This window comes from Myotis myotis, unplaced genomic scaffold (assembly GCF_014108235.1).
Source record: "Myotis myotis isolate mMyoMyo1 unplaced genomic scaffold, mMyoMyo1.p scaffold_m19_p_3, whole genome shotgun sequence".
Classification (NCBI taxonomy): Eukaryota; Metazoa; Chordata; class Mammalia; order Chiroptera; family Vespertilionidae; genus Myotis; species Myotis myotis.
The window spans coordinates 66,436,452-66,508,540 of record NW_023416335.1 but is presented as its reverse complement, the minus strand read 5'-3'; the positions used below and the strand labels follow the sequence as shown (position 1 = coordinate 66,508,540).

General features: G+C 38.0%; 2 pseudogenes; both read right to left on the bottom strand.

Moving 5' to 3' along the window:
* Positions 1-35,174: 35,174 nt before the first annotated feature.
* LOC118649862 lies at positions 35,175-35,430 on the bottom strand (annotated as a pseudogene).
* A 291-nt stretch (positions 35,431-35,721) lies between these two features.
* Positions 35,722-35,932, bottom strand: LOC118650430 (annotated as a pseudogene).
* Positions 35,933-72,089: the final 36,157 nt, after the last annotated feature.

Sequence of the window (72,089 nt, the reverse complement as noted above, 5' to 3'; positions counted from 1 at the left end):
AAACATCATTACATAAAAGGGTACGGTCTTATTTTTTTTTTTAGTTTTATTCATTTCAAACAGGCCGGATCCAGCCCGCGGGCCATAGTTTGCCCATGGCTGCCTAAACCTGACTGTTTTGTCTCTAAAATTCCTTTCAGTGGGAAGGTTACAAATGGCCATTAAGAATTGTATTGCCCTAAAGCCCTAACAGGCTTATAATTTTGCCCATTGTTAGGCACCTGGGGCTCTCTGCTCTGGTAACCCTCTGTACCCTGGCCTATCAGTCTGCACAGTGAGGCCTGGGGGTCCCAAGGCTCCACGTGGCGCAGAGGAGGCCGGTCCCAGCATCTCTGCTGCCTCACACGGAGGAGATGGGTCCCAGTGGAAGAGGTGGGCTGTGGCAGGGGAGGGCAGTTGTGGGTGATCAGGCTGGCAGGGGAGGGCAGTTGGAAGAGATCAGACCTGCAGGGGAGGACAGTTGGGGGCAATCGGGCCTGCAAGGAAGGGCAGTTAGGGGTGATCAGGCCTGCAGGGGAGGGCAGTTAGGCATCAATCAGGCTGGCAGGCAGAAGCAGTTAGGGTCAATCAGGCAGGCAAGCGGTTAGGAGCCAGCAGTCCTGGATTGTGAAAGGGATGTCTGACTGCCAGTTCAGGCCTGATCCTACAGACATCCCCTGAGGGGTTCCAGATTGGTGAGGGTGCAGGCGAGGCTGAGGGACAACCCCCCCCCAATCCACGAATTTCATGCACCAGGCCTCTAAGTAGATGAATCAAATGCTTTCATTATTGAATAAGCATTAATAAGAATGTGCACATTCCAGGACAGTGGTCGGCAAACAGTGGCTCACAAGCCACATGCGGCTCTTTGGCCCCTTGAGTGTGGCTCTTCCACAAAATACCACGTGCAGGTGCACACATACAGTGCTAAGTTAACTTAAAACTTTAAGTAAAGTTTATTAAGTTAATTTCAGGGAATGTTGTGGAGTGAAAGATGTAGTGTCGAGGATTGAGAAAGGTATGTTGAGATGGTTTGGACATATAGAAAGGATGAATGAAAGGAGATAGATGAAACAAGTATACAAGACGAGTGTGGATGGGAGAGTTCGAAGAGGTCTTCCTCAGAGAACGTACCTCAATGAGATTGAGGATGTTTTTAGCAAAGGCCAGCTTAAGAGTACCCTAATTAAGTTAATAACAATGTACCTACCTATATAGTTTAAGTTTTAAAAATTTGGCTCTCAAAAGAAATTTCAATGGTTGTGCTGTTGATATTTGGCTCTGTTGACTAATGAGTTTGCCAACCACTGCCCTGGGAGATTGCAGACAGAAAGATATCTCACCCCTTTATGTAGCCAAGCAGACACTACCCATAACAGACATGTTTTCAATATAAACAACTAGTCCTCAAGTAAGAAAGCTTAACAGCAGTATGTATCTTACATAGTTCACTCTAAATTTACCTGGTAATTTTAGTTACCATCTTATTAGCTAATTGGCTTTATTCAGAAAAGAAACAAACTTCTCACACATTTATTTGAATCAAAGCACTCAGGAAATTAGGCTCATGATCTTTCACAGAAACTGGGAGATAGAGGTGTTATCTTCCTTGATTTTTAAATTTCAAAGAGATGGCTCTCAGGTCCTTGAAGAGGACATTCCTGGGTCATCAAGCAGAAGAACACAGACAATAATGGGGTGAAGGCCTTGGGGGAGGCAGGGTGGAGGGAGACAAAGGCAGGATGGGGGCAGGGGATAGGGGAGGAATGTGGGACCTCTGTAATAGTCAACAATTAAAAAAAAAAGAATATGTAGACATTTCAAAGAGAGAATAAAGTACTTGCAAGTTTTCTAAAGTAAATGCTCTAAGAAGAAGCAGGGGGAAGTTTCTTCCCTTATTTTCAACAGGGACAATTAGGTCTCATTTTAAATTTGTCCTTAGAACCCTTATATAAAATTTCTGTTTGTGTACTATTGAAACGTAGGGTGCAGGGAGCGGATCTCATCCTTGTGGGTTGTTGTCTTGAAGTCTGAAGAATAAAATTTGTGAACTGAAAGGACTTGTTAGTAAAAGGGTGAAAATTTATTGGAAGCGAATACAGACTCCCACATAGGGAGGCTGTCCCAAGGGGGTAACCCACTAAGCTATGTTTTTCTAAGGTTTAAAAAGACTGTAGTTCTTTTTCTCTTCATGCTCTCTTCTAATTGGACCCATTCCCCATTTTATGACTCTGTGCTTTTTTAATTGCTCAGTCTTTTTGCAGAATATCAGCTTCAAAGCCCAAAACCCACAAGGTGCTCCCCTCTTTTTCTCCCTCATATCTTAAACATTTCTCTACCTCCTGTGAACATGTCATCCTTTTCCCAGCTTTTGTAGTCATTTCTCTATTCTCTGTGAAAGTATGTTTCCTTCTTCCCGATACTCTGTGAATTTGCTTTATCCTCTGTGAATGCATGCCTACCTCTCCCCTTATCCTGTGGCACCTTTCTATTCTCTGTGAATGTATGCCTTCTGGTGGCTCCAAGTCCTCACCTCTGCATTCGTCCCCCATGGACCCTCTTTATTCCTAGGGCTCCCTAAACCTGCCTATTTTATTCCTAAAATTCCTTTCACTATCTAAAGAGGCTTGCAAAATTGTAATAAAGTTGAGAAAACTCAAACTGGAGATCCTCAGGAAACCAAAATGTGAGGTGTTGAGTTTGAGTTCATTGTCTCACAAAATCAAAGAGTGAAGTCGTGGACAAAACAGATTAGTGAAAAGGCCAGTCCTGGAAAAGTACAGCTAGGGTTCCAGGAGCAGACCAGTGTCCAGAGCTTCCTTTCCCTGTTACAGTCAGGTGTTAAAGTCCCAGGATGGGTGCAGGGAGGTGCCTCCCCACCACAGGAACCCATTGTGTGCAGAGGAGAGAAGAGAGAAGAGCGGAAGTGCACGCTTTTAAATCTAGGGCAGATTCATGTCTTGCCAGATCCTAATTGGTCCTTTCAAAGACATTTGCCTTGAGATTAGTTTATATACCTTATTGCCTTGTGATTGGTTATCTGCAAGCTGTCTGTCTTAGTAACATTCATACATTTTAAAGCTCATGTCTCTCATGAACAATCTTCCTTCCCCACCCAGTTGGGGGGTCTTAGTAACTGTGCCTAGTTATACTTCCTCTCCCCAATCCCCCATCCCCCATGGTCCCTGTTCCTGTCTACCTAGCTTTCCCCTGTCTCCTCACTCACATTGTCCCATTGCTTTATTTTTATCCTGTACTTAGGTACAAGAACAGCTCAAGTGATTATAGAAAAATACCTTTTAATAAATTATTAGAGATTATGCAGAGTTTCTTCTGGTTTTAATACCTTTATTAAAATATAGCCTTAAGCAAAATGTAATTTTTATAAAATAGTGACTAAACTGTAAACCATAAGTGTTCTCTCAAGACTTCAGAATATGTGAAAATCAAAATAAAGAAAACAAGTGGTTTAAATAGTATGGGAAGAAAAGCACTGATTTGAAATGAGAAACCCTGTAAATAAAAGTGGAAGATTTAATGATTTTGCCTTACCTGTTAAACCCCTTATAATAAATGTAATTATAACATGATTTAAATATCTGGTGAAAACACACATGAGGGCAAATTCCAAAGGTAATTTTGAACCCTTATTAAAAATACAGCAAAATCATAACTCCACATTACAACAGTAATTAACTATGGTTAAAGGTACCTTGAAGAGATGCAGTTACCCTTTAAAATAATTCTGCAATTTAGGTTGTATATTTAATATATTTCATTTTTTTTTTTTAGTTAATTGATAATTTGCCAGTTAAATTAATGTGAAAACCCCACTTTCTGACAGAGTGAATATTTTTCATTCATTTGGGTATATTATATTGCTATTTCTTGCAAATAATACTTAAGATGAACATCTTCCTCCTTACAGCTAAATATAATATTCTTAGAAAGTAGATGAGAATAAGGTGGTTACTATAGGGCATGTTCATTTATTGAGTCATTTAAATTTATAATAGTTCATAAGAGCAATAATAACTCTCTTTGAAACAAAATAATTATTTTCACATTTTTTAAATAAATTGACTATGGCTATTTTATGATAGGTTAGATGGAAAGGAAATAGAAATTTATAAAAAATATTAAACATAGCAATTTCTAAGTGGCTTACCCCAAGCTCTATTAACAGATTAGAAACATTTCATGATTGTTTAATGGAGAGTGAATTTCTATTAATCAAATCCTGTTTTAACCAATTGCTATCATTAAAAAAGAAGCCTATTTTGTCAAAAGTAAAAATTGCCCCTGGAAAATTTAAATGATAAAATTAAAGGTTAATTTAAATATGTATTAGAGAGGAAAAGATAGTTACACAGACATTTTAAATTCTCAATAGCAAAACCATTTACAAAGTAAATCTCAGGATACGCATATGCCTCAAGATTTGAATTATTTACAGTGGGATTACTTGTTATCACTGATTTAAAAATGTGGAACATGTAATCCATAACACTTTCTCTACTTTAAGTTTTTCACCATTCTCAAATTGTTTTATTAGTTCTACCTTTGTACCTTGAGTAATAATATTGCTTTCTCTCTGCTCTTCTGTCACTTGACCTTACTGACCCCTTTTGAAGCATCTTCAACTAATAATATCAAGGGAGACTGCCACACTAATATTGGAGAGAAAATCCTAAAATAGAGTACAGAAAATTTCAATTATTTGACCCTGGAGGGAAGGTCGATAGTCCTGTTTACCTGAATCACATAGGAGAGTAGTGTGGTCTATAACCGATGACAGTAATAAAGAAGTGTCAAAGACTATGACAATAACTAAGATTGTTTTAGTGTAAAATGGATAATAACTTAAAACAAGCAATGAATTCATTCTCTAATTGCAAAAATATAGCATTTTATTTTTTTAAATCCAGTATTTAAGTTCCTTAGGCAAATGGAACCAGCGAGGTTTTGGATTGCAAATGTTATTCTCCAGTCCTCCCAAAGATTCTGAGAGCTACAAGAAACTTAAAAGCATTTTTTTTTTTTTTTCAGATATTGTCAAGCAGGCAGAACCAAAGTAGAAGGTTTAAGGAACAAAAACATTCTTTAATCAAAATCGACTTACTCAAGGATAAAACACACCCAACTATCCAATATCAATTGTCAAACTCAGAGATAAATCAAAGGATATTTCAAACAAAATCTGAACAGGTTATTTGTGGAACTAAACAATTGTAAGATTTATATGAAAGTTCAAATAGTCAAGAAAAGTCAAAAGCTATTATAGAATAAGAAAAAGGTGAAAAGACTTATTCAATTACATATTGAAATATGTGTGTATATATATATATGTATATGTATATATATATATATATATATATATATATATATATATATATCCTATCTAATAAAAGACAAAACGGGTAATTGACCGTACCTTCACTACACTTCCCATTGGCTAATCAGGGTGATATGCAAATTAACTGCCAACAAAGATGGTGGCCGGCAGCCATGCAGCTGAAGCAAGCAGGAGGCTTGCTTGCTCCAGTGACAGAGGAAGTCAAGGTTCCCCACCTGCCGCGGCCGGGCTCTGAGCTCTTAAAGCAACTAAGTTTCAATTATAGAAGCTAAACAAACCCCAGATACATGCTTTCAGCCAGTCCTGGCCACGGAGCTGGAGCAGGCTCTTAGCTCTAGTGACAGCAACAAAGTTTCAATTATAGAAGCTAAACAAACCCCAGATACCTGCTTTCAGCAGGCCATGGCCTCTGAGCTGGAGCGAGCAGCTCTCAGCTCCAGTGACAGCAACGAAGTTTCAATTATAGAAGGTAAATAAATCCCAGAATAAAAAAGAAAAAAAGAAGAGGCTGGGAGCTTAAGTTGCTGGCCAGCCTGAAAATGGCCCTCAGCCCCTCATCCAGACTGGCCAGGCACTCCAGTGGGAATCCCCACCCTAAAGGGGGTGTGGCCAGCCTGAAAACAGCCCTCAGCCCCTCATCCAGACTGGCCAGGCACCCCAGTGGAGACCCCCATCCTGAAGGCGGTGTGACCAGCTGCAAACAGCCATCAGCCCCTCACCCAGGCTGGCCAGGCACCCAAGCAGGACCCTCACTCTGATCCGGGACACCCTTCAGGGCAAACCAGCCAGCTCTAACCTGTGCACCAGGCCTCTATCCTACATAGTAAAAGGGTAATATGCAAACTGACCCTAACAGCAGAAAGACTGGGAATGACTGGTCACTATGACATACACTGACCATCAGGGGGCAGATGCTCAATGCAGGAGCTGTCCCCTGGTGGTCAGTGCGCTCCCACAGGGGGAGCTCTGCTCAGCCACAAGCCAGGCTGATGGTGGCCAGTACAGCGGTGGTGGTGGGAGCCTATCCTGCCTCCTCAGCAGCGCTAAGGATGCCCGACTGCAGCTTAAGTTTGCTCCCCGCTGGCAAGTGGACATCCCCCGAGGGCTGCCAGGCTGCCAGAGGGATGTCTGATTGCCAGCTTAGGTCCAATCTCCCGGAGAGCAGGCCTAAGCCAGCAGGTGGTCATCCCCCGAGGGGTCCCAGACTGTGAGAGGGCACAGGCCAGGCTGAAGGGACCCCCCCCCCCCGAAGTGCACAAATTTTTGTGCACTGGGCCTCTAGTATATATATACATATATAAATATATATATGTGTGTGTGTGTATATATATATATGTATATATATATGTATGTGTATATATATATAATGAAACATTTTAGTTAAGATGCTCTGATGTTGGCACATAAAGAATAGGCAAGAAATCAATTATGTTGAATATAATAATAAGACAATTTAGTAGAATAAAAATAAAGTAAAAACTAGTTTATATGTATATGGACACTAGACTTAAAATAAACTAGTCTTTGACTACTCAAGGGGAATACCTGCATGATATCTATGTAGTAAAATACTTCCTAAACTGAAAGAAAAGCAGAAACTATAAGGCAAATGATAAATTTCAGTGCATTAAACTAAGAATTTCTGCTCATAAAAAATAGCCAAATGGATGCTGAGATGATATTTCCAACAACTGACACAGGGCTAATATCCAAACTATATACAAAACCCCCAAAATTAATACATAAAAGACACACTGTTATGAGTTCAATCAGTGAGATAGACTACCAACTCAGAATTTAAATTTAAGAGCCTTTATTAAGCTGGCCAGCGACTATAGCATGTACCTCCTCGCAGGGAGCCTCATAGCTACAGTCTCGACCGAGTGTGCAGCAAAGCTTTTATTTGCAAAAACTACAAAGCATTAACTAGCAGGGTAAAAGTTCAGGAGGAAAACGGGGTCACACCTGGCTGGAGCATATCATACCACTTTGTTTCTTTAAAACAATTAGTAATTTTTCTATGCCGCGGTCCCTGCCCCCAACACATTCAGTAATCTTTCCATGCCACGGTCCCTCCCCCTAGCACAACACTAACCAAAAGATTTAAAAAAAAAAACTTAAATATACACTTTATAAAAATTAAAATTTCCTACAAGCAAATAGCACCACTCATTAGTATCAATGAAAATAAAATCACAGCAACATACCATTGGATTCCCACAGGTATGGCTGATATTTAAAAGTGTAACTATTGACAAGTTATTGAGCAAAATGAATTCCCTTATATTATTGCAGATGAGTGTGAATTGGTACATTCACTTTGGAAAAGAGTTTGGCATTACCTGGTGACAAAAACTCTCTCCTTGACCAAACTTGAGTAAGATTATTCTTTTTAAGATTTATTCATATTATTTTTATTTTTATTGTTGACACTATTAGAGATGTCCCCACCCTCCACTCCTTTGCCCACATCCACCCATCCCTCTCTGGGGCCATGATCACACTTTCATCTGTGTCTGTAGGCTGTGCATATTGGTTCTTTGGCTAATCCCTTCACCTTCTTTCATCCAGTCCTCTCCTCTCCCCTCCCCTCTGATAGCTGTCAGTCTGTTCCATGTATCTTTGCCTATTTGCTTTTCTATTTTGTTCATCAGTTTATTGTTGGGGAACAAGAGACTTGGTTGGAAAGTTGTAAGGAGGACCTTCTGAGAAAAGGGAAGTGTGTTGGAGGCCGCCTGCCCTGTTTATAGGAATTCCGACTTAGGGGAGACTTAGGGGAGTGTCCAAGGCGGTGCCCCTAATTATTCCTTGACCTTTCCAAACAAGACTGTGTATGTGCAGACCCCTGGGTGTTTACGGGAATCTTTATGCTTAATCCCTGGATGCCCTTGCCTAGAGGACAATGTAAACACATGTGTCCTCCCAGGATTACTCACCCTACTCATTGTATCTAAAGACAAAAATTCTAATAAAAGGCTAACAAGGCAGGCAATCAAGGCTGCTTTGGCCACTACAGCCAGGGGCCGCTTAACCCTCTCTTTCACAGTCAAACTGTGTCTGAGTAACCTGTTCCCCCGGTGCTCAGGGGCTGCTGGTCAGCCCCAGCAGTTTAATTTGATTCCACATATAAGTGAGATCATATGCTGTTTGTCTTTCTCTGACGGTTATTTCACTTAGCATACTAGTAATACTCTCCAGGTCCACCTGTGCTATGGCAAAAAGTAAGATTTCCTTCTTTTTTTACAGTCATGTATTATTCCATTTACACAATTTCTTAAGATGAAACTTTTAATATACAGGGTTGGGAAAAAGTAGGTCTATAGTTGTAATACAAATAACGAATACAATAATGAACAAATAATAAAACAAGAATAACCTGTGTTTTGCAGACTCACACCTGTAAACCTAATTTTTCCTACCCATGTATATCTTATACTGGTTCATTTCTCTTTGAACCCCTGATGCATACTATGCAGACATAATTATATAATAAAGCTATAAATGAGAGCACAGAATTAAAAACAGTAAAAATCAGGGTATGAGATTATTGTGATCAAGAAGAGAATCACATGGGGCCTCTGACAGCTGAAAATATTTTCTTCAGGAGTGGTATGGTAACATGTTTTTTTCATTATAAGCAATTGTAACCTGTACACTTAGGTTTATCTATTTTTGTGAATTTCCATTTTTTTTAAAGCCTTAAAGACGAACTTTTGCATCATGCAAGATTACCTACTTTATACTGATTTAATGTGGAACCCTATGTATATATTCTCATTTAATTTTCTATTGGGAAATATTCTGTAGGATAATATTTTACTATTTTTTTTCTGAGCTTCTTAAAGTGGTTTCTTCAGCATATATTATAAAATAATTTTAATTCATTATGCAATCATGTTATAATCATTATAACATAAATATGTACACCAAGACAGTAAATTATATGTCTACAATGTATTTGGAATTTGGTTAGCAAATGTTCTGTATCAGTGTTCTGTTCTATATCAGTTTGTCAGCTTAGGTTGCTATAGTCATCTCTTAAAAAATGCTTGTGGTTTTCTTAAGGAAAAAACTATCTTTCAATGGAAAAATTGCTACTTTTATTCTTATTACCTACATTCTCTAAAGGTGATCTGGGTTTGAGTGTTAAAGTTAGTACTTACTTCAGTTATATATTATGTCCTGGGTATGGGGGGTGGGTTGACACTGTGGGAAACTGTTTATTGCCTTCACTATCTGATAAGCATAGACAGAGAACTCCCCGAACCGCCCCCCCCCCCCAAGGCTGGGTGCCTTTGAAGCCCTAGCAAAGCTCTGAGCTAGGTGCCACCTCTGTTTGTCCAGACAGTGGTAGCTGAAACTACTCCCCCATTTATTATTATGTAAATCCTTGCTGATGGGCTAGTCTGCTTGTTACTAGGGGGTCACCTGCCTAAGGGCTATGCTATGGGTGCATCCCAGATCAATAAAAGCTTGGTGAGGCCTGAGCACAGGGGAAGTCCTTCAGGACTTGCCTCCTGGTCCCCCAATATTGCAAAATTATCTCGTGTCTTTTTCTCTCATTTGCTGTGTGGCTCCTCTTTCAGATACCGAACCCTACTCCACGCAGAACGTGGAGTGAGTCTTACTCGACAGACACTGAGGATGAAAGCCTAGAGATTTATTTTTAAAAATTATATGAAGTTTAAAAGACTATTTAAAATAGTTTTAAAACAGCCTGTTTATTTTAAAATATATTTTGAAATGATCAACAATAAGCATAATAAAATATAGAGTATAGGTTTGTATGTATGTTGTTTTTACTGTAGACTAAAAGAATAATCTCACAAATATACAAAATCATCTACAGGAAAATATCAATTTGAAAACTTTTAAAAATTCACTTCCTCTACACCACAAATGTATATATTATTTTATTATTAGAACTAATGCATTTAGTAACATTTATATTCAGATTTCAAACATTTGGGAAATCATTCAAATTCTAGGTGTATATCTCACATCTATCAATAGATTCTCAGTGTCATACTGTCAAATTCTAAGGCAGTCTTTGAATTAAATACTACAGTTGACGCTTTAACATAGGGATGAAAGTTGATCTAACTTGACAGTTCTCTAGAAATAATCATTCTGACATGTCAAAGATGGAACATGCCTGGTACTCTACATTTATTCAAAAATGATGGAATCTAGGGAAAAGAAAAGAAGTAACACAAAGTCCTACACATCATAATTAGACACTTCAAAAGTGAAAAATAGCATAATTTATATGGGTTTGGATTAGGCACAGAGGATAGGAACGTAGGAATATGCACCATTATATCTATAAAAAAAACATTTTTAACCTTTCCTCAAAGTCACTGAACTCAGATTTGGGAAATTATGAGAAATTTTGGCATTTAACTTTTGTAGTCAGTTATTTTTTTTAATGTGAAGTTTTTGGTAATTAGTAAATAAGAAGTGGTATAAATGTATTAAGAAATGTCAATTATCTGTGTGTTAGGTTTTGAATAAATTGTCCTTTTTTATTAATGTTGCTTTTGTAATTTGGTTAAGGTATTTTCAGCAATTGCTAATTAAGCACTGGTGTTCTTTCAAATCTGCCTTATTTGATTGGTTATTTATGTCAGAGATTGATTTAAAGCACTGGTTATTTCCCCTCCTTTTAACAATGACTAAACTCATTTTGGACTGTGAATATTAGCTCAAAGGTTTTTCTTTCCATCTGCAAATAAAAGTGATGGTTTTTCCAACTACTTCATTTGAATTAAGACCTGATAAGCAAGAATCACTTCTAGAGTTGACAGGGTACTTCAGATATCTTTGTCCAACTGAGCTTAGATGTCTGTGATGAGTGAACCCTAATGGCAATGGCACAGCAGTGGGCCCATGTATAACAAACTACTTGAGTTGAGTCAGCTGGGTCACCTACTGCTCCCTGCTCACAGAGGAGAGCTGGAAGTGACAGATCCATGAACTGCCTGATACACACTTGGAGAACACCAACTTGGAAACCTTATTTTTTTTTTAATCTTTTGGAGACAAACTGCATAGATACAGCTGGTTCATTCTCCAATTGAAATAAGATGATATTTTGGAAAATGAATAATAGCAATAAAAAGTGAAAATAATGTTTTACATAATGGAATAGTATTTGACTTGTAATTAACACATTTCAGTGTAGACTGTCAAAATATTTTCTCAGCTTTATTTGAAAATATCTGTGAATACTTTGACATTCCATGTATCAATTTAAACATTAAATCTTTTTAGCTTTAGAATGCCAATGTTCTTGATAATTAATTTATACATATCTGGCATATTATAGGACCCATTTTACAATGGAGCAATATTTATATGAGGTTGTTTTATAGAACAGGAATTAAGTAAAGGTTTTCAACAGGATCACAATTGTTTTTTAATTTACATTATTAAATATACAAAGCTTTTATTGAAGCAGGAATTTTGGGGAACATAGGCAGGCTTAGGGATTTTTCTAGAATTGGGGTCCATGGAAAATCATGGGGCTGCAGACTGGGAGAAGGTAGATTTCCATAACACAAGGAAGTCAGGTGCAGTTACATCTCCATAAGACAAGGGAGCAGAGAGAACCAAGATAGTGGCATAGGTAAACAACGAGAATGCTGCCTCACACAACCACTTCCAAAATACAACTAAAAGACGGAACGGACATCACCAAGAGCCACAGGAAAGCTGGCTGAGGGGAAATTCTTCAACTAGAAGGAAAGAGCAAAGCATACCGAGACTCAGAGGAGGCACAGTGCGGAAAATACAAAGGTGAGGAGGTGCGCGCGAAGCGGGCTGGTGGCTGAGGGTGCGGTTGTTGTTTTCAATTGGGAGGGAGGCTCCGGCCCTTAGCTCCAGTTCTGGGCAAGTCTCTAGGGACCCAGACTCAAACGGGAGAAGTGGGACTCTCTGGCATCGGTCGGAACGCGAGGGCAGCTTTCTCTCCGAGGTTTGCAGAGGTTGCTGGAACTCTGAGAGGCAGAGCCTCTGGGGACTGGACTGAGAGCAGCCATAACTGCTCCCTCCACCCGCCCTGTTGATCCTGTGTGAACCACCCCACCCAAGCCCTGCACAGAGTCATTTGCAGGATAGCCTCAGGCAAAGGCTAGATTAGCACCTCCCCAGAGGACAGAAGTTTTCCCACTGCAGACACAGCTGACTCTCACAGCCAGTTGGCCTGGAGGTCAAATCCCCCCAGTATTAACTACAACAATCAAGGCTTAACTACAACAAGACTGCTCACAAAGACCACTAGGGGGTGCACCAAGAAAGCATAAAAAATGTGGAGACAAAGAAACAGGAAAAATTTGTCAATGGAGGATATTGAGTTCAGAACCACACTTTTAAGGTCTCTCAAGAACTGTCTAGAAGCCGCCGATAAACTTAATGAGATCTACAAGAAATCTAATGAGACCCTCGATGTTATGATAAAGAACCAACTAGAAATTAAGCATACATGACTGAAATAAAGAATACTATACAGACTCCCGACAGCAGACCAGAGGAGCGCAAGAATCAAGGAAAAGATTTTAAAATGCGAAGAAGCAAAAAACACCCAACCGGAAAAGCAAAATGTAAAAAGAATCCAAAAATACGAAGATAGTGTAAGGAGCCTCTGGGACAGCTTCAAGTGTACCAACATCAAAATTATAGGGGTGCCAGAAGAAGAGAGAGAGCAAGATATTGAAAACCTATTTGAAGAAATAATGACAGAAAACTTCCCCTACCTGGTGAAAGAAATAGACTTACAGGTCCAGGAAGCGCAGAGAACCCCAAACAAAAGGAATCCAAAGAGGACCACACCAAGACACATCATAATTAAAATGCCAAGAGCAAAAGACAAAGAGAGAATCTTAAAAGCAGCAAGAGAAAGAAACTCAGTTACCTACAAGGGAATACCCATACGACTGTCAGCTGATTTCTCAACAGAAACTTTGCAGGCCAGAAGGGAATGGCAAGAAATATTCAAAGTAATGAATGCCAAGAACCTACAACCAAGACTACTTTACCCAGCAAAGCTATCATTCAGAATTGAAGGTCAGATAAAAAGCTTCACAGATAAGGAAAAGCTAAAGGAGTTCATCACCACCAAACCAGTACTATATGAAATGCTGAAAGGTATCCTTTAAGAAGAGGAAGAAGAATAAAAAGGTAAAGATACAAATTATGAACAACAAATATGCATCTATCAACAAGTGAATCTGAAAATCAAGTGGATAATCTGATGAACAGAATGAACTGTTGATTATAATAGAATCAGGGACATAGAAAGAGAATGGACTGACTATTCTTGGGGGGGAAAGGGGTGTGGGGGGTTCGGGAAGAGACTGGACAAAAATGGTGCACCTATGGATGAGGACAGTGGGTGGGGAGTGAGGGCGGAGGGTGGGGTGGGAACTGGAAGGAGGGGAGTTATGGGGGAAATAAGAGGAACAAATGTAATAATCTGAACAATAAAGATTTAATTTTTTTTAAAAAAAAGTCAAAAATAAACAAGGAAACTAATGAACAAAATAAACTGATGAATAAAATAGAGAAAAACAAAAAAAGACAAGGGAGCAGCAAGAGTTACATTTACATAAGAGGAGGGAACTGGAAGTAGCCAAGAAAGGCCTATATTTACAAAATAAAGAGAAGGAAGCCCTTCATTCAGATGGAAAAGAAGAAAGCCCAGAGGGAATAGGGGAACAATGGGGAAGGAGTGGGGAGAACCTCACATGTCCCAGTGAGATTCAACCTTTGAGCCCAGGAGTTACTATAGTAACCAACTCAAAGGGGAAGAATGACCAATCAGAGAGGATATCAGGCACCAGGATCTGCAGCCTTTATAAGCCATAGGGAAAAGGAACTCAGTGGGACCCTTTCCCCCTCCCTACATGGGGGTCAGTTCTGTGAGACTCTTCCCCCTCCCTGTGTGGGAGTCTGTACTTGTTCTTCAATAAATTTCCACCTTTGCTATACCACTTTCTGTCCGTGGATTCATTCTTCAATTCTGGTGGACAAAGAATCTGGGTTCTAGTCCAAAAATTCAGTATCATTATCATTTCTTAAGTTTAAAGAGAGAAGTTAAAATTTGAAGATTAGATAAACTGATTCCTAAAATTATTTATGATGAATTTATTGGGGATTAGGAAAACACAACACAATGCTGCTTCCCTGCACTTGCCAGTTTGAAAATGAATTATTTACAAGAGTCAGATACCAGAAATTGGCACGCTTTCTGTGTGGCAATTCATAGAAAGAATTCAGAGAAAAAGAAGGGAGAGGGAGAAAGAGATGAAACATTAATGATGAGAGAGTGTTATGCCCAGATTTTAAGATCCCCAAAGACCACCAGGGAGCCCAGTCTGATGTAAAAGCAAAGAGCCTTTATTCAAGCTCGAGCCCGGTCTCTCCGCCCCTACCAACGCAGCAGCAGCATGTGAAGAGCCCCGAGTCCCAAGAAAACAAAGATTTTATACGGCTTGGGGTTGGGAGGTGGGGGCATTCTAATTGGTTGGGTGAGGGCTAGAGTCTGATGATGCAAAGGCAGGGTGTGGCTATGGTCTGGTTACACAAAGACAGGGGGTGGTCAGCATACTCTTGGCCTTGGGTTAGTTCCCCTTGCATTCCTATTGGCTGATTTAAGGGTGGGCTGGGTAACTGACACATTCTGTGGTTTTTTCTTGGAAGAGGGGTCAGGGACACAGTGTGTCCTTTCAAGAGAATCACTGATCTGCTGTCTTCTACACACCCTGCACTGGGGGGTCGAGCTGTAGATCCAGGCATGTTCCCTGACAGGGAATGCAGCCATGACTTCCAGGTTCATAGGTAGAAGCTCAACCACTGAGCCATGCCTGTCCGCCTGTGTGGCAATTCTTAATCTTCACATCACCAGCCTTATGTAAGTTATTTAAATTACTTCAGAAATAGTAATGGAAAATCAAAGTATAAGGCACTAGTAAAAACAAAGGACAAATGAGTCATTTAAATTTCAGTGTTAGTCTGTTAGAATGTCATTGTAGTTAAAATAAAAAATGAACATTTTCTAAAGGATCTACAATAACTATCACATCTTTCTTAACATACTATTTTTCTTTTATGAGAAAAAAATGAAACCTACATTTCTAACCTTCCTCCCTGTGTAATCAAATGATATTTTTTCTTAAGAGATTTGAGGACTTGTCTAAGACACTGAGAATTCAAAAATGAGTAATTTTAAAATCTCAAAACTTAAGGGAGAAAACATAAGTAGAAATTTAAAATTTCAAAATAATTTCCATGCAATATATATAATTGATTACCTATTATATTTCAAGCACTATGCTTGGCCCTCACATTTGATACAGAAGAAAGGCAATAGTCTATGCCTTCATGAAGTTTAAGGTATACAGAAAGAAACATACATAAATTAAATGATAACACAGAAAAATATAAAATGCCAAAGTTGATAAGAGTCATGGAGAAAAGAGACATATGACTAAGGAGACTTAGTAATCTGGGTCTGGAAAGGTTTCCATAAAGACAAAACAATTGAATGGATGTGTGTGGGATGCATGGGGATTTACTGAATGAAAGGTAGCAGAAGTATTTTCCCAACAAAAAGAAACAGCATGTGCTAGGAGGGGTCATGGCACATTAAATGAACAGAAAGAGGTTAGTGTGAGTAGAGCTCTGACAAATTGAAGGAGAGAGTGATCTAAGATGAAGCTGGAGAGATCAGGAAAAGACCTCAAACAATCTAGCATCATGCACTTAAAGACTTGTTAAGAGGGTTGATTGCATGTTGACTATTTTTACCACATGCACACAAGAAAAAAAACAAAACAAAACAAGGCAAGGGGACATAAGAAATCTTTTGGTGGTGGTAGACATGTTTATTTCCCTATTATGAGCTTGGTGTCATGGGTGGATATGTCCAAATTCATAAAAATGCAAACATTATACAGGTACTTTTTGTATATTAAATATACTTCAAATATAGCTAGAAAAAAAGAGACAAGACTGAAAACAAAACAAAACCGAATACACCAGTTTACAAATGTTGGGCTTCCTCCATATAGTCCGATTAGCAAGTTTTTAAAAATGTCTGAAAGTGGAGACAGGATAAAAGAAAATGAAAGACCAGTGAAGATAATATAGAAGTGGTCCAGAAGGAAAACATGGCAGATTAAGCTGCAGGTTGGAAATGAGTTGGAGGGAAAAGGATAGAATAAAGAGATATTAGTCATGTAAAATACATAGGACTGTGTGATAGATTAAAATAGGGAGGGATTGAAAGAGAGAGAGAAATAAAACATAACTTCAAAAATCAAACAAAACAAAACCTTAAGACAATGAGATTTGATGGGCTTCTGGATTGGTGAACTCACCCAGGTGTTGGGAAGGTGGCACGTCCCAGTTCCACAGGGACAGAAGCACCTTGCACTAGTGACCATTTTAAGAACCTTCCTGACCTCACTCTATGCACAGCTGCATCTGGCTGCTCACCTTTATAATAAAGTTGGTAAACGTAAGCAGAAAAGTTAACTTTCAAGTTTCTGGCTTATGAAACCGATTGATAAATTATTCTATTCATTGAAATAAAAATAACTGGAGGAAAGCCATGTTTTGGGGAGTGACAAGGAAAAGGAGGATTATTAGTTACTTTGGGGACTTGTTTGGTTTATGGTACTTTTGAAGATTCTAGTGGAAATGTTGAGACGGTAGTTGGTTATTGGAACAATTTGGTAAATAGCCTAGAGGACATAGAAGAAATTACCATAGGAGAGTACAGATTGAGAAGAGAGTCTATGAGGGAACTTGGGTATTTCCAATATTTAATGGATACATTTGAAAAGAAGATTAAAATTTGTTGCCAAAATAGAACATTAAAAGAATATGAAGAGTGTGATGTCATAGTCATAGAAGCCCATAGAAAGGATTTCATTCAAGATAAAGAAATGTTGGAAAATATTGAATAATCTTCAGAGGTCAAATGTGTATGTATATGCACAGTGATTGACAAAACTGGTACCTATAAAAGAGCATATTTAAATAATGATAGGAAGAATCAAGGTAAGAGCCGAAGTTGAATTCCCAAAGGAGGAAAGTAATTAAGCAATATATAGGATGTCTGAGAGCAGATAAATCTTAGGTACGGGTGCAAATTGACCTTATAAAGGTCAAAATACAGGTCCTCATTTTAATAAAAGGCAGCAAGAAGACTATTGGTGTGTTTGTATTATGTTGTTTTATCTGCCTGTAGAAAACTTAAAGCACTCTTACCTGGTAACATCTAATTTCTCTGTGTCAAGTCATCGTGGGGAAGAAGTGGGAGTTAAAGGATGCTCATTTAGTGGGGAGCAGGGAGAGTCATAGGTTTAAATTGGATAAACAATATTCTACATTTCATGGAAGAGTAAGCTTATGTAATGAATATTGCACTGAAAATAAGTTAAGCAAAGGACTGTGGAAGCATAGTAAGGGACAGAGTTAACTCAGAAAAGAATTAGTGAAAGTCTCATAGAAATGATTTATGAGGTGCATCTAGAAAAAGAGAAGATTATCAGCTAGAAAACGGAGAAACTATTAGCAAAGGAAGTGCCATTTAGAGGAATAGGCATGAGAATACCTTCAAGAATTTCCGTGTGGCTAGAGTCATCGGCATGCAACAATGGTTCTGTGATGCTTTCAGGAAGGCATGAGCTGCTCTGTGGCTATTTTAGATGCTCTGATAGTGGTTGCTCTTTTCTTCTCCCACCCAAAATGTCTAGGCGAGGGCCAAAATTTAGCTGAGAGAATTAATGAGGAGGATGAAGCTAACATCCTTTTCTCACTGGTTGGGTAATTTTACTCTCATTTCAAATGACAGATTATATGTCTCATGGTTGCTCATGAAATCAATTTAAACCAAGAATAAAATATGTGTATTATTTTGCATCACTGTTTGTTATACTAATTTTCACTGCTATGTGTATTTTGAGTAACGACTTCTGAAGAGTTAAAAATCCAATCTATTTTGGCACTTCTGTTAATGACATTAGAAAATTGATATTAATTACTAAAGTAAATACTACTAATAATAAGGTAATATTCTCATATTTAATAGCCAATGAAAGGATTAATAGCTATGCTTTATAATTCATTCTTTTCCTACTAAGCTTAATGCATTTATGTCTAATTTTATTGCCATGCTTATTATTCTTAGGAGCTTTAATATGTTAACAATGTGTTTGTAGATATGTTCAAGAGCATATATTTTGTGATGATTTGGATTAAATGATTTTGAAAAACAATTCAGTGCTATCATTATTCATGGCATGAAAGTTTTGTTATGCTCCATATTTACAGATATGTATCATGTTGACACTACATTCAAACACTGAGTTACATATGATATAAAAATCTAAAATGGTATTAACACACTATCAAACTTTGATGCAAGACTAATAATTAAATATGGTTCGCTCTATTAACAGCTGTAATATTTAAAATTACTAAAATCATACAACTAGCTATTTAAGAGATGCTTTTTTGTCTTCTTTCAATTTTCTAAGGATCTTGATTTTGTTGCTGTTTTATTCTTGTAATATATTATGAAGTATGGTAGCTACCATCTATAGTTTAACTTTAACCCTACTGTTTGGCTTATGTACCTATTTGCTTTGTTTAACAATGGTCAGGTTATTTTGATTTTCTGAATTGTATAAATCATCCCATTCGATTGAATGACTATCCCATTGATTGTTATCATACTGGTCTTAGAGAGCACATTCTTCTGTACCTGGAAACAGGACAGCACAATTATCCTAAATTGTTTTAGTGGCCACAGGTGGTGCGTTCCAGCTGCCTCAGTGGTCCCGAGACCAGGACAGCACAATTACTCTAAATTGTCCTGACAACTCAGTGGTCAGGAGACCCGAGGGCTCTAGATAATGTGTTTCTATCAACTCAGTGATCCGGAGACCCAAAACTGTAATTTAGATAACGTGCCTAAGTTTAACCCAGGTTACCCAAGGGCTCTAGATAATGTATTTCTGTCAATTCAGTGACCCTGAGACCCGGAACTGTAATTAACATGCTTAATTCTGCTTCTGTAATCTGCTTTTTTTGCGAGCCAGGTGCCTCATTCCAAACCCTGGGATGTAATCAATACCTTTGTGATTTTTGCCTATATAAGTCTGGTTTTGCCACCATCTTATGGCTATGAGATTTGGGAATGGCCCCTCATAGTCCCTGATCGCAATAAACGTGACTCTTTAATTCTACTTCTTGAGGCGTCCTTCTGTGATTCGCGGGATACATTACAACAATTAGTGTATTTTATATAAGTACATTTTCTTCCCTCACTGGTTTGGCTCAGTGGATAGAGCATTGGCCCGAAGACTGAAGGGTCCCAGGTTCAATTCCAGTCAAGGGCACATACCTCGGTTGTGGGCTCAATCCCCAGTAGGGAGATTGCAGGAGGCAGCTGATCAATTTCTCATTGATGTTTCTATCTCTCCATCCCTCTTCCTTCCTCTCTCTAAAATCAATAAAAATATGAAAAATTAAAAAATAAGTACATTTTCTATATAGTGTATTCTGTATTTCTATCATCTATCCATTTATCCATCTATCATTTTTTTTTAAACTTGGTTTTTGCCTCCTCCTTCTTTCATGCATGTAAACAAAGAGCTTTTGCTCAAAGTAGTTACATTGTAAATAGATGAATATGTATAATGAAATGTGTAACCTGTAAAGTGCTTTTAAATATCCTAGGACAGAGTTCAAAATTTTTACTTTAGATTATTTTATGTTGTTTTCCTCATAGCACTTCATTTTAGATAAATTCTTTTTTAAGATATATTTTCATAAGGGCCCAAAATTACCCTTATTTTTAAGTAATATGAAAATGTAATTATTGTGCATATTATTTAGACTATTTAACTACCCCAAAGGAACTCTATTACTAGAATTGGCTTAAATCATAACAACGCTTATTGTTTATTTCATTTCCAGAGTCGGCAGTCCAGCTGCTAATTCTGTGACAGAGAATTCACCATTTCCTAATATATCCCATTCTTCTACTAGACAGCATGAGTATGTGGTGATGTCAAACAGATGGTATACGGCTGCAACTTCAAGAATCTTTTTTTCACATTTATTTATTTATTTTTAAATCTTTATTCTTGAAAGTATTACATAATGTCCTCCTTTTTCCCCTCTCTGATCCTTTCTAGCTCACACCCACCTATTCCCACTCCAGGCCTTCACCATACCACTGTCTGTGTCCATGGGTTATGCATAAATATGCATACAAGTTCTTTAGTTGATCTCTTCCCACCCATCCACCCACCCTCACCTCCCCTCTGAGATTTGACAGTCTGTTCCATGCTTCTGTGTATCTGAATCTATTTTCTTCATCAGTTCATTTTCATTAGATTCCACATATGAGTGAGATCATGTGATACTTCTCTTTCTCTGACTGGCTTAACTCACTTAGCATAACACTCTCTAGGTCCCTCCATGCTGTCTCAAAAGGTAAGATATCCTTCTTTTTTTTACTGCTGCTTAGTATTCTGTGGTATAAATGTACCACAGCTTTTGTTTTGTTTTTACTATTAAGTTTTGTTTTCTTTAATGATTAAGGTATTACATATGTGTCCTTATCCCCCCATTTCCCCCCTCCCCCCACCATGTCCTCACCCCCCTGGTGTCTGTGTCCATTGGTTAGGCTTATATGCATGCATAGGAGTCTTGTAGTTGATCTCTCCCCCTTACCCCTACCCTCCCCTACCTTCCCTCTGAGGTTTGACAGTCTGATCAATGCTTGTCTGTTACTGTATCTGTTCTTGTTCATCATTTTATGTTGTTCATTATATTACACAAATGAGTGATATCATGTGATATTTATCTTTCTCCGACTGGCTTATTTCGCTTAGCAAAATTCTCTCCAGTTCCATCCATGCTGTTGCAAATGGTAAGAATTCCTTATTTTTACCACAGTGTAGTATTCCATTGTGTAGATGTAGCACAGTTTTTTAATCCACTCAATTGCTGATGGTCACTTAGGCTGTTTCCAAATCTTAGCTATGGTATTAAGCTCAAGCATATATCCACTCTTACCTCTCTAAACAAGGGAAACACACCCAAAGTTTTAAAATGTGTTTCTTTGTATAGTTTTGAAATCGAGTAGTATAATATGAATGAATATAATATAATTTGTTACAATGTTTATTCATAGAGAACTCTTGGCATATTTTACAATTTTGTTTCCTGGTTTACTACTAATCAACTGGGTTATTTCCATTCCATAAACTTTAGAAATTCTATTTTCCTTTCTTTCTTTCTCCCTCTCTCTCTCTCAGAATTATTTAATTTTCTCAAATTCTAAGCTTCTAAAATCCAAAACCCAACCCAATAATTTTCCAGATATAAGAAAATGAGCAAAAGTTATTTTTATTATCCACATACATAAAAATACAATCTTTTTATTTTTTCCATTACTGGTGAAATATTAATATTAGAACATACTTGAGTTCATTTTTTTTTCTTTTTAAGACCCTTCTTCAGGGACTTCAGCTTCTCCATAGGAAATTTTTTCTTAGCCTTTTTAAAATGTCTAGTACTCTCTATTATTATAAAAAATGTTAAATCATTGAATGCTAAGAGTTTTTTTTCCTAACTCTTTTCTATTTCTACTTTTCCAATTATCTAATTTTTTGTTATTATTTCTGACATTATCTATTTCTATAAACTCCCACAAACATATAATTCTTTTTCTTGCAGTTCTCGCCATGGCCATCTCTGATTTCTACCACATATGAATGCCTCAGTTATTTTTTGAATCAAATACTATTCACTCACTCATCTTGTATTTACTGTTCATCTGCCATGTGCCAATTCCTAAGTAAGGGGATAATGATATGTGATATAAAAATGCATGTTTCTGCAATTACTATGTTTTTCAATAAATATACACAATTTCAATTTACTTTTTTTTGGTATCTATGATAGATGATAGATAGATAGATTAGATAGATAGATAGATAGATAGATAGATAGATAGATAGATAGATAGATAGAAATATGCACAATATAAAAAATGTACTTAAATAAGATACACTAACATATTAAAAGAACAAAATGGCAGCAAAATCAAGATCCTTAGAAAACTGAAGGAAGACAAAAAAGCATCTCTTAAATAGCTAAGAGGTATATGGTTTTAGTAATTTTAAATATTACAGCTGTTAACATAGTGAACCTTATTTAATTACTAGTCTTGCATCAAAGTTTGATAGAGTGTTAATATTGTTCTAGATTTTATCTAGTTACATACAGTAAAACCTCAATATAACAGACTAATTCGGGTGAGGGGTTGCCAATAAAGCAGAAAGTCCATTATGTAAAAAAGTAGGTTTTTCCAAATACATATGTTAAAAAAATGACTAATTATTTAGTTTGCCTGTTTTTAATTATGTATATGGGTTTGTTTAATTAAAAGTAAGTATGCATGAAAAGTTTAATTTTACAGAAAAGTTTTCTATAAGTATCATAGTAATTTTAAATTTATATTGAATAGGTCTAATAAATGTATGCTCTCACTAGTCACCACGAGTAAAGAAATGTACTACTAGGGCGTGACTTAGCACAGTGGTAACATCATCGCAGAAAGTCATGCCACTTGACAACAGAGAACCATATGCTAATTGACTACCCTGCCCTCAAAGATGGCAGCACCCACAGCCACAAGATAGCCAACAGGGGAGGGCAGTTAGGTGCAACCAGGCCTATAGAGGAGGGCAGTTGGGGAGACTGGGCCTGCAGGGGAGGGCAGTTGAGCGGGACCAGGATGGGAGGGGAGGGCAGTTGGGGGTGATCGGGTTGGCAGGGGAGCAGTTAGGCATTGATTGGGCTAGCAGGGGAGTGGTTAGGGGGTGATCAGGTTGGCAGGCCGAAGCGGTTAGGGGCAAGCAGGCAGGCAGGCAGGCAAGCAGTTGGGAGCCAGCAGTCCTGGATTGTGAGAGGGATGTCCGACTGCAAGTTTAGGCCTAATCCCACAGGAATCATATGGTTCTTAAATTTTTCCAAGGGGTCCCAGATTGGAGAGGGTGCAGGCTGGGCTGAGGGACACACACACACCCCATGCATGAATTTCGTGCACCAGGCCTCTAGTTTAATTATAAGCATTGGTGAAAAGCATTTTAAATTTAATAGGGTGTTAATTTTTTCATATAACATACAGACCAGAAATTTTGTCCATTAAATCAGAGTCCACAAAATCAGGGGGTTAATGTATGCACTTCTTTCACTTGAGGTTTGTTTGTATTTTTGCAGTTTCATTTTACTAAAAAAAATCTTTAATTTATCAATTAATTTTATTTGTATGTCATCTATATTTAATTTTGGTAAATTATTCATGACTTGTTTTGTCCTCAGCAATATATCTATTACTATTAAAGTGGATTTTATTTTCCAGTTTATATGTGAAAAAATTAATTAAATTTATCGGGGTGACATTGTTTAATATGATTATATAGGTTTCAACTGTACAATTCTGTGATACAGCATCTGTATACTGCATCATGGGTCCACCACCCAAAGTCAAATCTTCTTCCATCACCATATGTTTATCCTCCTTTCCCTTTACTAGCCCCTCACCCAATCCCCTATTTCTCTGGTAACCACCATTCTGTTTTCCCTGTCTATGAGTTTTTATTTGTTTGTTAATTTGTTGCTTTCAGTTTTATATCTGACATGAGTGAAATCATATGGTTCTTACATTTTTCTGTCTCACTTTTTTCTCTTAGTATAATATTCTTAAGATCCATCTATGTTGTCATAAATGACAGTATTTTGTCTTTTCTTCTGTCTTAGTGGTATTCCATTGCATATATGTACCACATCTTTTCTATCCAATAATCTATTGAAGAACATTTTGGTTGTTTCCATGTCTTGGCTACTGTGAATAATCTTCAATGAACATAGGAGTGCATATATCTTTGTGAATATATATTTTACAAATGTTGGGGGTAGATAACCAGAAGTGGGTAACTGAGTCATATGGTAACTCTATTCTTAATTTTTTGAAGAGCCTCAATACTATTTTCCCTAGTGACTGTAAAATTAATTTTTATAATACTTTGTCAATTGTGAAAATTGGCTTCAGAAAACAATGTGAGTTTAGGTCAAAGTTGAATAATATTTTAACTCTCAAAATGGAATTTGCTCTACAAAAGCCTAGATTTATATTTAAATATGATATAGTTTAGACTTTTATTGGGATAATTCCAAGATAGGCTATTATATATTATAACATTAAATATATACTAGTATTGCCATCTTGCAAAGTTTTACACGTAATTTGATAAATCATGAGATGCAACAGACTTGTTTGAGTTTAAAGCTTAACAGGGTTAAATGGATAGTTCATGCATTTTATAATTATTATTCAGCACATTGAGGCATTCAGGTTCAGTAAATATTACACCCATTTAAACATAAACACACACACATATGTAATGTTAATATAATATTTTCTTGAAACACATCCAGTGCTTGAAGTCTGGTGGGCTTAAATTTAGAATCTAATGGTATCATTAAATAAATGATTTGGTCTTTAACCTGAATGTCACACTCTACTAATTAGCACCTAAATTCAAGGAGAGAACGGTAGATCTTTTAGCATTTCAGTTTGACTTACTTTGTAATGTAACGGGAAGTTTTGGGTAAAATATACTGACAATTAAAATCTATTCAATATTTCATCTGCCTATCATCTATTTATTGGATGGAGACATTAGGGGTAGGATGGATGGGATGGTAGTGAATAAAGTAATTTCTCTCTGTACCAGAGTAGAATCTCATTATAAGAGATTCTCTTATCAAAGATAGAAATATCTGTTTTCTATTTATTTTATAACCAGACAGTATACATTAATAGTATATAGAAGCAGATACAATTATTTGTAATCCTGCAGAATAGCAGGATAAATAAAAAAGGACAGCAATGTACACAAATAACGATAGATGTTTTACCTATCTGATATAACTTGCCTCATTAGTCTAGGGTAAAATATAGTCACATTTCTTCTTTGCCAAATGATCACTTTTGCTATTATTGCCTTATTTCAGGAAGAGTGGTGTTTCCTCATCAGGGAAATACAGTTTTTTTATAAATCCAATTGTTCATAAAAAAAAAAAAAAAAACAACCCAAACCTTGATTGAGTTATTGAGTCTAAAATGAGGGTTTAGTCTGGCTTATTGTACCAAGAAAAGAGACATCTGTTGTCTGATAAATTCATTTCTGTTATTTTATTTCACTATTCTATAGTAGTGCTGTTGAACAGCTTACTCTCATAGAGGCTTTGTCTATTACAGGTATGACATTGCTTCTCCATTTCCTTGAATGGAGAACCTTGAAAACCATTCTTAGCCTGGAAAATTCGAATTCTCTTATTTCTTACACACACAATCACTTTTTCCTAAAGCTCAAATACCATCACAATAATAGGTATTTCAATGATCAGTCAAGTTTTAGGATTAGTCAAATATTTTTTAAAACAATACTCTATCAAAATTACTTTAAATTTTTAAAAAACTAATTTACCAACCCAGATTTGTCCTTTTTCCTTTTTTTAAAATTAAATCTTTATTGTTCTGATTATTACCGTTCTTCCTCTTTTCCCCCCCCATAGCTCCCCTCCACCCGGTTCCCACCCCGCCCTCTGCCCTTACCTCCCCCCCCCCACTGTCCTCATCCATAGGTGCACAATTTTTGTCCAGTCTCTTCCCGCACCCCCCACACTCCTTCCCCCCCGAGAATAGTCAATCCACTTCCTTTCTATGCCCCTGATTTTATTATATTCACCAGCTTATTCTGTTCATCAGATTATTTATTCACTTGATTTTTAGATTCACTTGTTGATAGATGTGTATTTGTTGTTCATAATTTGTATCTTTACCTTTTTATTCTTCTTCCTCTTCTTAAAGGATACCTTTCAGCATTTCATATAGTACTGGTTTGGTGGTGATGAACTCCTTTAGCTTTTTCTTATCTGTGAAACTCTTTATCTGACCTTCAATTCTGAATAATAGCATTGCTGGGTAAAGTATTCTTGGTTGTAGGTTCTTGGCATTCATCACTTTGAATATTTCTTGCCACTCCCTTCTGGCCTGCAAAGTTTCTGTTGAGAAATCAGCTGACAGTCGTATGGGTATTCCCTTGTAGGTAACTGACTTTTTTTCTCTTGCTGCTTTTAAGATTCTCTCTTTGTCTTTTGCTCTTGGCATTTTAATTATGATGTGTCTTGGTGTGGTCCTCTTTGGATTCCTTTTGTTTGGGGTTCTCTGCACTTCCTGGACTTGTAAGTCTATTTCTTTCACCATTAGGGGAAGTTTTCTGTCATTATTTCTTCAAATAGGTTTTCAATATCTTGCTCTCTCTCTTCTTCTGGCACCCCCATAATTCAGATATCGGTATGTTTGAAGTTGTCCCAGGGGCTCCTTACACTATCTTCATATTTTTGGATTCTTTTTCTTTTTGTTTTTCCAGTTGGGTGTTTTTTGCTTCTTCATATTTCAAATCTTTGACTTGATTCTTGTGATCCTCTAGTCTGCTCTTGGAACTATGTATAAAATATTCTTTATTTCAGCCAGTGTATGCTTAATTACTAGTTGGTCCTTTTTCATAACCTCGAGGGTCTCACTAGATTTCTTGAGGATCTCACTAAGTTTATCAGCGGTTTCTAGAGAATTCTTGAAAAACCTTAAAAGTGTGGTTTTGAACTCTATATCCAGTAGTTTGCTTTCCTCCATTTCTGTCATGTGTGACCTGTTTCTTTGTCTCCGCATTTTTTATACTTCCCTATTTTGATAGAGTGGCTTTGTGTGCTAGGTGTCCTATAGGGTCCAGTGGCTCAGCCTCTCCAATTACCTGAGGTGGTCACTCTTGGTGCACCCCTTTGTGGGCTTTGTGCATAGTCTTGTTGTAGTTAACAGCCTTGATTGTTGTAGGTTTCACTGGGAGGAATTGACCTCCAGGCCAATTGTCTGTGAGAATCTGATGTGTCTGCAGTGGGAGAACTTCTGTGATGGAGACACCCTTCTGGGGTAAGACTTGCTTCAGTGGGGCTTTGGTGTTCACTGAGTCTGCCCCCTGAGTGTGTCCCTTATGGATCTGAGGAGTTGTAACCTGGATGGTCCCATTCTGACCACTGGGTACACTGGCTCTTGGATCTCTAAGGAGGTGCTAATTTAGCCTCTGCCTGAGGCTACCCAGCAGGAGTCCAACTGTGAAGCAATGCAAGCTGCTTTGGGGCCTTGGGCCTTCTTTTGGAAGTTCTGGGTTTCTCTGACCCAGCTGTAGTTTGTTAGGTAATTTTCAGATTGTAAAGGGCCAGACTTTTCATATGCAAAAGCCTCTATGCACAGCTTGGTTGGGGTGGGGTCTCAGGGGATCAACAGGGGGGAGAAAGCAGCTATGGCTGCTCCTCAGCCCTGCCTTAAGGGGTCCCATGTCTCAGTGTCCCACGGTAATCACTGCAAGCACCTCCGAGAGAAAGCCGCTCTCGAGTTCCGACCGATGCCAGACAGTCCAGTTCCTCCCCATATGAGTCTGGGTCTCCAGAGACTCGCCCAGAACTGGAGTTAAGAGCAGTAGGGAGCTTGAGACTCCCTCTCGATTGAAAAAGACAACCATGTCCTCAGTTGCCAGCCCTTTCCACGTGCGCCTCCGTACGTCTGCACTTTACTTCCGCCCCGCACCTCCTCTGAGTCTCAGTGTGCTTTTCTCTTTCCCTCTAGTTGTAGAATTTCCACTCAGCCAGCCTTCCTGTGATTCTGGATGATGTCCGTTTTGTCTTTTAGTTGTATTTTTGAAGTGGTTGTGCGAGGCAGCAATTTCCGGTGTTTACCTATGCCTCCATCTTGGTTTCTCATATTTGTCCTTTTTTAAATATAATTGTATTTAATTATATTTCTATGCCTTTCTGGCACTACACTTTACATGTGTTGCCAAAATCCCATATGTTTCTCCGATTTTGAACATGAGAATGTTTGGTCATTCCATTCCACATTTCCCATAACATCCTGGGCTCTATATGGAAAAATACCATCGATTCCCAATAGCACCGTTGCATTCTAAAGGGGTTTCAACTTTTGTGAAGGTCATCACCTGCCAGGATTATATCAGCATAAATAAAAGAGCCATTCTTACCCTATAGTATAATCAAAGAAGACCAATCTTCCCCCCTGCCAGCCCCACCCCCAATGGGCCCCCACCGCCCCTATTGGCCCGTGAGACCCCTCCCAAGTCACCTCTGCCCCCGATTGCCTTCCCCATACCAATCGGGGGTGGGGCTGGCCAGCCAACTTCCCACGGCCCCTCCCCCAGCCTCTGACACCTCATTGGCCCCTCCCACCCTATTCAGGGGCAGGGCCAGCTGGCCCACCACTCACAGCTCCTCCCCACAGGCATCCCCACCCCCAATCCACCCCCTCATCCCAATCAGGATTGGGGCCCACTGTCCAATCACCTGCAGCCCCTCCCCCCAGCCAGCCTGGCCCTGATCAGGTTCCCATAGGGGCGGGCTGGCCGGTCAACCTCCCACCTCCTCCTCCGAGCAAGCCCAGCCCTGATCTGCCCCAATTGGGGCCAGGCTGGCTGGACCCTACCGGTGCACGAATTCATGCACTGGGCCTCTAGTAACAATAATAACAAGATGACAAGCAACAACAATAGTCTTAATTAACCAGCTACTAAATTTTCATTACTTAAGTGACAAATGGAAAGGAAAATTTTATGAAAACTTCTCTTAAACATAGATGACATGGCTTTAATGGTGTCTGTAACCTAACTCGAATTATTAAACAAAATGCTTCTAATTTTATAAGTTTGGCAGGATGGCGAAATATGAAGAAAGATGCATACTAGGTACAGCATGACATTCATATGGCATTCTCAGATTTTCTTGAGTTAGTCTTAAATTGTCAATGGTTTTGTCATCCAGAGCTCACTTTAAACCAATTTGCTTATTCATGCAGTGAACAGAACATAAAGATTGAAAATTAGTGGGAGAATATTAAATGAGGAGATTTTTGAAAAATCCCTGGATAGATGCTTTAGTCTCTTTGTAGGGCTATATAATTCAGTTGTGCACCTTGCGCCCTGCCCTTACATAGTAAGACAGGTAGGAACTTCAGGCAGTCCATGCTCAGTTGCTCAAATGTCTGCATAAGTTTGTATTTATCCTAAAAGTACAGATGCCTATTTATAATTTGTTATCCCATAGGGGAAACTATTTTTTCATGTAGTCTTCCTGGAGAGAGAGGAATATATAATTTATTTAAGACACTTTGTATTAACAGAAGCCTGATTATTTTCTCTGTGATGACAGTAACAATTTCATAGTATTTTTGGCTAAATTATTAATCTATGACTAAGGAAATTAGCTCCTCTCTCTCATCTCTCTCTCTCTCTCTCTCTCTCTCTCTCTCTCTCTCTCTCTCTATATATATATATATATATATATATATATATATATATATATATTATTTGATAGTTAAAACATTTCTATGTGCCACTTATTAAATAAGAAAAAAAAAAGTTAGGTTAGTTCAAGTATTATTTAGAATATTAGCCATACCTAGACAAAGTCAAAGAGAAATATCTATCTAAGGTACTCACCCAGTCATCTTAGGGATTTATAGTCTTAAATTGTTTTTAGAATAAGAAAATGCAAAGTATCACTAAGAATTTATTCATTTCTCCATTCTCCAATCTTCACTTTGCCTGTTTAAACAATACTTATATTTTTCCTAGTTGGGCAACACATTAAAGCTTGCTGCCAAAAAGACAGAACATCTGAAATCTGTTTTTAAGCAGTGTCACTTTTTCAAAGTAATAGGCACAACAAGAAGAAAAGAAACATCTGCTATCTGCAGATTTTTCCCCTCTTTCCCCCCCAACATCAATCTAGCAAGACTTTGGCAAGCAGCGCCTTGCGCACTAAGTCACAGAAATGTCAAAGGCGAGTAGAAATGAGAGTGGACACCTCTGTTGAAATGTCACTTTGAAAGTAAATAAAATCAATTGAAAAAATGCCATCTAAAAACAAAAAAAGTTGGCAGCCGGATAAGTTTCACTGTGCCATAGGCAGTTGAAGTAGCCACATACAGAAATGAGCCTTTTTTCCTACAGTTTTTTTCATAAAATGGTAAAACACAATAGACATGAGCCCCGATTTAAAATTCAGTGGCATTTTATTGCCTTGAAATTGCTTAATTAAGACTATTTTCTACTGAAAGCAAATTGGTATTTTAAATAAAACCATGTATTATATGTGAAAAATCTTGTTATTTTTATTTATAAAATTGCCTTCAGAAATAGTAGTATTAAGTGTCAGAACAATTCACTGTGCAGTAAGGTATAAAGTTCATAGATTCAGGATCTCTGGGTTTAGATTTTCAGCTCCACCATTTTAGCTCTGTTGTCTGTGAACAAGTTACTTGAACTCCCAGTGTCCAATTTATAATCTGTAAATTTTGATTGTAATAGTATCTAACTGGATATTTTTGAGTATTAAGAACAAAGTACTTAGAATTGTACCTAGCATGCATACATACTCAGTAAATTTTGCTTATCATTATTAATTAAAGTAGCCCCAGTGATTCACTGGCATTTTTTCCATTACAAACATATAATAAACAAGCAGTTTCCTCTTCTAATTTTCATTTACTGTGTTTCTGGAATGACCAAAGGTGTTGACTCATAAGCAAACAATGGTGTGTGTAAACACTCCTTACAGAGCCATAAGTAAATCTGTTGAAAATGGAAATGACTTAAAAACTTGGTGATTCAAGGTACAGTATAGTCTTCAAACAACTAAATGCAGCAAAATTAAGGTCATTATAATAGAAAAAAGATGATTCGGCAATCATTATTGGACATGATGGTTTTGCTGAATTGATGTAGCACTTATTATCTAGAGTTAGTGTGGAAAACTCCAGCTCTCTAAAGGACCTCCATAACATTTGCTTGTTTAATTTCCAGAGTCATCTACAACTAATAGCCTTGTCTAAATCCTCAAATTTCTCACTTACATTATGCAGATTTTGCATAACTAGAAGAATTGTCTAGAAAATCTATACCCAGAGAAACAGAATAACCTCACATGATTTATTTGGGAGTCTAAGGGCAAATTTATATTGCAGTTTTTTTAAAAACTTCATTGTGTGTTTTTTTTTGGTTTGTTTGTTTTGTTTTTTGTTTTTTTGTTTTTGTTTTTTACTTATTTACTTTTTAACTTTTTATTTTGTCAGTTCTGAAACATGGTCATTGGTGTAGGCCATATACAAATGTGGAGAATCTGCGAAGCTCCTCTTCTCCTTAGCAATGACCCTGGTCTCCTCCCTCCTCAGGATTCAGGTGGATGTGCATGAACCCCAATTGTGGAAAACTAATATATGTTCTTCATTAGCATCACCTTTTATTTTTTCTAGTACTTGAAGTAAGTTCTCCTTTGTTTTCTTTTGCTAAAATGATATTCCTAGGGAAGTCCAATACTTTAGGGTGGCATTCCTGAAGCTGTTGAATATCAGCCTAGAGAAAATGCTATTGTAAAATTTTTGAAACTACAAATGACCCATGCCTTCTTTTTTTATGGGTAAAGATCTTCCAGAATTAATGTTCTGCCAGACAAACTCATTGAGGTATCTGAGAGTGGGTCATCTTGCAGTTTGTCAAATGAGTCAAAATAGAGCTATTTGTAAATTTTTACTGGCTGGGCTTTTACTTCTGTGTTTCTCTGACACCTGGAAGTAACTAGCTGCTGTCACTCCCTGTGCACTCTCCGTGGAGGTTTATATGTAGAACCATGCCACTTGAGATGGGCATCATGTGTACCTATGACCTTTCTGCAAGGAGTGTCACAAGATAGAAATATAGGGACTTTTAACCTATGGTCTTTCTTCCTTGATCTGATAATACAAATCCATGTCCTGAATCATTATTAAAATTATAATAGTAAAATAATAAAATGTTATTATTATAAAATGTGTTATGATAACTTGCATGAATAATTATTAGAAACTAGTGGCCTGGTGCACGGATTCATGCACATTGAAAGGAAATTAATTAAAAGAAATATTTTCATATCACTATTCACCCTTTCTCTATAATAGAAGTGTCAACCAAATTCAAGAACAATGATAGATCGAAACACACGTGTGCAATTGGTGCCAGCGAGAGCTTTATATGTATCGTGCATGTGATAGTCAACACAGCCTTTTATATGTAGAGAATAAACTTACTTAATTAGACCTGCTTTCTGATGTAGCTAAAATTTTCCAGCCCAATGAAGCACCCCAACTTCTCTTTCAGGAAATTGTCAGCAATATAGCAGTAAATATCAACATGAAGCAGATTATTATTGTAGATCACACAGGGTAAAATATTTGTAGAGAACAAGGGTAAAATATTTAACTTCCGCAGTATTTGACTATATTTTGCGCAGTGAGAAAACCTGAAGTCATTTTCAAGGTCCACCATTTCTTACTTCTTTTCAGTCGTTTCAAGTTCTAAATTTTCTAAATCTCCATTTTCCAGCTAATGAAAAGAAAATAGGATTCCACTGAGTCTCCTATCTACCTAATCCAGGACTTCTGTGAGAATCAAATGAGATGAGGCACAGGAAAATACTTCACAGACATTTGGTTACAGTGGAAATATTTCCATCTGGCTATAAAGCAAATCATGTTCCAGGGCTGAAGAACTGCAAGGAGGCTAGTCGCTAGGGAGAGGAAGCAGGGCATTGCTACGTGACATCATGACCCAGATGGACACTTAGCATACTAGCCTTTTATAGATATAGACTAGTGGCCCGGTGCACAAAATTCATGCATGGTGGGGGGTTCCCTCAGCTCAGCCTGCACCCTCCCCAATCAGGGACCCCTTGAGGGATGTCCAATTGGCAGTTGGACATCCCTCTTGCAATCAGGAATTGCTGGCTCCTACCGCTCAATTGCCTACCTACCTGATGCCCCTAACTGCTTTCCCCTGCCAGCCTGATCACCCCTATCGCCTCTGCCTTGGACCCACTACCATGGCTTTGTCTGAAAGGATGTCTGGAAAGTTGTCAGGTCTAATTAGCATATTACCCTTTTATTAGTATAGATTGGTTTCAGAGGGGGAGGGAGATAGAAACATCAATGATGAGAGAGAATCATTGATTGTATTCCTCCTGCATGCCCCACACTGGGGATCAAGCCCACAACCCAGGCATGTGCCCTGACTGGAAATTGAACTCCAGGCCCTTCAGTCCTCAGGTGGAGGCTCTATCCACTGAGCAACACTGGCCAGGGCTACACTTTCCCTTTCCACTGGGACGTATTCTGTCTGCTGGAGCTGAAACACTGAAGCTGTCTCACTGGGGCAGAGTGGGGTGCACTGGGCAGCTCAGGGAAGAGTGAGTGCACTGGGTTGGAGCATGTGGAGCCCCCTGAAAGCTGGAGAGGGGCCTCGTTTAACAGCTGCACTGTTTCATGGCTGTGTGGCCTCGCAGTTGAGCAACCACCCTATTGGGCTGTGCCACAGTCAGCGAGAGTTTACACAACTGAGCTGTCTGCACGGATAGCTTCCTCCTCACCACACCCCCAAGCTGGGGGTTCTTCTTAGGGTTGAAGTGACACCAACCACCCTTGGTTGGTAGCCCAATCGGCCACTTTGGAAAGAGAAGTGGGGAATTCTGATTTTATGTGAACGCTCCAATTTCTTAAGTTGGCAACAAATGCAAACTTCAGATGTTTGGGCCAAACCAGAGAGGCAGTCAGGCCTGGCATCCAGGCCACTGGGCAGCACTGGGCTTAGCCCAGCTGTAAAGGGACCCTAGGTGTCTGGGCAGGTGAAGGGGTTGAGGGTGCACTTGGGTAATTCCAATGTCATCCCACTTGGTTTTGTTGTGTGTATTTTTCCCACTGATCACAATTTATTATAATCTGTTAGCAGCATAGATGGATATTAGTTACCAGAACTATGTCTTCATAGAAGTGGACAGTATGTGGCCATTCTATGGGGAACTGTGTGCACTTAATCAACAACATGATCTTTCAGTTTCTTTTTTGTTGTTGTTGTTAATGAAAATAAGCTTTATTACATCAAGTAATAATTACATACAAAGATGCAAACACTATTTGTCACTTTCTCCCAGATGTTTGGATCCACTAATGGGCAAGTCAGAACTGAAATCTACATACATCCTTAGGGGAAATTTCAGGGGTCCTTGTCAGGTGAGGTTCAAGGTTGAGGTTCAATAAGTTGCTCTTTCTTCTGTATTTATAACTTGCGCATTTTAAAGATCGACTTCAAAGTACTAATAGTCATGCAAATGCTTAAGCAAAAAAAAAAAAAAATGTTACATTGAGCAGAATTTATACTGTGTGGTGAACGGGCACTGGCTACTAAAGCACTGCCTCGGGACTTGCTGAAACAAACCCTCAGAGTTGGATCAGCTCAGAAGAGAAACAAAGAACATTGTGAGTAACAGAAACGTATCCAGAAGAGAAACACGGTATCTGGGAGGCCAACTACAGTTTGCTGTGATAGGTAACTGACATGCATCATGTAAATCAATGCTTTAAAAAAACACACACAAAGTGCCCTGGGTAGTTTCTAACAATATGCAAACCTAATGACTGCAAAAATCTCTTCTCCATCTCAGCAATGGGAGGTTTGGAGCCTGACGAACCATGGGAGGGGCACGGGGAGGAGAAACCAAGCTGTTATCATTTGAAACCAAGTTTCATCTGAAGGGGGGGTGGGGCATGAGCTGTCACTTCTTGGAAGAGGGAAAGCCTTTCACAATGACTCAGAGACTAGGACCTGGCCGCCTGCTCTGTCTCTGCCAAGCACTCCCGAACCAGCCCTCTTGTGTGGATGATGCCTCGGTTCAGTCTCTCCATCGCGCTCTTGCTGCCTGTGTACATGGTCAGATCTTCTTCCCCAGCTCTTCCATGATGGCCAGCAGCTCAACATATTTGCTCTGGGGCACCTGGCTATTCCCTGCGTGTAGCCTAGAGATGGTGGTCCGTAGTCACCTATCAGCTGGCAGTACTGGGAGGACGTTGCCATGCTGGTGGAAGGCCGGTGGACTCCCAGCAGTGTTGAGGGAGGTGGCGGGCATGTGCGCGGTCAAGTTCAGTTTGTAAGACGTCCACCTGGGCGTGTGCACGCCGAGCTCCTGTGCACCTTTTCTTGTTGACAGCTCAGGTAGCACCAGCAAATATGGCTGTCCCTCACCCTGACACCCGGCAGGATCATGACCTTTCAGTTTCTTGATGCTCTGCTTGTGCCACTCAATTTGTTTCTGCAGAAGCTCAATCTCCTTTTTATGATGAGTGATCTCTTCTTCATATTGTTTCTTTAAGGCTGCCAGCTATTCTTTAGTCCCTCTTGGAAGTATAATTCCTCTTCCGCCTTCTCTTTTTTTTGTGAAAGTCCCACCGGCTTCCATGATCGTGCAGGTCTCGGAGCTGAAATTAGCTGAATGTTAGCAGCCAAAGCCTCCGGCTTGCATGGTCCTCACTCCCCACACTCCAAGCCACAGCCATGCTGCCAACACAGAGACTGCCATGGTTGTCAGTGCTGTGCAGCTCCAGACCACCCCACTTAGCCACTTAGTTTTAAACACCAACCGGCCTTGGACAGGCCTTAGAGGTCTTTTTACCTTCTGTCTGCTCACATTCAAGTGCCAGCAGAGCTGGTCCGTTGGTGCCTGGCTTGTCCTCTTCACATTCAACCTGAAGGACTACTAAGGGAGCCAGTCCAAGGGAGGGGAAGAGGCCTCACTCAGTGCCTGAGGCCAAGTTCCAGGAGGCCAGCAGCGCTGTCAGGATCCTGCCGGCAGCACTGGTCTATTGGTGCCTGGCCTGTCCTCTTGAGATTGACCATGCAGGACTACAAAGGAAGCCAGTCCCCAGTTCCGCCCTGCTTCCAGTGCTGCCTGCACAAAAGCCTCCTGTTCCTCTTGTTCGGTTGTGACCCATTATGGGATCCCAGCCTAATTAGCATCTCTCTCTTTCTCTCTCTCTCTCTCTCTCTCTCTCTCTCTCTCTCTCTCTCTCTATATATATATATATATATATATATATATATATGAAGTCTGCTGCTTCCAGTGCTGCCTGCACAAAAGCCTCCTGTTCCTCTTGTTCGGTTGTGACCCATTATGGGATCCCAGCCTAATTAGCATCTCTCTCTTTCTCTCTCTCTCTCTCTCTCTCTCTCTCTCTCTCTCTCTCTCTATATATATATATATATATATATATATATGAAGTCTGTTGCATGAAGGAAGGCACAATAGGCTTTCCTTTCTCTGGCTGCTGGCACCAGTTTTCCACCGGCACCCGGGACCCAGGCCTTTGGTGCGGCCGCAGCGAGGGTTGTCTTCTCTGCTGCAGCCACAGCAGAGAAGCCAAGCCTCTTCAATCTTCAGCCTTCAGTCTTCAGTCTTCAGTCTTTAGTCTTTAGTCTTCAGTCTTCGCTCCATGCCTGCATATGCAAATTAACCACCATCTTTTTTGGGTTAATTTGCATAGTCACTCTGATTGGCTGGTGGGCATAGCAGAGTGACATCAATTTGTATGTTTCTCTTTTATTAATATACTAGAGGCCCGGTGCACAAAAATTTGTGCACTCGGGGGGGAAGGGGGTATCCCTCAGCCCGGCCTGTGCCCTCTCACAGTCTGAGACCCCTTGGGAGATAAAGCCCTGCTGGCTTAGGCCTGCTCCCAGGTGGCAGAGGGCAGGCCCAGTCCCTAGGTGCAGCCCCTGGTCGTGCTCAGAGCAGGGCCGATTGGGGAGTTGGGGAGCCGCCCCCTGTCATGCACAGAGCAGGGCGGATTGGGAGGTTGCAATGCCACCCTCAGTCACTCTCAGGGTAGGGCCGATTGGGGGTTGGGGCACCGCCCCCTGTCACACTCAAGGCAGGGTCGATGGGCAGGTTGTGGCGCCACCCCCTGTTATGCAGAGAGCAGGGCCCATCAGGGGGGTTGGGGAGCTCACCCCTGTCACGCACAGAGCAGGGCCCATCAGGGGGTTGAGGAGCTCCCCCCTGTCACTCACAGAGTAGGGCCGATAGGAGAGTTGGGGCGCCGCCCTCTATCACCCACAGAGCAGGGCCGATCGGGGGTTGGGGCGCCACCACTGTCACACTCAGGGCAGAGCTGATGGGGAGGTTATGGCTCTACCCCATCACACACAGAGCAGGGCCAGTGAGGGGTGGGGGCGTTGGGGTGCTGCACCCTGTCACACACAGAGCAGGGCTGATCAGGGGGTTGGGGCACCGCACCCAGTCACACACAGAGCCGCAGGGCGATCAGGGGGTTGGGGAGCTCCCCCATATCAGGCACAGAGCAGGGCTGATTAGGAGGTCGGGGTGTCTTCCCCTGTCAAGAACAGAGCAGGGCGGATAGGGAGGTTGTGGCCCTGCCCCCTGTCACACACAGAGCCGCAGGGCGATCAGGGGGTTTGGGCGCTGCCCCCTGTCACGCTGATCCCAGTGCCGGGAGGCCTCGCGGCTCTGCTGATCCCGGTGCTGGGAGGCATATTACCCTTTTACTATATAGGATAGAGGCCTGGTGCATGGGTGGGGCTGGCTGGTTTGCCCTGAAGGGTGTCCTGGATCAGGGTGGGGGTCTCCACTGGGGTGCCTGGCCAGCCTGGGTGAGGGGATGATGGCTGTTTGCAGCTGGTCACACCCCCTTCAGGGTGGGGGTCCCCACTGGGGTGCCTGGCCAGCCTGGGTGAGGGGCTGAGGGCTGTTTTCAGGCTGACAGGTGACTGAAGCTCCCAACTGCTCTGCTCCTTTTTTTCTTTTTCTTTTTTATTCTGGGCCAGCTTTAGCTCTGGCTCCAGCTCTGAGGCCTCTGCTGCTGAAAGCAGGTATCTGGTTTGTTTGGGTTCTATAATTGAAACAATGTATAACTCCAACTCTGAGATCCCGGGCCGGCTGAAAGCAGGTATCTGGTTTGTTTGCGCTCTATAATTGAAAGAATGTATAACTCCAACTCTGAGATCCCGGAGGCTGAAAGCAGGTTTCTGGGGTTTTGTTTACTTTAGCTTCCATATTTGTTACAATGTTTCAAACTGCAAGCTCAGAGACCGGCAAAGCAGGAGGGGAACGTTGGAGTCCTCTGTCACTGAAGCAAGCAAGCCCCATGTTATCTTGAAGCTGCCTCGCTGCCAGCCGCCATCTTGGCTGGCAGTTAATTTGCATATCACCCTGATTAGCCAATGGGAAGGGTAGCGGTCGTAGGCTAATTACCATGTTTCTCTTTTATTAGATAGGATATATATATATATATATATATATATATATATATATATATATATATACACATATATATATTATAGTATCTCTCTAATGTCATTTTATGTTAAAACTAGAGGCCTGGTTCACAAATTCATACACAGCTGTGGTCCCTCAGGGTGACCTGTGGGGATCTGGCCAGAACCTGCAGCCCAGCATCTCTTGCAGTTCCTACCTGCCACTCCTGCTCATGCTGGCCCCACTCTGCCTTCTGCGGTCTGTTGCCCAATCAGTCCTGATTGGGAGAGGCTCATGCCGCCACAGCAGCACTCACCAGCCATGAACCCTGCCTCCGGTGCCCTCCTGAGGGGAGTGGCCGAAACTGGCTCTCTGACATCCCCTGAGGGTTCCTGGGTTGTAAAAGGGCGCATGACAGGCCGAAGGACCCCACCAGTGCACAATAGGGGCCAGGGAGTGACCATGGGAGGGATCCAGGGCATGCCCGGCCCTGTCTTTATTTGCACTGATTACTTGATCTGAATTGTTCTTTATCTTGCCCCACTTTTGAAATCTTTTTAGTCCTTCAAAACCTACTTCAAATATAATTGCTTATGTAGAGAACTTTTTTTGGTGCCTTTAGTCAAATATATTTCCCACCTTGTGTTTTCATAGTATGTTATAGCACATTAAATATAGTACTCAACCCAGTTTGCCTTGTACTTTAAATATATGAGCAATATTCTAATAACAAATTTTAATAATGAAATTAACACAATGAGTAGTTCTTAATATATTCAAAGCACATGAAGAAAATAAGATGTCTCCAGAATTACTTGCTGGTAAAACAGACTTAAGAGATATATGCAAAATATATATCAATGGGAAACTCAGAGCTGGGTTTAGAGTTTGCACAGTGTCAGAAAGTATGGAAATTAAATGATGGTTGAAACCATTTCTGATAAACTCATAGGAGAAGGTTTTACCAATATATTAAAAATATTACAGCCCCACTGGTGAGGAAATTTCTGTAGTACAATGGGTACATTTGACTATTATAGATATTAAATATTTGTCTCATACAGTTTTGAAAGTGTATGTACAGCAAACACACTTTTGATTGTGACTTGCCTTCCTACAGAGGTTTCTTAGACAGAAATATATTTATCATGTCACTACTAAATATTGTAGTCTGTGTGGCAAGAATATTTTATAAGAAGAAATCCATTGACATTCTGCTTGTACATCAGATTCATAAATTTTGTTAATAACATATTTTTGGATCTATACAAGGCTAGAAATAGGTGCATGCATCACAACAAACCTATAGTGATTATTCATGGGGGTATATTGATAGAATTTAAACACTGCAGAGAGTTGTGAGATTCACATGTGAGAATTTGAAAATATTTAAAATTTCTGTATCTTTTTTTACATTTTTAAAAAAACCCTCACCTGAGAATTTTTTTCATTGACTTCTAGAGAAAGTGGAAGGGAGGGAGTAGGGAAGGGGAGAGAGAGAGAGAGAGAGAGAGAGAGAGAGAGAGAGAGAGAGAGAGAGAGAGAGAGAGAGAGAGAGAGATGAGAGAAACACATGGATTGGTTGCCTCCTGTATGCACCCTTAGTGGTGCTGGGGAACCCGCAACTGCAGTATGTGTCCTTGAACAGGAATAGAACCTGTGATCCTTCAGTCCACAGTCCAACGCTTCAATCACTGAGCCAAACCAGCCAGGGCAAACTTTCTATATCTTCTAATACAATTAGTTTGATATTCTTCTTTATTGTAATTTTTAACATATTAGAGTGATGTTTGTAACCCAGTACTTGCTTAACACAATCTTGGTCTATAGTCTTTCAATAAATGTTTATTGAGCTTAATCTGTGAGTCTGATGTGCTGTGTTATTGTCATTTTTAACCCAGTCCTTGATTGCTGAGACATTCACTAATTTATTCATTTAAAATGTGTTGTGTGCCTTCCCTGAATTAGATAAGCCTTTATGAGCACATCATTTCTAAATATCCTTACTGCTTCTCAGAAGCAGGTCAGTTTACCTGATAATCCATCTATAATATTTAGTTTTATTTGATGAATCAGAAACTGTTTTTATCTCCAAAGTCCTTTTTATGTATTACTAATAAAGAGACTAACTTGTATTTATATACATGGCCACACAACTAATGACGATATTTCTTAGCCTGATTTCAACAGCATGGAACCATGTGATTATATCCAGGTTAATGGGATTTTCCAGGAAGCGATGAGTTTAACTTCTATGCCACACCATTAAAGAGAAGGAGCATGTCATTCAATGTCTCTTCTATCTTCTCTTATGGTTAAAATAATAGACATGGTAAATAGGACTTTGGTCTTTCTTTAACTATGAAATGGGAGCAATGTGTTTAGGGCCTCAGATTAACAAGGTAGAAGAATTGTGGATCACTGAAATAATCAAACCATTGCCATTTCAGGAATGATCTATTAATTAACATGTGTTAGTTACTGCTTTTTGGTCTTTGAAATATCACCTTATCCAGAACACTAATAACTAAAACTGGATTTTACTTTGACTTTATAATAGCATTTTGTAAAACTTTGCCTACAAACTCTGCTGCTGTAATGTAGACAAAGGAGAAAGAATTGTATACTGTTGGGCAAAGAGATGGCATTGCTTAAGATCTCTTTCTGGTTCTACACTTCCCTCTCTCAGCCTGCTCTCAGTCTCCCATCTCTGATACACCATCTCTCAATATACCAGTCGTTTATCCCTTGTTTCCCCAATGCAGAGCAGAAATCTTAGGCAGAGACAAAATAAACTTTTCTGAAAAATACGTTATGAAGATGTAAACAGCATTATAAAATAAAATAGTTTAAAAACAAGTGCATTGATTAAATAGGTATATTAAGTGACTTGTCTTTTCACAAATTAGTTCTTGTATTTGTTTTTCAAGAAATCAAACTTATTTCTTTCCCTATGCATTCCTTAGTATTCCTTGCAACTAAACTTGCAAAAGTTTCCCAATTGTAGTTGAAGGACCTGGCCTTGGCTACCTTGCTTTATCGGTTACTTAATAAACATTGCATTGTTTTTGCCTATAAAGTATTCCATATCCATTCTTCAGGTAACAAATTATTTTTAAGTGGCAGACTTGTATTCTTATTGAATCTCCAAATCACCACATCACCATCATAGACATTTCTTGCTAGTCTCTACATGACTACCCAGAGTACTGCATTTTACTAGTACTTAGTCACAGCAATTTGATCAGTGTTGAATACACCGTCAAAAAAAAAAAAAATTCAGATCAGGTTATTATTATCAGAAAAGGTTGGTCCCAATATAAAAAGATAAAGGTATTTGTAGCCCTTATAATAAAACTGTTTTCAATATCTAACAAATATTCAAGAGTCTTTATGCATCAAGTAATATGTATCATAATTCATGAAGAAAAAATTACTAAAGTATAAAAAACTACTAATAAGTATCTTACTATAATTAACCCCTCCAACCCTCCAAGGAAATGAAAATCAAGTAGATAAACAGTGAGACAATTAAACATTCATAACAAATGTACTATCCTGGTGGAGAATTACACTGAAAATACAGTAAGCTTATGCATATTTGGGATGAAGGAGTATATGAAAAATCTTGTACCTTTCCCTTAATTTTGTTGTGAATCTGAAACTTCTCTAAGAAAATTGTTTTAATTAATAAAAATACATGCACATACCCTAGCCAGTTTGGCTCAGTGGATGGAGTGTCGGCCTGTGGACTGAAGGGTCCCAGGTTTAATTCTGGTCAAGGGCACATGCACTGGGTGTGGGCTCGATCCCCAGTTGGGGGCCTTTAGGAGGCAGCCAATTGGTGATTCTCTCTCATCATTGATGTTCCTATCTTTCTCTCTCCTTCTCCCATCTGAAATCAATAAAAAAAAATATATATATTTTTAAAAATTACATGCACAAATGATCACTCACCCCCTCTTTAACTACCCAAATAATATACTGATAATTCCACATAGTTTTCCTTCTCAAGAAGGCAGCCAAAAATCTAGAGCTGCCAGGGATAAATTAATAAGAGAGAAAAATAGAAGTTGGCGATACTTAAGTTTTAGCATGAGGCCTAATTTTTTTTTTTCTTCTTTTTCTACCCAGTTACTAATTACATAGCACATTTTTAAGTATCTCAAAAGTAAACAATTCAACATCTTGTGAACTGAAGGCAGTCAATTTTATTTGTTTTCCAGGAAATAAATCAGGTATTGTTCTCAAAAGAAAAAGTAAACCTATAGAAGACTAGAATATCATAATTAAGGAGGTGAATCTATTATGCATTTATTAAATTCAAATTTCTTTGAAGAGAATATAGCCATGGATGATTTACAAAAAGATAATTATTATTTAGTTTACAAAAATCTATAATTTATATGATGACATAAATACTATGGAGTATATATTATACCTTTTCCAAGTAAAAGTAGAAATTAATAAAAAATAGATATTTCAAGTACAGGAAAAATAACTACAAGGATAAAAAGAAGATAATTGTATTGACTTTATTTTCTTAAACATGGTGTATTAAATGGCTGGACAGAAACTCCTAGTATTTTTTTTTAAAGCTCAATACCATGCAAAAGCATATCTTTATGTAACCATGAGATAGCAAAATATGTAAACAATACACAGATAAAAATTATATTAAGACAGAAACTGAGAGACATAAGTAAAGCATTAAAGTTAATTTTACTTTATGAAACTCTCAAAACTTAGTGAACATAAGCATCAGCTTTGGAGACTTCTGCAATTGATATAGGCCAAAATAGACCAAGAGATAGCTTCTCAAATATCCTTGTTCTAAGTGTAAGGGTAAACCAAAAATAAAAACTGTGTCACCATCACCAACCAGTACCTACAAATGAAATGTGATGCAAGAATCTATATATATAAAAGCCTAAGCTACCAAATGACCGAATGACTGAATGACTGGTTGACTGGTCGCTATGACACACAATGACCAGCAGGGGGCTGACGCTCAATGCAGCAGCTTCCTTCTGGTAGTCAGTGTGCTCCCATAGCTAACCTCCTGTGGGCAGCCAACCTCCTCCCCCTGGTTAGATGGCCCCGATTGGCCCCCTATCACTGGCCTGGCTGAGGGGTCACACCTGTGCATGAATTTGTGCACCAGGCCTCTAGTTTATAATAAAGAGCTGGACTTCAAAAAGTATGTTTCTCAAATCCACTATGACTGAATGCCAAATGAAATCTCAGCATCATAATGTCATTTCTCTTCTGAGCCATATGGAAATAAAAAGTAAATTCTTCCAGGAAAAAACACAACTTAAACACACACATTGTATATTTTCACACTTATATTACTCTAAAAAATAAACTATACAAAAATAAATGAATAAATAAAAGTTGCCAAACACACACATATACATACATACCAACATACATGCAAGAATATAGTTTGGAATCAACAGAAAAACATGCAGCAAAAGCAGAATCACAAATATTCCAGATACTGGATCAATAAGTAAGGGTTTAAATGACTAGTTCAATAAATCTGTCAATAAATGAAAGACAGGTATAAAATATTAGTAGACAGCAAGCTAACTTGAAAACAAGATAGAACTCTAGAAATTGAAAATATAATTAGTAAAATTAATAACTCAAATGAAGACAGTGTAAACTCAAAAAGCTAGAAATAAAATAACACATTCTGTGTGACTTATTTTAAATATATTTAAAACCAAACAATTATATAATATTAGGAATAAGAATAGTGGTTATCTTAGGAGCAGACTATCTAATATGTGTAATCTAATAAACAGCACAGGGACATCTGGGGTGCTTATTCTAATCTGGGTTACATGGGTATGTTGTTTATAAAATTCATTGAACTCTATAAGACTTTTAAGCTCTCCTTTAGATTATACATAAGTAAAGAGTTACATATAATGAATATGTAGAATGATATATCTATAAATATTTCTGTATATATAAAATTATAATATTTAAATGTTATATAAAATTTATTATATATGTGTATATACATATATATAGACACACATATGCATATGTATATATTAATGTGTATGTTTGTATTAACCAGAGAAAAAGCTTATGCTACTGCTACAAAATAGCTTGTAGAATGCAGCTTCCAAACTTTTATATGGGTATGCATAAGAAGCATTATTTAGGTAGCTGGTTGTATATATATTAAAAATAAACTATTAATTATGAAATTTGTAAAATGCATACAAAATAGAATAGTCTATAAATCATTATTTATTTATTAACCATACACAGTTTAACAATTAACTCATATTCAATTTGGTTTTATTTATATTCTTACTCATTAGCTACAAAGAATTATATTTGAAGAGATAATGACTGAAAAATATGTGAATTGCAAAAGATATCAATCTACATATTTAAGAAGTAGAATTAATCCCCAAAAGGATAAAATATAGTAAAACTATAACCAGAAATAACTTAAAGAAAAAGCACAACAAATGAAAAATATAATATAAGATGTTATAGTTAATACATATCAGTAATATTAATGATCCTAGATATATGCTATTTTCTAGAGAAATCCTAGATATATGCTATTTTTAAGAGAAAAAATGAAACATAAGGGTGCAGTAAGGTTAAAAAATAAGAAGTAATGCAAGGTAATGCTAAAGATAACAAAAGCTCTTGTAGTAATATTAATACTAGGCAAAAAGCTTTAAAATTAAAAGAAAAAAATAATTACTAGAGATAAATAAGATTACTCTATAATGATAAAATACTAATTCATCATTTAACAAAAATATGTTTAATTTACATACAACTATAGCATAGTTTCAAAATTTATAGAAGTTACAAGAAGAAATAGGTAATATCACAATGGAAAATTTTAAGAATAATGATTTAGTTAAATATAAACATTTTTTAATTTTGGTTTTTAGAGTCAACTTTTGATAGATATGTATTTATTGGCATTTTATTGTTTATGTTTTTAATCTTTTTTCTTTCTTCTTCATAAAGAAGATTCTTTAACGTTTCATGTAATACTGGTTTTGTGGTCATGAACTTATTTAGCTTTTTCTTGTCTGGGAACTTCTTTATACAGTCAAAACCATAGCTCTCCAATTCTCCCATCTTGAACAATTCAGTTCTAGACCAAGTTATTTGCAGAAAAATATCTCAGTGTTAGAACAGAATGTCAGTTTTCAACCTTACAACCCTTTCATGCTGGTACATCATCATGACAGAATGCATCTCTCAGGCCACAAACAAAGGAGAGAATGTGACACAGTTTACCACTAAATCTTGAATTGTTAACATCGTGAGTATTTTCTTTTTGCTTTTGTTGATGGCAAAATGGAAAAATAGCACAATTTTAAAACATATAGAGGTCCCCAATAGTGTTAAGGGTGTGAAAGAAACAATGATCACAGGCAATTAAAGAGTTAGAAACTTGTTGGTTTGGATCAACGAAATGTAGTTAGCAGGTAGACAGCATTCTGGAAATGTAGACAGCATTCTGGAAACAGTGATATGCGAAAAAGTGAAGATGTTGCATACTGACTTCCTAAAAGACAGCCCTGGAATGAGAGTTGAAATTGATTCATTAAAGACTAGTAGGGGGTGGTTTGATAAGTGAAAGAAAAAAAGTGTTTGTACATAGATTAAACAGTACATTAGACATGTACCATGTATAGGAAAGGTTAAAACAAGGAATAATATTGACATCTAGAACAAATTAATTCAATTTACATTATTTCTAAGGGGGAAAAATTGATTTGGTTTTCAAAAAAATTGCTTCTTGAACAGCCTTCTGAAATGAGTTAATATTGAGAATTGATATTTGACTGTATGTTCTTGATTCTAAATGATAGCTTTGCTGGTTAGAGTAATCTTGGTTGTAGGTCCTTGCTTTTCATCACTGTCTATTTCTTGCCACTTCATTCTGGCCTGCAAAGTTTCTATTCTGTTGAGATATTAGTTCACAGTCTTATGGGACTCTGTTGTAGGTAATTAACTTTTTTTCTCTTGTTGCTTTTAGGATTCTTTCTTTGTCTTTAACTTTTTGCCTTTTAATTATAATGTTTATTGGTGTGGGCTTCTTTGGGTTCATCATGTTTGGGACTCTTTGTATGTTCTAGACTTGTATGTCTATTTTCTTCACCAGGTTAGAAAAATTTTTAATTTTTTTTTTAAATAGGTTTCCAATTTTTTGCTCTTTCTCTTCTCTTTCTGACCCCCTCATGATATGAATGTTGCATACTTGAGTTTGTCCTGGAGGGTCCTTACACTATCATCTCCTTCTTCTTCTCCTTCTTCTTCCTCTTCTTCTTCTTCTTCTTCTTCTTCTTCTTCTTCTTCTTCTTCTTCTTCTTCTTCTTCTTCTTCCTGTTATGATTGGGTGTTTTTTTGTTTTTTTGTTTACTAATATTTCAAACTGCTGATTTGATTTTTAGCTTCATTAACTTAATTTGTTGATTCTTATAAATTAGTCTTCATTTCATTTAATGTATCCTTTATTTCTGACTGGTACTTTTTTATGTTTTCTATGCATTTTTCATGCTGTTGAAGTTTATATCAAGTTTCTTGAAGTTGTATTTAAGTTCCTTGAGCATCCTTATAACGACTGTTTTGAACTCTCTGTATCTAGTAGTTTGCTTGCATCTATTTCATTTAGTTCTTTTTTTTTTTGAGATTTCTCCTGTTCTTTCATTTGAGACCTTCATTTATTTATTTTTGTCTCCTCTCATTTTGGCAGCCTCCCATGTTTTTTTTTTTTTATGTATTAGGTGGGAATGTTATGTCTCCCTGGCTTGATAGCTTGGCCTTGTATAGTAGGTGTCCAGTAGGGCCCTGCAGTGCAGCCTCCCCAGTCAATCAAGCTGGGTGCTCCAGAAGCACTCTTGTGTGGTCTGTGTGCACTGTCCTTTTGTAATCGATCCTTTATTGTTGTTGATGTCACTAAGAGGGATTGACCCCCAGGCCAATCATCTGGGAGGACCAGCTGCTACTATAGTGGAGAAGTGCAGGATTTGCTTCAGTAGGACTTTATTGCTCACTGAGTCTGCCCCTTGAGAGTGTTGCTCATGGAGGTGGTAGGGTTGTAAATAGTGTGCATGAAGCTGTCAGTGAGGTACACTGGATCTAGAGACCACTGGGTGTGGTGCAAGGTCAGCCACCACCTGTTGCCTGGGGCCACCTGGCAGGATCTTCATAGTGATTTGCAGATGGATGCTACTTGTTCTAGGTTTGAAGGTTCTCAGGAGAGGCCAAGATTTAGATCAAGGCCAGCTGCTTCTAGTGCCAGGCCTGGGGCCTGTTTGCAAGGTGTACAGATGCTGCTTGTTTGAGAAATTTTAGGAAGGTCTTAAATATAAAAAACTGAGAAAAATTACAAGCTTGATTTAAATTTTCTGTATAATACTGAATCCAACAACCAGAGATTCTACTCTCTTTTCAAACATACATTGAATATTCACTTACTGTTAATCATTCCTCAACAGATTTCAAGGGTTTGGAATTACACAGAATGTAAATAAGTTTGAAAATAAAAATAAAATAAGTATGAAAGTATGTTAAGAAATTGCTAAAATTTTAAATACTAAAGTACCAAAGTCACAACACTACTGGAATTTGAAAAAAAAAATTACAAATTAAAATTAATAATATGTATTTCAAAACTTGTTCACTGAAACTTATAAATATTGCTTAAAGTGAAACTTGTAAAAAGTCCGGCTTCAACAAACTATGGCTCATGGGCCAAATCCAACTTGCTGCTATTTTCATATAATTATAGTGATATGAATTTTTTGTATACTATTAGAGTTGTGACAAAATAAAAATATATTAAACAAAGACTATATGTGGCTCACATAAATTAAAATAGTCACTATCTGCTTATTTACCAAAAAAAAAAAAAAATGTTTGTTGACCCACTGGCTTAAATGTTTATATAGAAAAGAAAAATAATAAGTTTAGTAGAGTATGCTTCTTAAGTGATTGACAAAAGATCAGCAAAGCAAACCTAAAAAAAAAAAATAGAGAAAAACAGCCAAGATGCAAGTAGGAAGTAATAAAACAGAATTCAAACATATGGTTGCTATAAACAAAGCCAAAATTGTTACCTTGAAAAATCTAATAAAGCTGACAAGCTTTTGATAAACCAGATGAGAGAGAAGGAGAGAGAGCGAGAGACATAGGTGAGACTAGGCAGACATAAATAATGTTTTGAATGAAACGGAGATATAACTCAGATTCAAAGACCTTAAAAAGTTATTAAGAAGATATAATGAGCACAAGGAATTTAACCAGATGTCCCAGAATGCTAAAACTCAGTAAGAAAATACGACAAAAAATGTATGTTATTAACTTAAAACATTCATTGTATCATATAAATGGCTTCTTGTATCATATAAAATAGTACCATGTATGCACAAGTGTACACACAAAAAATCCTGAAAATTTAACTTAATGGATATTAACCCACAAATCTAAATAAAATATTAGAAAGATAGAATGTTGCAGCACATAAATGATATAAAAATTCTAAATGAAATATGTCTACATGAAATCCAGCAATGTGTGCAAAAAATAATATCTCATAGACTAGTTGAGTTCATTCCAGGAATGCAGGTTGGTGGATAAACATTAGAAAACCACTGAGTGTAATTCACCATCACAAAAAATGTAAAAGAAACTCATAATTATACCAATACATGCTGATGAAAACATTAAGTAAAATTGTATACATAGTACATTATTTTAAAATGTATGAGTCTAGAATTATATGGGAATTATTTTATACTGAACTTTAAAAAATTTAAGTCTATGTATAAAAATCTATATTAGATTTTATATAGCGAATAGAGGCCTGGTGCATGAATTCGTGTACTGGTGGAGTCCCTCGGCCTGGCAGGCAATTGGGGCTGATCAGAGGGATTGGCCTGCTAGGGGAAGGGACTACGGGAGGTTGGCCCCAGCAGCAAGCTAACCAATGGCCGATTCCACTAGTAATAGGTCTCTCCGCTCCCTCCTGTCTGGGTCCAGGGTGCGGGTGAACCAGATTCAGGGCTGTCAGGGTCCCAGAAGCAAGATCTGTGTGAGTGCATGTCACATCTACAGGCTGGTAGTCTGGTCATTCTAGTCGTTCCAATCATTTGGTTGTAATGGTCACTTAGGCTTTTATATATATAGATTTTAATTCTACTTAACATCAGAATCAAGCCAAAACCTACCTATTAAACTAAAAATAACTGGAGTTGACATGAGAAATATCAACATATGCCATAAATTATGTAAGGAACTGAAAATATTTTTAAAAAATTACTCCCACTCACTCCAAAACTAAGACTAAAGAGAATTTCTTAGGTGAGTTCTATCACGGTTTGAGGAATAGAAAATGCTAACATACTGACAATATTTCAAAACGTAGATTGAAAAGGGCAAGTTTCTAATTATTTTTTACAGTTATTTATCTATTTCTTATCTAATAAAAGAGAAACATGCAAATTGACCATAACCCCGACACCCTTCCCATTGGCTAATCAGCATATCCTTATGCGAATTAACTGCCAACCAAGATGGCGGCTGGAAGCCAGGCACTGAAGTGAACAGGAGGCTTGCTTGCTCCAGTGATGGAGGAAGCCAAGGTTCCCCCCTGCCATTGCCGGTCTCTGAGCTTGCACTCTAAGAAACAATGTTGCAAGTATAGAAGCTAAACAAACTCCAGAAACCTGCTTTCAGTCAGCAGGGCTTCAGCCAGCAGGACTGCAACAGTGTTTCAATTATAGGATCCAAACAAACCCAGTACCTGCTTTCAGCAGCCGAGGTCTCAGAGCTGCAGCCGAGCCTCAGAGCTAAAGTCAGCTCTCAGCTCCAGTGACAGCCATAGAATGTAAATAAATCCTAGAATAAAAGAAAAAAGAAAAAAAGGAGAGGTTGGGAGCTTCAGTCGCCTGCCAACCTGAAAACGGCCCTCAGCCCCTCACCCAGACTGGCCAGGCACCCCAGTGGGGACCCCTACTGTGAAGCAACGAGATGGCGGCTAATTTGCATACTGAAGGCAGGCAACAGTGGGCAAGGCTGTCCGCGGTCCCAGGACCCGATCTGTGACCCTGCTGGGTAGGGGGCAGCGCGGGAGACTGTCTGCAGTCTGGGACCGGATCTGTGACCCTGCCCGGCGGGGGGTGGGGGGGCAGTGCTTGAGGCTGTCCGCCGTCTGGACCAGGATCTGTCACCTGGCAGGTGGGGGGTGCCGCGGGTGACTGTCCGCTGTCCCAGGACCTGAATCTGTGACTCTGCCGGGTTAGGGGGAAGCGCTTGAGGCTGTCAGCAGTCTGGGACCCGGATCCATGTCCTGGCGAGCAGGGCAGCAGCGCTCAAGGCTGTCCACGGTCTGGGACCCGGATCTTTGACCTGGGGGCAGGGGGCAGCTCTTGACGCTTTCCGTGGTCCCAGGACCCGGATTTGTGACCCTGCCGGGCAGGGGGCAGTGCTTGAGGCTGTCCACGGGACCAAGACATGGATCTGTGACTCTGCCGAGCAGGGGGCAGTGCTTGAGGCTGTCTGCAGTTCCGAGACCTGGATCTGTGACCCTTCCCGGCGGGGCAGCAGCTCACACAGGGGCGGATCAGCTGGGGTTGGGCAGGGCAGGATGCCTGGCTTCCGCCCAGCCCCAGTCACTCTGGGCAGGTGAGCAGTGCAGAGAGCCTCTGGGCAGGGGAGGCAAGCCGGCGGAGGGTGGTCTATACTCCGCACATGGCGGTGGTGACAGCTGTGAGCATGCCAAGCAGAGCCTGCAGGCTGAGCTGAAGTAGTGCCTGCAGGCCATCAGTGCCCAGGAGTGGCTGCACAAGATCTGCCTCCTGGCCCAGAAGGTGCAGGATCACAGGGACAGCCACTGTGGTGGGCCAGACTGACGTCTTCCTGGCCACACCACGGGGGTTTGCAGATCTGCAAAGCAAGAGGCCTCCGGTGTGCACATCCCCCCCGGCGTGCGAACATCCCCCAGCACACTGTCACCCTCCCATGCCTGCAACAGTTGAAAACCAAGGCGTGTACAAGTTCCCCCTGCCTCTCCACTGCACTTTCATCAACCCAGCATGCCTAACACCGCCACAGGATGTGCACACATCCCCTCTGATGCGTTCACGTCCTTTGGACAGTGTCTGGGTATTCTGGGTGCTGAGGGTGGGCGCCTGTGAGATGACACTGAGAGGGCGCAGTGGTGATGCCCTGTTCCCAAGGAGGCCAGTGCAGCTACGAGATCACCTCTGGGGGGTTAATGCAGGTGCTGAGGCAGGAGCAGATGCAGACAGACACACCTGGTGGGCACAGGCGGCCCTCGCTGAGGTGCTTGCGGTCAGTGTTCCAGATCAAGAACCCAGAGGCGGAGAGGAATTCCGTCCTCTCAGTGAAACAGTGGGATAGTTGGGGCGACTGTAGAGGAGGAATGTGTGCTTTGGGTGCCAGCACCCATGAGCGAAGGCTGCCCTGACTGAGCCTCGCTTGCTTAGGGCCTAGCTCACTCCTGCCAGGCAGCGGGTGACAGGACGTGCTTTTCTGAATTAATGAGAGAAAACGTTGATTCTCCTGCTGCCCACGAAGTTGGAAAGTGAAGTGGGGAAACATGTGGGGAGTGAGCGAGGTTCCCTGTCTGGGGGTTCCAAATCTGCTGTTGGTTTCTTTCACCGCTGACTAGAGAGATACAGGGTGTCCCCCCAAAATGTATATACCCTTTGAATATCTACCAATTCCAATGGTTTTAATTATAAGAAAGAAACAACAATGGAGCTGTTATCTGTTAAAAGTGTGGGCACAAACAGGCAGTTGGACATTCCATGAGGGGTCTCAGATTGGAGAGGGTGAAGGCCAGACTGAGGGGCCCCTTTCCCCCCCACCCCAGTGCACGAATTTCATGCACCGGGCTACTAGTATTTATATAAAAGCCTAATATGCTAATTGTCCCTCCTACTGTTTGACTGTTTGAGTAGTCACTATGACATGCACTGACCACCAGGGAGCAGATACTCAAACTTGTAGGTTAGCTTGCTGATGGGGTCTGGCTGATCGGGACTGGGTGAAATGGGCCAGACACACTCTGTAGTACCCCACGATCCCTCCCCGGCCCTGATCATGCATTGGTAGGGTCCCTTGGCTTGACCTGCACCTTCTCACAATCTGGGACCCCTCGAGGGATGTTGGAGAGCCAGTTTCGGGCCCATTCTTGCAGGCAAGGCTGAGGGACTCCACCAGTACATGAACCTGTGTATCCGGCTTCTTGTATCATATAAAATAGTATCATGTATGCACAAGTGTACACACAAAAAATCCTGAAAATTTACCTGTATGGATATTAATCCACAAATCTAAATAAAATATTAGAAAAATAGAATTTTGCAGCACATATAAGACTAATACACCATGACCAAGTAAGCTTATCCTGCTATGGTTCAATATTAACTCTATTAATATATTTCACAACATATATAGGTCAGTAGAAGATATTCTTCACAATTCTAAAAATAGTACTTACTTTTATATAATATTATTCAGAACATGTGCTCAAATATATTTTCATATTTTTTGATAAAAATAAATAATACCTACATAATGTTTAATGTAATTTTAAAACTTTAACATAATTTTTAAACCAAAGCATAAAATCATGTTTAATGACAAAATATTTTCATGAAAATCAGGAACAAAATAAGTAAAAGAAAAGAAGTAATTGCCAAGTATAAAACTATTAAAATCTTTAAAATTGTATGATATTACTTAAAACTTATAGGTTATAAAAAATGTACTAGGTAATAAATTTAATTAAAATTTTCTATATTGCCAAGCTGGTGTTGCTCAGTGGTTGAGCATCATCCTATGAACCAGGAGGTCATGGTTCATTTCCTGGTCAGGACACATGCCCAGGTTGTGGGCTTGATCCTCCAAATGGGGCATATAGGAGTCAATTAATTCATGATTACCTCTCATCATTGATGTTTCTATCTCTCTCTCCCTCTCCCTTTCTCTCTGAAATTAATAAAAATATATTTAAAATTTTTCTATACAAATATTTATAGATCTTCTATATTTATGATCCATAACAATGTAGAACGAACAGTAAAAGAATAATAACTCCCATATTATTACGCATGAAAATGTTGAAGATGCTTTGTAGGAAGTTGTATTAACTGTAATTCTAAGAAATTCCATCTCCAAAAATAGAACCTATAGATATTCACACAAATATGCAAAGACACACAGATAGGAGGAGGGTTTTGTAGCACTTTTTGTAAGTGCAAACAATAGGAAACAAAGTTAATTTTCATTGATAAAAGACTTATCCCAACTGTAGTAGGATAATACTGAGCTGATAAAACTAAAGAAAACAAGAAAAACGTCTATGAAAATATACTGGTATGAAATAATATTCCCGTAATTCTGAAGCTTAAAAAAAAAAATAAAGAAAAAAACAAACAAACCCTAGGCAATATACATACTATGTATTTATGCAGAAAAAACTTCTGTTTCTGTGAATCTAGAAAATTCCTTGAACTAATCATCTCTATATATAAAATCCTAATGTGCAAATAGACCACACTGCAGAACAACTGAACAACAAGTTGCTATAATGTGCGCTGAGCACCAGAGGGCATGTGTGGAACATGACAGGCTTGGGCAGCAGGAGGCAGAGTGAAGAACATGGTGGGATGTTGGCCATGGTGGGATGGTGAAGCAGATGAGTGGGGGCACCAGACCAAGGTTGGGCACTGGTCGCTGTCATTGGGGTGAGCCCCTGGTGGTTACTGAAAATTCTTTGCTCCCGTGCACTGTGGCCTCACCTGGCACTCACACCCACTGCTGGTGCCAGGTGCTGGCCCTGATCACTCGATGCTGTCAGTGGGTACGAGTGGTGGCTGCCCACCCCAATAGCCCTGGAGGGCTTCTCCACCTCCCCCTTCTCCTGGGGGGTGTTCGGGGCAGCAGCTGGTATTGGCACCTGCTGATGGCACTGGCCTGGCTCGCACCTGCTGCTGGCACCAGCCCCAATCACTCTGTGCCATCAGCACATGGGAGCAGCAATGTGGGAGCGGGGCTGCCAGCAGACAGAGGACCAGGGTCCACGGTGGGAGGGGCCAGGCGGGGGCACGAAGGATGGGCCAAGACCCACCCCTGTGCCCACCGCAGCCTCGTGGCCCACAGTTCCTTTCAAGGTGCACAAATCCGTGTACTGGGCCCCTAGTTTTACATAACCATTGCCTATATAAAATTCAAATTATTAGCCAAACAGAAAAGTTAGTAAGAATTTAGATGACAAATTAACTTGGTCCTTTACCAAATACTCATTAATAGGTTTTTGCACATATGCATGACATTTTGCTGAAGAAATGCATTGAAGAAATTTTTTTAGTCCCTACTTTCCAAAAGTTCATATGTAAGTGGAGTAATAACACAGACACAACAATTACAGTGCAATGAATACTAAGAGCAAGACATGTACTGAGTATTAATGAGCTCACCAAGGAAGAGACTAACTCTGCCTGTGATTATAGAAGGTTCCCAGAGAGGTGACATTTTGTGAATGCACCTAGGAATCCTTCGGAATTTGCCTAATAGGCAAAATGAAAATATTCTAGCAAAGGCACTGATGTTTAGAGAATGTGACAAGTTTGGCAAATAGCAAGTAGCTTAGCATGGATGGAATAAGGGCATATGGTATATTGAAAAAATGGTGCATTCTTAAGATGAATCCTGAATGGTGAATCTTTGTCAAGCATGCTTCAAAATGTGCATTTGTGCTATAAGCAGGCAAACAGAGTAGAATGTGAACATGTGGAGGATAGGGGGAGGGTCCTGACATAGAAGTTAATGATTTGGAGAGATTATTCTGACAGCAACATGGAGAGCAACATAAAGAATGGACTGAAGCAAGGACAATGCTGCCATTGAGAGATATGTTTTCCTGCTTTAGAGGTAATTCATATGAGGGCTGGAGGATGGAGTTGCATGCAGTCAGGTGCAGGATTGCATGTAAGAATGTAGAAGCTTTTAAGATCATCTAATTCTGCCATTGAATTATACTTGTTTCCTATATACCATCCCCAGCAAGTGTGTATCAAAACTGTGTTTAAAGATCAGAAAACACCCCCAGAAAATTAACTCAGTACTCTACCTGGCATTCTAATACACTTTTTAGACTTATGAACAATTTTGATTTTTATGAAAATGTCATTGTAACTAAGATTAGGATATTTAATATTTAGTCTGTCACTCATTTCTTTTAACTTCTTTGATGACTATTATTTTACCTTGCCACCCTTAACCCTCAAACCCCCTAAAGAGCATGTATCGATCCTTCTTGACTATTAATTTCTTCTTGGCTAAAATATGTAAATAATTAAGCTATACAGAATGGACATGTTGATCAATATTGACTTGGGATGTTATAATGAATATTCATGTATTAAGCAGAATTTGCACCATCTTGGGAATGGGTTAAGTAAAATGAGTTACTGAGATTGAACCTCTTATATATAATGCAAGACTTATATAATATACTAGTGACCATTTGTACAAAATCGTGGGAGACCCAGGACCCTTATTCCCCCCCTCCCCACCATGGGACGGTCCGGAGTCCCAGAGTCCCACCCTGCGTGGCTGGTGTGCCGCCGGACGGCCCTGAGTCCTGGAGTGATGCCCCAATGCCTCAACTCCGGGCTGCGAGGAGCAGTCATTGGGCCACGCCCCCATAGCATGTATGTGGGGCCATGGAAACTCCGGCAGAGGTTGCGTGAAGCAGCCACTGGGACCCCTGTGCCCCCAAGGAGCTGCCCACTCTTATTATAGATAGCTATAAAAATTGCTACATGAAATCTGTCTCTGAGTTTAAAGTTTACATAAGAATGCTATCCAACATATTATTTATTATCTTCAGTGTGTATAAATTTCCACTACTAAAATCTGTTTTTTGAAAATCAATAAAAATAAATGTCACTTAAAAGATTTGGGAGGCTAGAGAACTCTCATGCACATGTCAATCAATGCACCCCACTGACCACAGCAGGAATAGAGGTACCTTGCATCTCCAACAGGAAGCGACACTGTTTACTACCTCAGAGGAAGGAAGAAAAGATTCCTCCCTTCCCTGCAACAGCTCATCCAACGAGGGACTGCCATTGCTCAGCCAATGAAAGTCACTATATAAGGAACTTTCAGTTTCAAATGGACTCTCCATTTACAAGTCCATAAAAGAGTGTTTCTCTCATTTATGTCTCTGAACTTTGGTGTGATTCACTATTAGACCACCATGTCCTGAATGACAAATTTTTGTTGTTTCATAATAAAACCATTTTGCTAGACAAATATCTGTCTATTTGTTTAAGGTTGATTATTTCATGGGAAAAAAATTTAGATGGAGTTTAATTCTGAAAGAAGTAATAATATAATAAGAAAATACATTGCTGTTCATTTGAATATCCAAAATTTTAATACCAAATTTTTTTTATTTGAGAAAAAGTGATTGTAAAAGTCTGCACATTTGTGTTCCTTTTTAACCTCATTGTCTGATTTCTATTCCTTACAATTTTTCTTACAAGTGGATTTTTAGTCATGTAATAAAGTTATCTGTGTAAAATGTGTGTAGAATAAGTAATAATTTATCTCAATACATATCTAAATGAATATTTAAAGTGGAAAAAATCTGAAACATGAAAATTATGATATGTAAATTTTAAAATAATGTTCAATTGTGATTTTATATTTTCAAACAATTTTAAAATGTTAATGTATTTTTTTAATAAAACCATCTTATCTTGAAAATATGCCTTGTAGCAGCATATAGAATGATTAAAAATTGCTGGTATCAAGGGTAATTGAAATCATTTTAGTATGCCATTTAAGAACACAGTTTAATGTAAAATAAATTTATTCACATAGGTATAATTAAAGGCTGATCCATACAAGGCAAAAAAAAAAAATTATAGCTGAGAAATAAAGAGTGTAAACAACAAATCTCTATATAAGTTAGATGGCATCCAATTTTTACTAAATATTTAATGTTTCTGGAGAGCTTCCTGCCCATGCATCTGTCTATTTGATTTTCTCTATAGAAAAGTGGAGCAGATGGGGACAGTGAAACAATATAAAGATAATTCTTCTTCCTGAGTGCGAATTCGCTAAATATTTAAGGTCTTGGCAGCAGCAGTTATGTGCCATACACAAAATGATAGTCCTATTATCTCACCATCTATAGACAACAGCTGTTTTATAATTGGAATATTTTTCCATGTTTAAACACACACACACATTGCAAATGAGATATACATGTACATGTGTTGTAGACATATGTATATATACTTGTATATGTATGTCTTTGTGTAAACAGATCATCTCAATTAACATTCTGTCACAAATATCTTCTATGTATAAAGGTCCATTAAATAAATATTCAAAATGAATTAAACTATAAATTATTAAACTTATCTTTTGCTATTTAACTCTAAGGTGAACATTAATCTTTGTGGCATATATGATGATATCCTTAACATAAATAGTTAATAGTCAATTAACTGAGGCCATGACAATAATAGCAATTTTAAGCCTTTTAACTTTGATTGTAATTTGGCATGTGTATGGATGCATTCATAAAGAAAAGAAGGAAAACCAATATACCTCAGAAAAAAAGCATATTTTAGGGGCATTTTTTTTTAGATAGTAAATCTAAAATTGGTTGGATAACCATAATAGCAATCATACAGGTCACTCAAATAATTTAATTTGTACTTCAGTAAATCAACAAAGCTTTAAAGCTTAAAGATAAAATGGATCACTATGGTAAACACAAGCAATAATTGAGGCAAATTGTACATATGACACAGGTTTTCTATTCCTAGTGACATATAATGTGTTACTGATTTTAGAAACTAGGTGACATTAGAAGCTATAATTTAAACCTTTAAGCAATAAAATATTAACTTTTATACTTAAAAAGTATTGTAAAGTGAAATAGTAATAAAGAACGGTGATGGTTTAACCAGAGTTGTAATAGACATTTATTTGAGCACAAATAAAATAAATTGGGGAAATTCTGTTCTTGTTTATTCTACCTGTTCTGAGTTAAATTCATATCTGTAGTTTTGGAAATCTATTTATATAAATATTTATTCTAAAATAGATTAAAAATATCCATCAAGATATAGATATTATACATTTTCAGAATATCCTCATATTCTGTGACTCACCATAAAATCATATTATTATCATTATTATTATTATTATTATTATTATTATACTTGCAAAGAAAATATTGCTGCTGAAGGATTTTTTTTAAAGAAGGGGAGGGATCATTCTGGTGTCTACATTTAAGCACATTATCTGACACCAAGTAAACACTAAATTCCTCTTAGTAAAAATGCTCAGCCTCTAAAAAAGTATATTCTATAAATATAAATTAGTTGTCTAATAGAATAAATTATTTGCAGATGGATGCTATTTAAACAGGAATCCAAAAATATAAAATTTTGGGGGAAATATGCATCACAAAACTCTGGAACTTCAAAATTTAGAGAGGGGACTTCTCACTTAATGGCAAGCCTTAGTATGCCACACACACACACACACACACACACACACACACCATACTTTCCTTTAGAAAGAAAAGGTTAGGAAAACAATACTAAATGCATTATCTAAACAATTTCACAATAACACCGGGTTATGCTTTGATTTAACTGAACAAATAACGTTGGTCCTTAATATATGTTATCCAGTATATTAAAAATGAAAATTTAATAAAGTTATTACTCTAAGATTCTTGTCAGCATTCCCTTATATTTCTCACCCAAAGGACATGATTTGGCAGCTACATAGAGTTCAACAACAACAAGTGTACTGGTGTTCACCTGCATCGAACTGCATTTATGCACTGGGTACATCCAATAGCTAAGTTATGTGAAGAAGAAATGCATTTTAGCACCTGTGGCTTCTTGACTTGATGGTCAGCTAAGAACATGCTTTGTCTTTGTGAGGAAAAGATTAAATTTATTCTTCTACCCCTATCAATGATACTCATTGTCAAAGGGTACAGAGAGATTTGCCATAGGGAACGTGAAGTGTGCTCAGAGTTCTAGGGGCCATTATCTAGGAGCCATTAATACTTTCTAGTGACTACTTAAGAAATCTTTAATGTGATAGTTATTATCCATGTTTCAAATTCATTAATTTTTTCACCATAGATGAATTAGTTTCAGAAATGTCAAATTACATCAAGAAATATATTCAACAAATAATTATTAATTACTTACTATGTGGAGGCATTTTTTATGAATACAAATATTAATAAACCATTGCCCCTTCCCTCAAGGAACTCAGTGTGTAGATGGATGAGACAAACAACACATAAGTACCAGAAGAGTAATGTTCTATATCTATTAGGTAACTCAACAAATAGGAAATGGACCTGACCAGGCCAGAACTAATGTCACTTAATTGTATCTATGACCAAGAAAGCATTTATCTTTATTTAGATGATCTCTTTTTGATAAAGCTTCACTGAATACAGGGGCATTTTGGTGTTTACTACCTTATCATTTTTATTTATTTATTTATTTATTTATTTATTTATTTATTTATTTATTTATTTATTTTAGAAACATCTCCATGGAAATGGTGTGCTGGGAAATGTACTTTACTCTATATTCGCTCTCTGCAGTAGACATTCTTGATTGATTTGACCACTCTAGGGTTCAAGTTCTCTTATCTGAAAATGAGAATGCAAATCACTCTACAGTTATAAAGCCCTGCATCAATGCTACTTTTAAAAATCTCATGATTCATTAAAACACTTCACAGTCTCTGTACCCCAAACCTTTATTTGTTGCTTAAGTGCCTCCCATGCATGATCGACAACCATCCACACACCACTCACAGGAAACTTCCATGCTGTAAAGAGCATGTGCTCATAGAGTGAATGCCAAATGTACAGACCTTTAAATAATTATGACATGCACACTTAAAACAGAGCCCTGCCGATAGATTCAGGTAAGTACAAAAAACCAGGAATATAATTAATTATTAATTTTAATGCTGCAAATGCCATATGTCATGGATATTGGTGGATATATATGTTTAATTCATATGTTCAATATTTGAATGAAGGAAGGGTCTTAGTAAAAAACACCTGCAAAAGTACAAAACCATTGCTAGAAGGCAATACAAAACTTAAAATGAAACTAATTAGACCATATTGAGTTTGTAAGAAAAAGATTGATTGAACTTTGTCAAAATGTTAAATGCCATCTCTAGACCAGCTTGAACTTTTCATAATGTATATGTATTGATAATTCACCTACAATGACACTTTTCTAACAGCTAAACTAAATGATTTTACTTTTAGTCTTATAATAAACTAAAGTAAAAGAACTACTTAAATGATAAATCAATATATTTCTATAGTTATAAAAGTTTTGCTGCTCTTTCCAAATATCAGCATCTACTAAGGAAGTATAGTACATTGGCATTGTTTTTTCCCTTATTTTGAGTATAAAAAAGAGAGTCAGTGACATTCTTCTTCCATTAGAAGAAAAGGGACTCAGATATTAACATACACCTTACAAGCTATTTACATTTCAGGTATGTTGTTCATATAGGGGAAAAAGAAGTTTGAATAGATTTGCAAGTGTTTGAGAAACAAATATGTAATATATATTTTAAGTCTTTTTTTTATGAATATATATGGAACTAAATTTTCCAAAGTATATATGTTATAGAGGACCATAGAAAAACCAAGCAATGCTTAGAGAAATGGACTTACACAGTTTTATTACACTGGTGGACTCAGAGGATTGTGTCTCAAAGTCTGAGCAAAGCAATCTGGTGGGAGATTTTCCTTTATATCTTTTTGGCTTCTTTGTCCCCTAAATATGGATGGGACTTCTGGACCTTTCAGGGGCATTGCAAAAAGCCCTCTGTGTGGGCATGGGGGTTGTGGGACCATACCTTAGGGCCTGGTCTGGTGCCAGCACTGATAGCTCTCTCTGGGGGGTTGTGTATTGTTTTACGATTTATGGCCTACGTAACATGTGAGCAAACACGCAACAAATCTTGCTAACCCAGACTGCAGGAAAAGGGGCAATAGGTTATATTTTCCCATCTGGGTTACATTGTTCTGCTTGAGGAAAGTTCCCTTAGAACAGTGGTTCTCAACCTATGGGTTGCGACCCCTTTGGTGGTAGAACGACCCTTCCACAGGGGTTGCCTAAGACCATCCTGCATATCAGATATTTACATTATGATTCATAACAGTAGCAACATTAAAGTTATGAAGTAGTAATGAAAATAATTTTATGGTTGGGTCACAACATGAGGAACTGTATTTAAAGGGCCAGAAGGTTGAGAACCACTGCCTTAGAGGGAACCAGATGTTATAGAAAGAATTAGACTTTAGCCTTCTTATATACATATATTGGCTATGAGGATATTTTAAAGGTCTGAGCTTCATAATACTTTTATTAACCATTCTGGTGCAACATAGACACTTTCTTACTAACAAATCCAGAATATTTTTTGAGTATGCATTAAAATTGGTTTTACATGATATTTATCATTGTATCACTTACCTATGTTTTTAATATATTTTTCACTATTATCTTGTTACATGTAAAACAAAAACATAATTTAGTAACATTTGAAATTGAATTGATAAATTAATTGGTAACATTAAAATTTCAAAAGAAAAAAAGTCTGAAGAATTGTTGCATATTCTTAAATATGTATGCTGCTTCATTTCAACTTGATTTCCCTTTCTAGAAATCATATAGAATGATAGCCATTTTGTTCTTCAAGTATCCAAACTTTTTAAAAAAATATATATTTATTGATTTTTTACAGAGAGGAAGGGAGAGGGATAGAGAGTTAGAAACATCGAGGAGAGAGAAACATCGATCAGCTGCCTCCTGTACACCCCCTACTGCGGATGTGCCTGCAACCAAGGTACATGCCCTTGACTGGAACCGAATCCGGGACCTTTCAGTCTGCAGGGCGATGCTCTATCCACTGAGCCAAACCGGTTACGGCCATATCCAAACTTTTTAAAGATTTTCATAGTTAATTAAATTGACATTGCAGAAGAAAAAGTGATAAAAAACAGAATATAAAGTTTTTCAAAATACTAGATTCTTCTCCCATGCAGTGGGGTTTCTTGTTGTTTTGTTGATAGTTTCTTTGGCTGTACAGAAGTTTTTATTTTGATGTAGTCCCATTTGTTTATTTTCTCTTTAGTTTCCATTGCCCTAAGAGCAATATCAGTGAAGATATTGCTTCGGCATATGTCTGAGATTTTGGTCCATGTGGTTTCCTCTAATAATTTTACGGTTCCCCATCTTATGTTTAAGTCTTTTATCCTTTTTGAGTTTGTTTTTGTGTGTGGTGTAAGTTCGTGGTCTAGTTTCATTTTTTTTGCATTTATCCGTCCAATTTTCCCAACACCATTTATTGAAGAGACTGTCTTGACTCCATTGTAAGCTCTTGCTTCCTTTTTCAACTATTAATTGAGCATAATGGCTTAGGTCGATTTCTGGGTTCTCTATTCTATTGCATTGGTCTATATGTCTGTTCTTGTGCCAGTACCAGGCAGTTTTGAGAACAGTGGCTTTGTAATACAGCTTGATATCTGATATTGAGATCCCACTTATTTGTTCTTCTTTCTCAGGATTGATGCAGCTATATAGGGTCTTTTTTTATTCCAAATGAATTTTTGAAGAGTTCGTTCTAGGTCTGTGAAATATGCTGCTGGTATTTTAATGGAGAGTGCATTGAATCTATAGATTGCTTTGGGTCGTATGGGCGTTTTAATGATGTTGATTCTACCAGTCCACGAACATGGTATCTGTTTATGTCTCCCTCTATCTCTTTTTCCAATGTCCTGTAGTTTTCCGACTACAGGTCTTTTACCTCCTTAGTTAAGTTTATTCCTAGGTATCTTAATTTTTTTTTTTTGGTGCAATGGTAAATGGGATTGTTTTTTAAATGACAAGTGCTGGCTAGGGTGCAGAGAAATAGGAACCCTCATGCACTGCTGGTGGGAATGCAGACTGGTGCAGCCACTGTGGAGAACAGTATGGAGTTTCCTCAAAAAACTAAAAATGGAACTCCCATTTGACCCAGTGATCCCAATCCTAGGAATATATCCCAAGAAACTAGAAACACCAATCAGAAAGGATATATATACCCCTATGTTCATAGCAGCACAATTTACCATAGCAAAGATTTGGAAACAGCCTACATGCCCATCAGCAGATGAGTGGATTAAAAAACAGTGGTACATCTACAAAAAGGAATACTACATTGCAGTAAAAAAGAAGGAATTCTTACCATTTGCAACAGCATGGATGGAACTGGAAAGCATTATGCTAGGCAAAATAAGTCAGTGAGAGAAAGATAAATATCACATGATCTCACTCATTTGTGATATATAATGAACAACATAAACTGATGAACAAAAACAGATCCAGAGACAGAGAAGCATCAATCAGACTGTCAAACCTCAGAGGGAAGGTAGGGGAGCGTGGGGGTAAGAGGAAGAGATCAACCGAAGGACTTGTATGCATGCAGATAAGCCTAACCAATGGACACAGACACGTAAGGGGTGAGGGCATGAGTGAGGAGCTTGGGGGGCAATAAGGGGATAAGGACACATGTATAATAACTTAATCAATAAAGAAAAAAAGTACTAGATTCTTAGATAAATAAAATGTTCATTTTAAAAAATAATTGTCATAGTGGTTTTTCTAGTGCAAGTAACCATGGAGTTGTTTTTATTCATCGGGGTTCCTTGATGCCTTATTCTTAGTGCATTGTGAAACTAACACAAGAACTTGGCTTTACACTTTATGCTAGGAACTCTCTAATTGTTTTTTCTCTTACACATTATTTATAAGAATTACATTTACATCTGTGGTATTCTTCACTTATAGGAGTTACTCTCACAAAGGGTGGGTATGAATTGCTGTGAAACTTAGCACCATCCACATTTCCCTTCCCAACCTTATATTTGAAAATAAACCTCACAACTGGCTGAATTTTAGTCTCTTTAAATCTTCATAAAGTATGATTTGGGGACCAGTATGATGCACCACACCAGAGCTTGTTAAAAATGTAGAATCTAGGACTTATTCAAATCTGCTTAATCATTAGAGTTAAGTGTCAATTTTCTCTGGTGTAATCTACTATGACTTGTGTTTCAGGCTCAAATGAGACAAAGTATGCCAAAGGATTGCCAAGGTAATACCTCTGGCTGCTTGGTAAGTAACAGGTTTTGTAAATGTGGTGATAATGCATGGCGTTTCATGGGCCCCTCTCAAGTACAAGAAATGGTTACAGTGATAGAACATCATAAATGACATGTGAGAATGGCTCACATTTGCCTTGGCACTGAGAAGAGGCAGGCTTTTCTATCCGGGACAGTAGATTCTACTAGGAACTTTTTTAAAAACATTAAACAACTGCATTGAACAAATCACTTTTGCCATAGATGGGTGTTTTTCAAAATGCAATGAATAATGGTTTAATCATGCAGGTGAAAATAGATTAAAAAAAGGGCTGGCAAAGTCTCAGTTGCTTTCAGTATATGATTTGTTGTCCTTAATTGATTGTTAAAATTGTCAAATGTTAATTGTGCCAAAATTAATCAGTTTGAGAAGCACAATCGAAAGTTGTCAAATATTAAATGAATTTCTCATCTTTTTCTATTAAATGTCCATTCTTCTGTTTGAGTAAACAAAATCCTAGATTCTTATAAATTAAAGAGGTATGCATTACTTTTACAACACTTTTCCCTAAAGTCAGGATATAAGGAGAGAGAATTGTGTTTACTGTATTGAGAGCAATAAAGGAGATGACAGGATGAATTTTATACCCAAGACCCTCTATGATCCAGAATTATTTCTCCAGCTCCCTTTAATTTCCTGCCCGCTTCCCCACATGGTACTTGCCATTCTTTAGATGGTCCAGACCCACTCATATCTCCTTGTTTGTGTCTATTCTAAATCCCGTGGCAAGAATATCCTCCTCCTGGCTTCTTTCTTTCTATCCTTAAGTTTGGAAATCTCTTTGCCAGCTTTTAAGATATAAATCAAATAAACTTCTCTTTGTGTCTTTTCTCATAAGTCGAGGCCAATACCTACTGTGCTGCATATATAGAACTTGGTATATGTTATTGTTATAGCATTTATCTTAACACATTTTAATAACAGTTTATATGCCGGCTTCTCCCACAAGCCCAGGCACTTCTCCAGAATAGAGACAATAGAGCAGTGATGGCGAACCTAGGACACGCGTGTCAGAGGTGACATGTGAACTTATTTTTTTGGTTGATTTTTCTTTGTTAAATGGCATTTAAATATATAAAATAAATATCAAAAATATAAGTCTTTGTTTTACTATGGTTGCAAATATCAAAAAATTTCTATATGTGACACGGCACCAGAGTTAAGTTATGGTTTTTCAAAATACTGACACGCCGAGCTCAAAAGGTTCGCCATCACTGCAATAGAGCATCATTCTGGCACCCCATCAGCACAGTGCTTCCTACAGTGTGTTCTCAACAATGTTCTTTGAATGAAAAAAATGTTTTTATTGATTAGGCATTAAGATAAATTCCCCCATGTAAAATATTTATTTATTTTTTTTTATTGCCTGCCTTGTAGCAATGACAACAGCAACAAAAACGACAGACATTTATTGAGGGCCTGTCTAGTGCTAGGTACAGTGCTAATAGCTTAACATCCATTATTTAACTCATTTAATGCTCAAAACGTTCCTCTGAGGTGGGTATCATTATAACCCTTGTTTAAAATAAGGACATGGAACAAAAAGCGATTACACATTTAGCAAACGGTAGTGTGAAGATAAAAACTTAGGCCTTCTGATTCCAGCTCTTGCCATTTAGAAAAAATACTAAAAGCAACAACTTACATGATGGATATAAGAGCTAATAAAATGCTTTAGCCAGTGGCATAAATAGCAAAACATCTGAAAATAATCCCCTAAGAACTACCAGAATAAATGGCTCTTTATAAGGAACTCTCCACTGCTTTCCTCTTACCCACCCTGTACTGAATTTATTAATGTATTGTGGTTGTGATATAAACAAGTTCCATTATTTACTCTGGTATTATTCTATTTATATATGCCTAGTTCACCACTATAGAGCCTTAATTTATGAACCGTCTTACCTTGAGTTATTTTAATAAATTAATGTATCCAAGTTTGCTTCTAAAAACTTTGCATTTACTTTATAAAACCATGGAATATAAAATGATTGAAAAATTAAATCTAATCATTGAATGAAATTGTCCTAATAATTTACTTAAAATTTACAAAAATAGCATTGATTTTTTTTTTTGCACACATATACTCCTATATAGATGAAATCTACTATGCCCTACAATTTCCTTTTGTTTCCATACCTGATCAGGATGCGTATGGGAGGTAACTGGTCAATGTTTCGCTCTTTTATCAATGTCTCTCACTCTTTCTCTTTCTCTCTCTCTCTCCCCCCGCCCCCTTTCTTTATTTCAAAAATCAATAAAAACATTCTCCAGTGAGGATTAAAAAAAGAAGAGAAAGTACATTAGTGTTCAACTATGGGGCATGAAGATTGACTCAAATAAAATATAAAGAAATATTTGAAGTCAAGAATAGGTGGTATATCTTTATTGGTTCTTAGTCATCCAAAAACATATTTTTTTTCAACTTAATTTACTTTTGTTATCATGTATTTTTTTCAATTCTCACTGAAATAGGCTTTCTTTATAAAATATGGTTTTAGCATTGTTTTTACTAATTCCATATTACCTAGTCTGAAGTGACTTATACTATTAGCATAAACAATACATTTATCTTTGCTAATTATTTTAAAAGAACATAAAAGACAAGTTTTACATTCTTACTGGAGAGGGTATAACCAAAGGAAAAACAATTATTTTCTTAGGATTGAAACATTATTTCCATCTATCAAGCTTGCATAGGTAAAATATGCAAGGAGTTCAAGATCTAGTAAGATAAAAAAAAAAAAAAATTCCTTGATCAACTTATTCTACAAAAACAAAATTTTTAAAAAGCCAAGGCCACGTTATCAGGAATTATTTAAGTATCAGCCCTTTAAATAATACCAAACATTTTCTACAAGATTAATTTTGTCTCACATTTATAAAGGCATTATTTCTTTATAACTTTGTGAGGAGGTATTGACAAGCAACTAATTTGGTATGATTTGATAAATTCTGTAATGGAGCTAAGTGCTTATATGACTTTTATACTAGTAAATATAGATTAATTTTAATGCAACATTTACTGTAAAAACATCACCCAAATTTTATTTCTACTAAGTTTAACCTTTATTGACTTTTTTGCAGGCTATTCCATATATTTAAAAAAATTTTTATAGAAATACTTTGTTTTTAATCCTCCCCATAACAATCATCCCCCCCCCCCCCCAGGAGTAGGACATCTTTATTTAAAGCTATATTGAGATAAAATGGAATGTTAACTTGTAATTCAGAATATGACATGCCTGGCCTCATTGTAATACTATGTCCAATTATTTTCAAGTGTTTTTAGACTGCCTAATGAAATCTGTTCATTCTGGCATGAATCCTGGTACCTCTAGGGTATGCTAAGCAGAAGTATTCTGGTCAAATTGCATTCCTGCATGTAGCTCTATCAAATCATAATTTTTCTAAAATGTTCAATAAAAACCAATAAGGAGAAAAATTATTCTTTAAGTTACTTATCTTAAATATTAGATAATATTCTCATAATATTCAAATATTGATATATTATTTCTAGATATTTTGGTTTGAATTGATTAGATTTTGGACGCTTTCTCTATATTCTTTATTGCCATTAAAACAATCACATTCTTGCCCAGCCAGCATGGCTCAGTGTCTGAGCATCAAAGTATGGACCAGGAGGTCATGGTTCAATTCTCAGTGAGGGCACATGCCCGGGTTGCAGACTCAGTCCCCAATAGGGGGTGTGTAGGAGGCAGCTGATCAATGATTCTCTCACGTTATTGATGTTTCTATCCCTCTCTCCCTTTCCCTTCTTCTCTGAAATCAATAAAAAATATATTATAAAAAGTCACATTCTTAATTTGATATTTTTATAGATCAAACATTATTTATTAACTTAAAAACAGAATTCAAAATTCAGTTTTCTTAATGTATTAGCTCAGTTTATTCAGATTCAAAATAAAGGAATGAAAATAGGTATTCTAAAGGAGGTGTGGAAACGCATGAGGCGGAGGTGACAATGTTCTGTAGCATTCTCTAATGCCCCGCCCCTTTAGGACTGAAGAACATGTCTGGCAGCTGCTGAGAATGCTACTGACAGACAACTCTTAGACAGCATCCTCTTCAGAACTGTATTGCCTGAACCATCCTCCTCAACATAAGAGGTGCCTTCCCGGTTCAACCTGAAGCCAATGACTGATGCATATGCAGGTATAGCCACCTACCCGCTTTGCTCTGACTCAGAACAACTCTAAAGGTCTATCCCTCCTTCAGATTGCCCTGTGGATAAGCTGAGGTTGTCATTGAGACTGCATCACAGCTCAGTTTCATTTGCTATTTTTTCCTGCTTCCCTCCCTTTCATTCTTCTACTGTTAATCTCTAGATTGCATCCAAAAATTCTTCCTGCTTGCTAATCTCCTTTTCAGAGTCAGTTTATAGGGAAATGTTCAGAAAAGGCTTGTCCAGCAAACTTTAAACAGGATCAATTAACTTCTGTCATACCTAGAAAAAAATCCAGTTTATTGGTGATTAAATATCTTGGTGAGGAAACAAGCACCATTCTCTGCCAAAAATTCAACAAAATTCAATATTTGTTTAAGCATGCAAAGGAAGTTAGTTTTTCTCTCCCCTTACAGGTTTTACTTAAACAATGCAAGAAGGTTTTATTCAGCAGCTTTAGCCTGAAATGACAATTTAGAAGAAAAATGACAAACATTCAAGGGAATGGCCTCCTAGAAAAGATGAATAGAATCCAGGTGCCTATAATAGGATCACTGCAGATGCGCAGAGTGATGCTGTGTTGCACTGGGCACAGCTACCATATTGCCCATGCTTCTTTCTTCTCTGCTTTACAAATATGAAATTCATTTTAGGTGTCTCTTCTATATACAGTTAATAAAGAGAAGGAAAGTTAGAGCCAAGCACAGTCATAGCTCACAAATATTTAGAAAGGAAGGTACTTTTTGTCCCTTTAGGTTTCCTATTTTAAAGATAAAAGTCTTGGTAACTTTGTAGGATTAAGTTTTAAGGCAGGTCCTAGAAGTTGGTGTCTTTTTAAAAAAACATCGTGCTACATTTTTACCAAAGTTTTGATCCAGAAAACATGTGTATTTGGACCTGGCTGGGGCTGCTCAGTTGGTTGGGCATTGTTCCATCCACGGATCCCCAGCAGGGGGCATGCCGGAGATAGCCAATAGGTGTTTCACTCTTGTACTGATATTGATGTTTCTCTCTCGCCTCCCTTCCTCTCTCTCTCTGAAAAAAAAAACAATAAAAAATCTTTAAAAAATGCATATATTTTACAAACTGCCCTCAATTATTATAATCTACAGTTTAGTGGGAGCAAATAAAAATAAGTAAACAATTTCATAGCAGTTTGGCAAGTTCTATATGACAAGTAAGTTCAAGTGTGCCTTTATAGCTTCCTTTATAGTGTGCGTGTGTGTGTGTGTGTGTGTGTGTGTGTGTGTATGTACACATGGATATGTTTGTGTGTGTGAAGTATTTTAGCTTAAAATCCTGCTAATTTTATTATTTCAAGTTTGAGTTTTAGCCTTGACTGTATGGAACACACACCACCAATGAAAATTATTGAATTGCATAACTGCTAATAGAGCTCTCTACCATTATATATATACACTAGAGGCCCGTTACACGAAGATATTTGTGCAATAGGCCTTCCGTTCCCCTGGCTGCCAGCACCAGTTTTCCTCCGGCACCCGGGACCCAGGCCTCGCTCCGGCCGGAGCCTTCAGTCATCCCTGCTCTGGCCAGAGCCTTCAGTCTTCGCTCTGCTGCTTCGGCCTACATATGCAAATTAACTGCCATCTTTGTTGGGTTAATTTGCATGCTCTCTTGATTGGCTGGTGAGCATATCGGAGGGATGGTCAATTTACATGTTTGTCTATTATTAGGTAAGATATACATATATATGTATATATATACATATATATACATATATATATGCACAACTATTTAATAATATATTAACTGCACATTTTAGGTGTTAGATGTGTTTTTAGCAATGAAAATGCAAACATATTGTTAATATTTCTAAAATATTAATAATAATAAATAATTTTATAATTGCAACAAGGCATAGCAAGTCATGAAGTAAAGTTGATTAATGCCCTTCTGATGCAGATTGGAAACACCAAAGATATAATTAATCAGAAATACTGCATTGCTTGTCATGTTCTATCACTTAAGTATTCCTCATATTACTTTAGCCACTAAATTTTAAATGAATCTAAATAACATATTGCATTAAATTAATTTACTCTCTAAGAAATCAATTCTATAGATATTAATTGCATATCTGAGCACTGAAAATATATTTGCCTCAGAGCTGTATAACCATTTGCAACTCAGATCATATTTATAGTCCTGAGACTGGCCTATTACAAATCATGCCACTCACTTTTATTCAGAATATATCCTTACTTTATAAGAATAGATTCCATATATCATTGAAGCCTCAAAGGGAAAGACACAGTTCATCTTGCCAACAACTCGTGGAGTGGCTTTGTAATGTGTTCACCTGCTCTGCAGACTTTAAACTCTAGCATTAGATGTTCAGACAACAACCTTAAAGAGACAGGTTAACAGATCACACAATTGCATAAGGTCAAACCCCTTACTATGTTCGCTTCTCTTTGTGTGTTATAGGCATACCTATACAATATGTTTTTCTGTCTAAAGATTCATTGCTACAACTATCCTAAATAAGCCAAAATAAATTTTGGCTCTAGGAAAACATAAATTCAAAAAGAACAGCACACACACACACACACACACACACACACACACAACACCCCCCAAAAATAAACAAACCAAAAAACCTTTACTATCTATTCCTTCTGAAGCTAATAGAAAAATGTCTTGATAAGCCATCATTAAGCTCTGCTGATAATCCTGAGAGTGTGTTCATTATCATGTATAATTTAATAGATATTTGCTTTTCTAAAGCACGATCTTCAAACATTATTTTCTTGCATTATTTTATTTTATTGCAAAGCCCTATCAGTAAATTTGAGGATACATGCAAATATATGCATATTCATACACTTTATGAATCATTCATATGTAATTATATTAATCTGTATATAAATATTGTAAATATTTTTTTTTCATTTTTAGATACAAGTAAATAGAACTTGAGAGTCAGAATTTTCTCAGTACAATA